This window comes from Chelonoidis abingdonii, chromosome 1 (assembly GCF_003597395.2).
Source record: "Chelonoidis abingdonii isolate Lonesome George chromosome 1, CheloAbing_2.0, whole genome shotgun sequence".
In the NCBI taxonomy this organism is placed as follows: Eukaryota; Metazoa; Chordata; order Testudines; family Testudinidae; genus Chelonoidis; species Chelonoidis abingdonii.
This window is the reverse complement of record NC_133769.1, coordinates 92,192,094-92,263,730: the sequence shown is the minus strand read 5'-3', so window position 1 is coordinate 92,263,730 and position 71,637 is coordinate 92,192,094. Positions and strand designations below refer to the sequence as shown.

The 71,637-nt window shown below is 44.2% G+C and overlaps 3 protein-coding genes across 5 annotated transcripts in view; 1 reads left to right on the top strand and 2 right to left on the bottom strand.

Annotated features, from left to right (window-relative positions):
- Positions 1-9,844, bottom strand: part of UTP20 (UTP20 small subunit processome component) — an 86,297-nt gene extending 76,453 nt beyond the window's left edge. Inside the window, exons 1-9 of one of the 2 annotated variants that reach the window (XM_032788589.2) lie at positions 9,676-9,844; positions 5,557-5,637; positions 4,801-4,867; positions 4,390-4,522; positions 3,321-3,509; positions 3,084-3,165; positions 1,660-1,797; positions 1,000-1,155; positions 1-126 (exon numbers count right to left, since the gene is read on the bottom strand). The exon at positions 1-126 is cut by the window's left edge and continues 21 nt beyond it. In XM_032788589.2, the coding sequence (XP_032644480.1) occupies positions 1-126; positions 1,000-1,155; positions 1,660-1,797; positions 3,084-3,165; positions 3,321-3,509; positions 4,390-4,522; positions 4,801-4,867; positions 5,557-5,637; positions 9,676-9,720 (1,017 nt within the window). In that variant the 5' untranslated portion in view covers positions 9,721-9,844. The remainder of the gene's footprint in view (positions 127-999; positions 1,156-1,659; positions 1,798-3,083; positions 3,166-3,320; positions 3,510-4,389; positions 4,523-4,800; positions 4,868-5,556; positions 5,638-9,675) is intronic. The other variant, XM_032788591.2, reaches the window with a different exon arrangement.
- Positions 9,845-29,354: 19,510 nt separating this feature from the next.
- On the top strand, positions 29,355-60,108 carry SLC5A8 (solute carrier family 5 member 8). The gene is made up of 15 exons (XM_032788588.2): positions 29,355-29,809; positions 33,329-33,394; positions 36,592-36,643; positions 37,495-37,562; positions 38,000-38,154; positions 38,320-38,460; positions 42,408-42,537; positions 44,895-44,983; positions 46,906-47,018; positions 48,476-48,543; positions 48,842-48,928; positions 50,578-50,789; positions 52,694-52,797; positions 54,629-54,714; positions 58,789-60,108. The coding sequence occupies exons 1-15, from the start codon at positions 29,471-29,473 to the stop codon at positions 58,918-58,920; spliced, it is 1,842 nt and encodes a 613-aa protein (XP_032644479.1). The 5' UTR covers positions 29,355-29,470; the 3' UTR covers positions 58,921-60,108.
- Positions 60,109-69,500: 9,392 nt separating this feature from the next.
- Positions 69,501-71,637, bottom strand: part of ANO4 (anoctamin 4) — a 322,747-nt gene continuing 320,610 nt past the window's right edge. For both annotated transcript variants that reach the window (XM_075067279.1, XM_032788584.2), the window contains one exon: positions 69,501-70,085. The gene's annotated coding sequence lies outside the window, so the exon portion shown is untranslated. The remainder of the gene's footprint in view (positions 70,086-71,637) is intronic.

Below are 71,637 nucleotides of genomic sequence, written 5' to 3'. Positions count from 1 at the left end.
AGGGATTTTGGACCCATTTGCATGTTCTGCCAGGATCAAATACACTTGCAATAACCTTTCAATCTGTTCTGAGCTTTCGCAACTGTTGGCCTTCGTTATTTTCTCCTGCAATTCTAATACTGATTCCTGCAAGAGACAGTTTCACATGAATGATCAGATCCTGTCATGGATAACGCTAAGCTGAAGCAATTCTGGTAACTGCATGTTCCACTGGCCTGATAAGCTATTGCCAGCTTTCTTATTCTGATCCAACAAATTAACCTTTCTGGGAAAGGAAAAATGTAGCTAAATGGTTCCAATAATGAACATCTCACATCTCTTGGATGGAAAAACAAATGTCTAGCAAGGTGAAGTGCTCCTTCAAAGAAGGCTTACAGATTGCATAGAAAAAAAACAGAAGAGACAAATACCTTGTGCTTAGCTTTACGTGAACGCTTGGAGCCAGATTCTGACCACAACTGATCTCAGTAACTCCACTGACGCCTGTGGTGAAATCACGGTCCTATTGAAGTCAGTGGGAGTTTCGCAGTTGATTTCAGTGGGACCATGACTTCAACCTTGTTGTGAAGGGTGAAGATCAGAATCTTCACACTATACTAGTGTGAGATCAGAATCTAGTCCAGGGAATGCAATAGAACTAATTACATAAAATAACTCTTAATAGCGGAAGGCGAAGAATTGCTATTATACTGGCCTGAGTGGGAAGAGAGGATGAGATGGATTTTCACTGGCAGACAAAATCATGGCAGGAAAGCAGTGGTTACCTTCCCCAAATCCCACCCCAAACTGCACAACATAACTAAATCAGTTCAACAACAGGCCCTCTGTCCCCACAGATGAAAGGCCAGGCTTTCCTCCTTAGTGCAACATTTATTTTAATGTTCCCACTGCAGAAAACACACACTACATACCTTTCCTTTAGCACACACAAAATGCTATTCGGGGGGGAGGGGAAGGGGCTGTTATCTTTTTTTCAGCTTCCTGGCAACGAAAACTTACTTCCAAACATTTGAAAAGAACCTCGAAATGCTCCTTGTAGATATGCACTGCAGCCGATTTTACCATATGTTTGACAGCTTCTCCAACAATAATCCACGGGAGTTTAGCTTCAATCTCGGTAATGGGCCCCAGCTTTAGCAGAATGAACTTTATAGCCTGTGGAAGGAAAAGGCAAGTTGTGTCTTCATGCTTAGAAAAGAGACCAAAAAAATTCGAAAACCCTTTAGCTTTAGAATTTTTTTAAACAAATGACAATGTAATGGCTTTTTAAAAATATTATAGGGATTTCAATCACCTATAAAATTATCTTTTTTTGCCCAATACTGAAGTTAATATTTAAATCCAAAATTGTTTTATAGCCTCTAAATAAATCCACAGAAATACACATGATCACCCAATGCAACCATTTCAAAACACACAAATACAGCTCAGGAATTACAAAAAGCAAAAACTTGAAAAGCCACCTTTAAAGAGATATCATTACATGTATTATCTTACAATAAACAGCACAATTTACATCCAAAATCCACTGAAGCAAACAGAAAGACACCTGTTGGCTTCAAGGAGTGAGATATCAGGCTCTATTATAGCGATGTCCTGTATTAGGTACTTTAAAACTTTGTCATTTTCCACTTAGTTTATATGCTCAGGCTAATTTACCTTCTCTGCACAGGAGTGAAACATGTTTCTAACTCCCTTGACCATCTCAAAGAGTAGTTGTCCCACGCCTTCTGCTTTTTCTGGGTGCTCTCCCAGGTCAAGAAACATCAAATTGAAGAGTTCATTTTTATCAGAAACCTACAAAACAAAATCCACAAAGAAAAAGTTATCTTCAGTTCAAACCTATCAAATGGAAAGAAATCATTAAATGACCTCAGACAGTGCCATCTTACTCTTCTACTCCACCCTCCAACAATTCAGACTTGTTCTCTCTACAATAATGTATGCAATAGAATGGAGAGGAAGAGTCAGATCCTCAGCTGATGTCACTCAGTGTGGTTTCACTAACAATGCCCATTCAAATCAATGGGACTTCAGCACACGCTGAAGAATAAGGATGGGATTACTCACATGCTTAATGTTAAATACATGCTAAGTGCTTTGCTGAACTGGGACCATAATGAGATGTCACACTGAATAAGGGGCAGTAAACTAGTCACTGGAACAGTAAGGACTGTACTAGGGTCTAAGAAAAGGACTGGACCATTCTAAGTCAGAATTCAGTAATTAAGTACTGTGATGCAGCAAACAGATGGGAGAACGCTGCTTGAATTTCTGCCCAAGATTTTCAAAATCCTCAGTTTTTGGGTGCCCAACATGTGGCTCCTTAAAGGGGTCTGAATTGTAGGGATTAGGGATCAGCACTTTCTGAAAATCAGACTCCATTAAGGTATCTCAGGTTGGATGTCCAAAATTCAAGGAAGCCAAATCCACTAGTCACTTCAGAGAACCTGGCTTCTGGATTTATTGGCTTAATCAACACCAAATGGCTATACATTCCATTTCCCACTTCACCAAAATGACTGCAGTTTAGCATTGATTAATTTGGCTAGAAAAATTATGTACTCAAATTTTCTGTGCTAAAATGAAGATGAACAAGAAATTGCAAACAATGCAACAAAAAGTCTCAAACCATTATTTCAAAAATGCATTGACCCAACGTGAAGTATAAAAACTAATGGCCCAATCCAGCCAAGTCCAACATAGCTCCTTTCTCCTTATCGGGGATTCTACAGAAATGTTGGAAAGGTGACCAGGAGCACTTCAGTTTCACTGCTCTTACAAAAAAAAAAAAAAAGAAATCCATATTACGTATATAGTCAAGGTCTGATCCTGTGAGGTGATGAACACATTCTGTTTCAGCTGTGCTACATATAAAGTCTCCTACAAAACCTTTGTCACTGCATAAACCAAACCAAACCCCTCAGAATGGATAGAATGCTAGTTTGTGTATTGTTAGCCCCTTTATTCTCTAGAGGGCACCCACCATCGTTAAACATTACAGCTTTGTTCAGTATTGGTTAGCTTGATGCCAGGGGCCCCATGGAATGCTGTTAAAGTCATGGCAGTAACACTTCACCTACCTTCCTCATTAGAAAGGTGAAGCTTTCTGCGGCAAACTTTCTGATGTGTGGTTTGATGTGTGCCAACAGGGTACTGTATAAACTACAAATACAACAAGCAATTAAAACCATTCAACTCACACTCAGCCAGAAAGAATTCATCAATAATTACTTTGTAAAAAGACAGTTAATTCTGAAGAGTAAGAGAAGCATTTATATTAAAATATAATCTAGTGACTGCAGACCAATAAAGCTTACCTATATATATTACCCATATCCTTCACCATCAGTCTCCACAGATATTTGTAAAGGTAGGAAAGAGAGGTAAAAGCCCATTCTAGCAGCTCTGTGTCTTGGGTATCCAATAACATGGTAATAGTCAGGAAAAAGTCTTGAAAGTGCGGGTAGAAGTCTGTCTGGAGATCTCGAGCTAGCTGTACCACTAGGCTAGATTTCAGAAAACAAATGTTAATGTTCGTATGTTTAAAATGCCAAAACACCTAAATAAACTATAGCTCACTGCCTGATCGTGCAACTACACTGCAAATTAAAATGGCTCTAGTGGGTGTACAGCATGCAGATTCATTGGATGTAAAGCTGTCACTGTCCCTTATGTGAACACCATACATGATGTTACCTTGAATGAAAGGGGTTTTTGAACTGAAAACAAACCAACCAAACAACCTCAAATAATTTTACATTTAGGTTACATTAAGAGTGAGACTTAAAACCAAGAGCAGCCATGAAGACATCAGTGACACAATGAGCTCACACCAACACGCTTCTTGGGTTGTTGTAGAGATTTGTTTGGTTATATTCTAGGAGTATTTTTGAAACTAAACCTTAGAATTAGAATGCTACTATAAAAGACCCAGAAATATCACTGGTATGGCTCTGTCTCAGGGCATGTCTGCACTTATCCCCAGAGTGATCGATCCAGCAGGGGTCAATTTATCGTGTCTAGTGAAGACACGATAAATCGACCGCTGAGCACTCTCCCGTCAACTCCGGTACTCCATCAGAGTGAGAAGTGTAGGCGGAGTCAACGGGGGAGCGTCAGCAGTCTCCTACCACAGTGAAGACACTGCGGTAAGTAGCTCTAAGTATGTCGACTTCAGCTACACTGTTTTCATAGCTGAAGTTGCGTAACTTAGACGGACATAGCTCGCCTCCTTCTCAGTGTACCCCAGGCCTCAGTAACGTGTCCAGTGCAATTCTTTCTTCCATGACAACAAGGACACATACACGATGTTTTTGACGTGATTTACACACTTTTCACCCTACATTGACACAACGGCACTGAGTTTATTTTACAGTGTGTACTTACTCCAAAAGGGGCTGATATGCAAGACTGTTTTTGACTTGCAGATGAGTCTTCAAGCTCTGCACTATGGCATCCTGATAATACACCAGCTGGTTGAATGACTGGCATTTGCCAGCCACTTCTCTGTAGAATTTCACTGTGCAAAAAACAAAGGAACACTTAAGAACTGTGTCCTATTTATTGGTAAACATAAAGGACTTTCAAGAGAATAACAGCTCCTCTACAGCCCAATTCAAACCCCACTGAAGTTGATGGAAAGACTCCCAGTGATTTCAATGAGCTTTGAATCAGGATCCTAATCCCTCTGCATCAGGATGGTAATCTAGGTAAACAAATTCCACCTTGTAAAGCATGATCTCATTATGCAAGCAAAGAATGCAAATGAATTATAAACTATTTACTATAAACAGATACCAAAGTGCTGTGTGAGGTTCAGTTCTCTCCATTTCTGCAGTCCTTCATAAAAGTAGGTTTCAACCTCCTGTCAGAAATAAAGATCATGCATTAGCCAAACAGCCCTAAATAAAACATATTCTTTCAAAGTAAAGATTAGATAGAAGGCTCAATAGATGAAGCACGATCCAATGCCTCATGCCATGTCTCAATTTAAAGGAATGCTGATGACTTACTGAAACACATTTAATGCTTATAATACATGGCCAGATAATGCAAAGTGCAAAGCCATATAAGCTCCAGAATGTTTTGTTATCAGACAGTATCTTTAAAAAGTAACACTACTGATAGGTGCAAAACATACTTCGAGATTTTACTGCAATTTCACAATGTATTAACTAATTACATTCATGATCCCGCACAGACTTACATAAGTGCTTACATGTAAACACTGGGAGTTAGTCCCATTAAAATCAATGGGGCTATTCACTGTGCATAAAGTTAAGCATGTGTGTATGGCTTTGCAGGATTGGGACCTCACTTGATCCATTGTTCTTCTTCTCTTACAAACAAATCTGAACACAGACTTTCGATGATACTTAGGGTCCTACATGCTTAAGTCGCTTTTGAAAATGGGACTTGGCTGTCTAAATGGAGCAATGCCTAAATACCTTTAGAAAAATCTGAACCTTGGTGAATATACATTTCTAAAGTGCTCTGAGATTCTTGGTCAAAAGATGTTATAGAATTGCCATAGAATTATTATATTCTTCTCACCTCAGCGTAGCTCCCAGTCCTGTCAATCCGATGAATAATATCGATATTAACATTGCCTAAGCGTTCAGAGAAGGTGAGAAACTGTAAAAACAAAAACTCAAGTCAAATGTTTCCTTTGCTGTTTATTTCAGAATTATCTCTTTTAAATGAGTCTCTGACATGCACTATAGAACTGCAGACATTGAGGAAACACTGTCAAATAGCGCAGATTGTGTAAATAAAGCTGTTGATATATACACATACATACAGAGAGAGATTCTGCTTTTATGTCAATGAAATCAGTCTTTTTCTTTGTTTGTTAATTGGGGGAGTGGATAGAAATATCTGCCTGAAGTGTTTACAGCCAAACACTGCAGCACCTGTTAATGCAGGAGAACAAAAACAAAGATCTAAGGCTGTGGCTACACTACAAGGCTTTTAGCCACAGGCTTTGCCGCTACAGCCGTGCCACTAAAAAGAAGGTAGTACAGCTGCTGTTTGTCTACAGGAGAGAGCTCTCCTGCCGACAAAACACTTCGGCAGCTGTTTTGTCGGCAGGAGCTCTCCGACAAAGCACTGGTCTCACCGGCACTTTTCATCAGTAAAACTTTTGTCATTCGGGTGTGCATTTTTTTTAATGCCCGAACGACAAAAGTTTTGCCGACGACGTGCCAGCGTAGACAAAGCCTAAGTGGGGCGAAGCACACTTAAGTAAGCTAAGAGCATAAATGGAGGGTGGGAAGGAAGGTAAATATTACATTTTTAAAATGATTAGTTTTCAGTGCATAGCTGTTCTAACGTATACCACAGAGCGAGGTGGCCAAACTGTGGCTTACAAGCCACATGCAGCTCTTTTACAATTAAAGTGTGGCTCATGAAACCCCCATGCGCCCCCATTCTCCACCTACCAGACCGAGAGGTAGGGGGGAGAGGGAGAGAGAGCGAGCTTGGGCCTTCTCCCTTGTGGTGGGGGGCGCTAGGGGTTTCTACCCAGTGGGGAGGGGAGAGTCTAGGGGCATCAGCCCCACAAGAGGCACCTGCAGGGGCTTGAGCCCTGCTCTTGTTGAAGCCCCGAACGCTGACTCCTGTGGTGCTGAAGCCCCTAGCTCCACCATTCTGGCAGGTGCGCCCAACTCTTGAACTTCTGAAGTTTATCGTATGCAGCTCAAAGGGTCAGTACGTTTGCACACCCCTGTCATAGAGCTTGATCCTGGCTTCAAGTAATACCCATGAAGCGCCCCATTGTCTTCAATGGATGGATAGAGATAGGGTAGGTAAGGGATAGGTGGGGAAGAAAGGGGGTATGCACGCAAGTGCCAGTTAGCTTGCATAATTACAATGGAAGATTGATTATTAACACTGTCTGAAGTTTTATAAGTAACTCAAGAACTTATAAAAAAGATACATTATTTTCATGTTCCTAATTGTCTTCAATTATCAGGGCATTGTTCATCTACAGGAGTCTATAAAAATATTAATGACTGACGGAACACTAGTTATATTTCAGTACAAGGAGTCTTTCCAAAACAAAGAATTACAGCAAATATTTTGCATCATTCAACTAAACACTGTTTTAAGCAGATACTATTTGGATTTATTTTAGAACACAATTTCTGACTGAGCAGTCTTTAAATAACATGCCCTCGATTCATTTTTTATAAATGCCTTTCTAAAATATTTTATTGGGGGTTTTCTCGTCCTACCCTGTCAGTGGATTTCTTGACTCTTTTCAGCAAGGGAGGCACATTGACTGACTTGGGAAACAGTGAAAATGACTACACGTGAAATGTCGTCAAATACACAAAGTAAACAAACCAGAAAATTAGAATTTTTTTTTTTGCTATCTCCTTTCAGTTATACCAGTGTTGAATATTACTTGTAACTATAGCAAATACAAAGTCCTCAGACAGAAATATAATAATTGAGTTAATGCTGTCTCTTTAAACATCAGCTACATCACTTAGAACAGTGTCTCTGAAACTTGGGATGCCACTTGTGTAGGGAAAGCCCCTGGTGGGCCAGGCCAGTTTGTTCACCTGCCACATCTGCAGGTCCGGCCAATCATGGCTCCCATTGGCCGTGGTTCACTGCTCCAGGCCAATGGGAGCTGCGGGAAGCGGCATGGGCCTAGGGGCGTACTGGCCGCCGCTTCCCGCAGCCCCCAATGGCCTGGAGCAGCGAACCACGGCCAGTGGGAGCTAGATCAGCTGGACCTGCGGACAGGACAGGTAAACAAACCAGCCCGGCCCGCAGCCCCCATTGGCCTGGAGCAGCGAACCACAGCCAATGGGAGCCGCGATCGGCCAGACCTGCGGATGGTGCAGGTAAACAAACCGGCCCGGCCCGCCAAGGGCTTTCCCTACATATGCGGCGTCCCAAGTTTTGGAAACACTGACTTAGATACCCTTTTTTGGGATAGTCACGTTAAAGAGATCATAGGGGCTATTAGATATTCCAGCAAAAAACCTCAGCAAAATACAAGGTTTTCTATACCAGTGCAGAAAGATGCATCTGAAAGGTTTCCTAGGGCCAAATCATGCCCTACAGCAGAAAAACATACAGGAGAAAAAAAAGTTATTGGCACATGTAGAGTGTTCTAAATGTTATCTAGGCAGGATGCTCTAATCATGCAAATATCCCAGAACCCTGAAGGAAATCATTGACTCAAAACATCAAATCAGACAGACAGGGAATCCCTCCAGCCATACCCAGGCAGCGTGATTCCTTCTAGAGCAGTGGTTCTCAAACTTTTGTACTGGTGACCCCTTTCACATAGCAAACCTGAGTGTGACCCCCTCCTCTTATGAATGAAAAACACTTTTTTTATATATTTAACACTATTATAAATGGCAAAGTGGGGGTGGGGTTGGGGTGGAGGTTGAGAGCTCACGACCCCTCATGTAATAACTTTGCGACCCTCTGAGGGGTCCTGACTCCCAGTTTGAGAATCCCTGCAAACTTTTTGGCCTGAAGGCCACATCGAGGTTCCAAAATCGTATGGAGGGCAAGTGTAGTGTATTAAACTGCTCCCTGAAGGAATGTGCTACTTACCATGTACTAAGTATGTCTGTCAGTCCTGGTGCTCTGAGTGGCATAGTAAGGGAGCAAGGCGGTTGGATAAGCTGCAGGGGATCCGAGGGCAGTCAGGGGACAAGGAGGCCTGTCAGTGGGTGGGGGTGTGGATAAGGATCAGGGCAATCAGTGGACAGGGAACAGGGGCAGTTGGACAGGCGTGGGAGTCCCTGGGGGCCTGTCAGTGGGTGGGGGCGTGGATAGTGGTCGGAGCAGTTAGGGGATGAGGGGGTTGGATGGGTTGGGGATTCTGAGAAGGGCAATCAGGGGGCGGGAACTGGGAGAGGGCAGATAGGGGGTAGGGGCCAGGCTGTTTGGGGAGGCACAGCCTTCCCTACCCGGGTGTAGTGTATTAAATTGCTCCCCGTAAGTGCACAGCAGCCATCTGCACTATCCAACGTTGCTAGCACTGGTGGAGTCAGTCGATGGATATTGGCAATGGTAAGACTATACGAATTTCCCTAGCATAGGTGAATCTGCAGATTCCCAATAACACGTGGTGCATTTATGCTCAGAAAAGTGGTACTTGCTCTTCCCTAGTGTAGGCAAAACTCCTCATATGGAGAAGTTTCCATGAACTCAGAGACAGGGAGGAAGCTACTACTTTTGCTCTTCTGTCCTCTAACAGTGTGAGGACCCCAAAGCAGGATTTTTGCTTTTGGTCTCCTCTACTCCACACAGTGAGGGGAAAAGAGTAGAGGAGAAATTCTGATAAGGCCTGTTGTGAATAGCCCAGGGTCAAACGAACGGAAACTCATTCTAACAGGAAATGCAAAAAAGGAGCGGGGTAATAGCTGGACTCTGAACAGAAAAATCATTTCAACAGTGCGATTAGATTGCAACCTTATCTTCAGGGCCCAGCACAGCATGTGGGCCTTAAAACAATAACGAGGAAGCCCAAAACAGCGGGGGGGTGGGGGGAATGCCTGAGGAAGAGGAGGAGCCACCCCCGAGCCATGTGTTCCCAGCTCGGGGCCAGCTATGCTGCACCCCCCGGGCCAGGGCAGCGCCCCACTCGCCCGTGCTGTGTCCGATGTCCAGGCGCCTCCCCGTGGCTCTGGCACTCACCCTGTGCGTGTTCTCGGACTTGTGCAAGGAGGATTTGGACTTCATGGCCCCGAGCGGGCGGGCTCCGAGTCCGGGCGCAGCAGCTGGGGCCTCCTCCACGGGGCGCCGGGACCCAAACACACGTGCCGGCCTAGCTGCTGGGCGTCGCCATCTTGGCTGAGGGAGGCGGGGAGCTGCGGCTGCCAAGCCACGTGTGCCACGGGCGGGGGAGGTGCTGGGGGCGGGCCGGCCATAGCGGGCCCTGCAGCTCCGCCTCCAGCCTGCAAAGCTGCTGCACTGGCCCAAGGAGAGTGGAGGTTGGTGCGTTCTTTGCTCCAGGAGACCGGGCCGCCCCCGGGACCGAGGTGCTGGCGGCTGGTCTCGTGCCGGATTCACTGGCAGCGCCACGCACATTGGCAAGGCCAGAATCCGGCAGGACTTTGAACTGGTCATAGCCCCAGGTCAAAGCTAGCTTGAAAAATACCCATGCGGCCCTGTCGTGGGCCTGTCTCCCCCGTGCTGAGCTCCAGTGCCTGGGTGCTTGTGGCTTTCCCAGACATCTCCATGTTCCTCCAAGTTTCTTAAAAGCTGGAGTGCGAATTGACCATTTGTCCGAGAATCGAAGGGATTCTTCTGTCTACCTAGGGCTGGTCTACACTACGGGGGGAATCGATCTTAGATACGCAACGCTGAAGTCGAATATCTAAGATCGGATTACTCACCCGTCCTCACCGCGTGGGATCGATGTCCGTGGCTCCCCCTGTCAATTCCGGAACTCCGTTGGGGTTGGTGGAGTTCCGGAATCGATATAAGCGCGTTCAGGGATCAATATATCGCGTCTAGATGAGACGCGATATATCGATCCCCGAGCAATCGATTGTAACCCGCTGATATGCCGGGTAGTCTAGACGTAGCCCTAGTTGTATCGACATGGGTGGTTACGTTGACCTAACTACAGTAATCAGGGCACAGAAATTTTTCACAGCCCTGAGCAACGTAGATGGGTCAATTGAATTTTTAAATGTACACCAGGTCTTCAAAAGGCAAATACAATAGAACCTCAGAATTACAAACACCTGGGGAATGGGGGTTGTTTTTAGCTCTGAAATGTTCATCATCCTGAACAGAGCACTATGGGTTTTTTTTCCAAAAGTTTACAACTGCACAGTGACTTAATACAGCTTTGAAACTTTACTATGCAGAAGAAAAATGCTGCTTTCCCTTTATTTTCTTTTAGTAGTTTACATTTAGCTCAGTACTGTCCTATATTGATTTGTTTGTTTGGGGGTTTTTTTGCCTCTGGTGCTTCCTGATTGCATACTTCTAGTTCCAAATGAGGCATGTGGTTGACCGGTCAGTTCATAACTCTGGTGTTCATAATGCTGAGGTTTTACTGTATAGCACAGGATTACACTTGGTTATGGAAGGTCATCTTTTGTAATCCATAAGGGCTAGAAACTTGGGTTGTTTTTTGGTTTTGTTTTAAATAAAAAATTAAGTTCATGTACTCACTTGAGAGAGCTTCTTATTCATCCTGGGCAGGTGGATTCTTCAAACCCTCAATATATATACACCACTACTATATAATAAGTATTAGTGGGATAGTTAGTTGATAAGCATACCTACTATATTTACTTTGTACAGTTTTAGTGAAGATAAAGTTATGGTTATTTCTATCCATCTTAGGTTCTTATATGGCCCCCATAGTTCCGGAATTTGAGTACCTCACAATCTTTAACATACTGATCCTCACAGCACCCCTGTTAAGTAGGGAAGTGCTATTATCCTCATTTTACAGAGTGGAAACTGAGTTACAGATAGGCTAAGTGACTTACCCAAGGTTGCAGAGGAAGCCTGTGGTGGAACAGGGACTTAACCCAGGTCTCCCTAAGACTAGTGCACTAATCACTGGCCCTCTCTATATAAGTATCTTAGTGCTTGATCATCTGAAATAATATAATGGTGCTGCTAAAAGTAATTATCAAATAAAAGCCGGTGTTTCAATGTAAGACTCTTTTGTATGTGTATGTATCCCATGTTTGACACTGTTATCGTGCTATTTGTATAATAGTATTTACGTTGCATTTTTGCTTCCCACTACAGAGCAGAGAAGAAGAGTTATTGGTATCACTGAAAGAAAGGAAAGACACTGCTGAAACACGCATAGTATATGGCAGCCTGCCATAGAACCAGAAATGTACAGCAATGCAAGCCTGACACTGAATATTTAATCCCCCCCCCCCACCGCGCGCACACAACATACTCCAGTGTGAAACATTTCCTAGACCTAGGATACTATGGGATGTTAACTTGGGCTGCACTTTACCTGTGCCATTGCTAATAAACTTTTGGAATAGTCTGAGATAGATGTGCTAAAAACCCATACTCTCCCAAAACATGACAAAAAACCCCCACCACACATCATTTAGGAAGGCAATTGGTCAGTGGATAGCGCTATGGAACCTGTGTTTCTTAGTCCCAGCTTGGGGCATTGGCTTGCTGTGTAACTTCGTGCAAGTCGCTTCACTTCTCGTGTCCTCTGTTTCCTTATCTTCTTCGCCAGCTGCGGAAGTGGTTTCAGTGGTTAGATTGTAGCCTGGATTTGAGAGACAGGATTCCTTCACGACTCCTGTTGTGACTTACATCCCAGTATATAGGGGGTTATTATTGATCATATTTACTACGAGTATGACTAAGATTCATTTGCATTATGAGCTGGATGTGATTCCTCGCTGTCTATGCCTACTCACACAGTTTCATCCAGCTAGCATGAGTATAATAGAGTCGCCGAGTTGGCACACAGAAGCTGGCTTAGCCATGCTAGTACGTACCATCGGCTTCATGAAGCTTAGCCCATGTCTCGCTGCCATACCAGTGCTACTGCAGCTACACTGGTACCTCAGTGAGGCTAGATGAATATGTGCACATGCAGCAAGCGGGACTCCACCATCTTCCTAGTTCTCATATAGCTGTACCCTATACAAGACGCCTAGAGTTTTTCGCGCTACGCGTATGCACGGCCATTTCGCCGCCTGCGCGCCACCCATGCTCTGGTGGAGCTGCCGCAGCCATTTCTGCGGAGGGTCCGTTGGTCGCGGCTCCAGTGGAGCTGCCGCAGCCGTGCCTGCGGCAGCTCCACCAGAGCCACGACCAACGGACCTCCGCAGCACGACTGCGGAGGTCCACCGGAGTCGCCTGCTGCCCCCCCCCCCCCGGGCAATGCCGCCCCCCAAAAATCCTGGCACCCTAGGCAATTGCCTAGTTTGCCTCGATAGAAGCACCGGCCCTGATCCTATGGGCCAACCAAAAATGGGGCCCCAGTGTGCTAGGCACTGTACAGCGAATCCCTGCTTCAATGAACTTACAATCTAAATAATGCCCTGTTGTGAGGATAAAGACATAAAGGAGAGCTCAGATCATGTGTAATAGGGGCCATGTATGTAACTGAGAGAGAGATATGTAAAAAAAGGATGATTGTATTCACCTGTGAGATCACAAGAACTATTTTATTTCCAGCGTTTGGTCTTCCTCCTGTTGTGTAATTGGGACTTTTGCGATTTACATCCAGTGGGAGCAGACTGGTATAAGCTAGGTACCTAACTCTCATGAATTAGGCACCTACATACTTTTCAGGATCTGGGCCTAATTGGCTAGTTTTAGGCATCCAGGTTTGAAAGTGTTGGCATTAGTACTCTCATACCCAAATGCCTCCATGAGGAAGTACAGGCACGGCAGGTAAATTACGCCGAGACCCAATTAATGCTATGGAAAAATGTATCCCACCCAGTATTCCAAGCTTGTGAGCGACACGATTCAGGAGACCTGTGGTTTTGTTTCTTGTGGGAGACACACTATAGAGTTGTGGATTTCCTAGGATATGCAGGCTCCCAAATTCATAAAGGAGAGGCCATCATTTACACTAGTTTAAACCTGCAAGTGAGTTGTGCCCCATGCTGCAGAGAAAGGCAACAAAAACCAAAAACCTAGGGTCTCCGTCAATCTGACCCAGTGGAAAATTCCTTCCTGACCCCAGATATGGTGATCAGTTAGACCGTGAGCATGTGGGCAACAATGATGATTTTTCCTTTCACAGGAACCCTTGGCTACAGGTTGCAGGGCTAACTGCACTTTTGTCCCCTTTCAGAGTGACCATATTGGTCACTAGCACAGTACATGCTCAGGACAAGGTCCCTGCCACAAAGATCTTATAATCTAAAGGACAGGACAATCCAATACAAGCCAATATGTAATGAATGGCCTTATTTGAAGAAGAGACAATTTTTAAAATTAGTGGTTTGTAGATTGTACATAGATTTTAAGGCCAGGGAATTATCACCCAGTCTGACTTTCCTTTATTGATATGTGGCTGTGATGGGCTAATATTCCTAGGCAGAAGCTTATACAGTCTCATACATAGTTTCAGTGTAAGAAAATTCTTAGTTTTTCAAAAGTAAGTGTAATAGACAAACAGATACGTTGACAGGCCAAATGTATTTAGAAAACAGTTTTCAAACTCAGGTGCCCAAAATTATGTTCCTAAATCCACATTTAAGCACTTAAATAACTAGCCTGAGTTTTAAAAGTGCTGAACACCCAAAACGCAATGGTGTGTAAAGTTACTCTTGTAGGCCCCAATCCCTCAAAGACGTCCATGCAGGCTTACATTTGCACAGGCTGAAGTGTTCCATTGAAGTCAATGGGGCTACTCACAGTGTGTAAAGTTAAGTATGCACCAGGTATGTTCCTGGAGCTTTGGTACATCAAAGGAACGCTTGCTACTTCCCACCACAGGGGAAGACAGCAGTGAAGGGGTTAAACTATAGCACATCTAAGGTCAGGTTACCCAGCTTCCAAGATGTTCTATTGACAAGCTGTTGAAAACTTAAGCTAAAGGAAACTGATTTTTTTTCACTCAGCGATGGAGAGCCCTTTAGAGACAATAAAAAATATTTTCCTTGCCAGTTTCCTTCTGAGCTTTTAGCTGGCTCTTTGTCCTATCTCACAGGTAGAAACCCTGGAGGATTACATAGTCATAATGCTCCGTCAAAAAGTGTTGTGAAAAACAAAACAGCAAAAGTAGTGTAATGTTCTCCCTGAGATAGCTTTTCTGCTATGATGAGATTCACAAAGGCACTCAGCTCAGAGATGAATTGGTGATGGCAACAATCTTGGTTCCACTTGGTAGGTCTCTCTGTTGATGGTGTCTTTCTCAAGCTGGTGCCAAGGCTTTACATCTCATGGGTAATTTTTGAGCACAACCTGGAGTATAGAAGCTCAGGTTTCAGCAGCAATGAATGCTTTTTCATCTCTGAAATTTTCAGAAGATGGGGCTTTGTCACAGCAATCCATCTCTTCCTGATATCTGGGATGCACTCCTCTAATGCTCTTTATTTGGGGTAATCTTTGAGAACTCACTTTAGTAGCATGACTTCTCAGGGGCTTTTCTCCATAAGAGCTTGTGATGCTCATGTGCTGCCAGCTTCAGTAGATGCTCATATGTCAGCTCCAAGATTTTTGTGTGCTTTAAGCGTTTTCTATTAGTATATGTGGCAGAGTTCACTCACCCTTCGACGCCATCCCCTGTTTTGCTGGGGTGTTGCTGCTATCTTTAGTTCCAGCTCCTCTTGTAGGCCCCAGGTCCCAGGTCTTCTGTGGCTCCACTATCTGGCCAAGCCAGCTAAGTGTAGCATAAATGAGTCCCAGCGAACTAACTTTTCTGACTTCTTGGGCTACTGAAGTCTACTCTACATACAGCCCCTATCTCAGACTTCCCTCTCACAGGATCCTACCCTGTTCACGCTGAGTTTCGCTCCATAGGATGGTCCTGCCCTCCCTAGATCTTGCCCCTTTTTTCCCCAGAGCTCACACAATTTGGTCAGTCAATCAGTCGGTTAAGCATATAAAAGTCTCCATCTCCCTCAGCCTTCTATCCACTATTGATCTCCCTCAGTCTACTTAAATGGCCTAGCTCCACCTCTTCTGGCCAGGAGGCAATTAGTTAATCAGCTACCCACAAGGTGTAGAGGACAACTAACTGGAGTTTTATCCCTTACTTGTAGGTGATGGGGGTTAAGCCCCATTACAGTATATAAGATTTCAATAATTTAGGACAGAGGTCGGGAACCTTCAGCACGCAGCCCATCAGAGTATTCGGCTGATGGTCTGCGAGACATTTTGTTTACATTGACTGTCCGCAGGGATGGCCCACCACTGTGGTTTGCCATTTCAGCCCAATGGGAGCTGCAGGAAGCGGAGGCCAGCACATCCTTGCGGCCCACTGCTTCCCACAGCTCCCATTGGTCGGGAACAGTGAACCACAGCCACTGGAAGCTATAGGAGGCCATGTCTGCAGACGGTCAGCGTAAACAAAATGTCTTGTGGCCTGACAGCCGATTACCCTGATGAACCACGTGCCAAAGGTTGCCGACTCCTGATCTAGGACAATCTGCTTGAAAGGTTGCCTACTGCCCTAATCTCTGGTGGTACTTCTTACAGTTCAGAGCAATTTCATCTGTATTTCCCCTCAGTGGTCTAGTAAGTGCACCCACTCTCAGGCTCCTAGCTCACTAGCTGTGGCCTCTCTTGGGTGTAGACACACATCTCTGTTCCTTTTAACCAGGGTATCTCCAGGCCCACCAGTTCCCCGGCTTCACTGTGTTTCCTAGCAAAGGCAGTCTGCCTGAAAAGACCTGTTTGCTTTCTCTTCAGAAACTAGAGTAATTCTACAGCTGTAAGTTACCACACGGCATGCCCTGAGCAAGTTTACTTTATTCTTAAGGTACAAAGCATTAGAGAAAACACATTAAAATCATTAAAAGAACCTACATGCATGCTAATAAGCTTACCAGACACCATACCAACTCTAACAGGGGTTCTGGCAGGATTCTCCCCTCTTAGGGGAGTCCTGCACAGCTTCAGCTCAGAACAAGCACACCTATGACAAGTTTAGCCCACCCTTTAATACAGATCAGAAGGTCTTTGAACTGGAGATCCCAGAAGTAGGTAATTAGTACACAAAGGGTCTTTCTCCCCAAGGTGTACCTTCGAAAGGGTGGCTTCAGAGGGAGACAATTTGCATTCCCTCCCCTCCCGATATTTCTTAATGAAATCGACTTCAAGGGTATTTTTCAGAATAAACCTTTGAACTTCCTCATACTTTCCAGAGATTGCATTGACCCTGCCTGATAGAGAAGTTCTATTCAATGCCACAATAGTACATACACTACTTGTAATAAGATAAATTCCAAAGGTCTTAACCCTAATTCGATAATGTTTACCTTAATTCAGAAAAGTTTGTCCGGGATATTAAAAACTATTCTCAACCTATTACAGTATCCAGCTGCTGGAATGACCTTTGAGGCTACTCTATATTTCCCCCATCTAATGGGTTCCAAGGCAATGTGTGGGTGTAAAAGAGGCATAAACCCACCCTTTGCCCTACCAAACCCAGGGCTCCAGGTGCAAACTAGCATCACTGGAGATCTGAACCATCAGCTGAGGGATGGGCCCATGTACTCACTTCACTTCTATTTTTCCTCTTTATCTTTCTTTTCCTTAATTTGCATTTTTAATTCTCTTTATGTTTTACCTTATTTGTTACTCTCTATTTGACCCCTTTCATATTTTTCCTCTAGCTTGAACACCCCTCTTCTTGCTTTTTCCCCCTCTTATTTCCACTGTTTCTCTCTTCCTTTCTTGAACTGTTGATTCTTGCTTTTCTGTTTACTCTCTTCTCCCCATCCCATATTGTCCCTTCTTCTCTCTTCCATTTTCCCAGTTGTGGTTGACACTGTAAAATCCTTCCCATAACTGAATGTACTAGGAGAACATCTGGTGGAATTTTTACAGATGAACAGATCAGAACACTAAACAGAAGGTCTTGGGTCTGACCTCCTTTCTTTGGACTCCATTGTGTGTGTTGGAAGGAACAACTGATTTACTCAAGAACAGTGTTGATACATCTAAACATATAACAGATTTGAAAACACATGATCTCCTATTCACATATAGACCTCAAGCAATATGCATCTGTGTAGTCGCACTAGGAGTGCTCTTGGGAAGGAGGTGGGTTGACAGAGAGCAGCAGCCAGAGTGATGAGGATCAAGAAACGGGTTAGAGGAGAAGAATCATAGTCAGTGGGAGTAGACAGCTCACTCAAAGATTTTGGAAACAAAAGAGAGGAAGGCTGGTGGCAGAGAGGAAAGATATGTCTGAGAGAATGTTTTGCAAGATAGGTATTGGGGGGACGTTTATTTAGGCAGAAGGAAAGGAGCCAGAGGAGAGAGAGTAGTTAGAGCTAATGGAGAGGGAGAAAATGAAGGAAGGAGTGAAGGAGGACAAGAGGCTTGTGTAGTAGGAGTTAAAGGGACAGGTTGAAGGGTTAGAGTCAGACAGAAGGGAGACTACAAAGTTGGTGAAAGAGACATTTGAAAATATTAATAGGATAAATCACAAAAAGGTGAAGTGTTAGGTCACTGGGGACAGCACATGGGAGTACTTATTCCTGTCCCTTGACTGATCACAAAATTACCAATGGATAGAGACAGATTCAGCAGAGACTGTCTGGATAGCAAGGAAAAGAAGCGGAAAAAAATAGAAGAGGAAACAAAGGACAATGCCACATTGAGACTCACTTTTTCATTTATCTTTCTGGTGAACATTTGTCAGCTCTTTCTAGTTCATTAACCTCAAGTTAACGCACTGGTTGAATTGTAAATCTATCTCTATAAAATTAAAAACCTTAAATAAACAAGGAATCCTAAAGCCAAGAGGATAAAGTTCAAGCATGTAACTAATTCATCACTTTAGTGAAATATGAGAAAGGTACATGGGGTCTGCACAGTACAATGACCCACTTTTACTTATAGTGTGAGTACACAGTATAATTATGCATGCTGTATCTTTATCCATTTTTGAATTGTCCATGAACAAATTGTGAAATTCTCATATTTATTTGTTATTTTAAATTAATAGAAGAATAATTATTGGGTTGCAGATCTTTCATAAGAAGTTTATTGCAGATATTTAACATTCAAGCTGTGCATCATGTAGTACGATCTCTGTTCCCTGATTGATAATGTATTTAATTAATCAACAACAGTGCACATTTTGATTGTAAAATGTGCATTTTTGTTGGCTGGTTATGCAATTTGAAATATGCTTTCTGAGTCTATTTGAGCAATTGATCTTAAAATCAATTTGCTAGCAAAACTTATTTGACAGAATATCAGTGGAAAGCAAAACAGAAGAGCAGTCAAAGTTAATTAATTAAAAATGTCAATTTAATATTTGATTTCCCCTCCTGCCCCTGCAGTATTTCTCAGTTCTAGTGCTAATTCCCCCTCTGCGGTCTCACACTAGTCACTTTGGCCAAGATCCATAAAGGTATTTAAGCTTCTAGCATGCAATCCATGAAGGTACTTAGCTGCCTCAGTCCTGTATTTAGGCACCACTTCAATCCACAAAACTCCTGACTGGAAGATAGCTAATGTAACACCAATATTTAAAAAGGGCTTTAAAGGTGATCCCGGCAATTACAGATTGGTAAGTCTAACACCAGTACTGGGCAAATTTGTTGAAACAATAGTAAAGAATAAAATTGTTAGACACATAGAAGAACATAAATTGTTGGGCAAAAGTCAACATGGTTTCTGTAAAGGGAAATCATGTATTACTAATCTATTAGAGTTCTCTGAAGGAGTCAACAAACATATGGATAAGGGAGATCCAGTGGACATAGTGTACTTAGATTTTCAGAAAACCTTTGACAAGATCCCTCACCAAAGGCTCTTACATAAATTAAATTGTCATGGGATAAGAGGGAAGATCGTTTTGTGGATTGAGAACTGGTTAAAAGACAGGGAACAAAGGGTAGGAATAAATGGTAAATTTTCAGAATGGAGAGGGGTGACTAATGGTGTTACCCAAGGGTCAGTCCTAGGACCAATCCTATTCAACTTATTCATAAATGATCTGGAGAAAGGAGTAAACAGTGAGGTGGAAGAGTTTGCAGATGATACTAAACTGCTCAAGATAGTTAAGACCAAAGCAGATCTGGGTGACAAACTTCAAAAAGATCTCACAAAACTAAAATGATTGGGCAACAAAATGGCATGAAGTTTAATGTAGATAAATGAAAGTAATGCACATTGGAAAAAATAACCTCAACTATACATACAATCATGACAGGGGCTATTTAGCTACAACTAATCAGGAGAGAGATCTTGGAGCTCATCATGGATAGTTCTCTGAAGACGTCCATGGGCAGTGTCAGTGGCAGTCAAAAACCAAACAGGCAACAACAGTCAAAAAGCAAACAGGGATAGGAATAAGACGGAGAATTTTTATTGCACTGTATAAATCCATGCACACTCACATCTTGAATATTGCATCAGATGTGGTCTCCTCTCTCAAAAAATAATACTGCATTAGAAAAGGTTCAGAGAAGGCAACTAAAATTAGGAATTTAGAACAGTTCCCATGTAGGGAGATTAAAGAGGCTAGGACTTTTCAGCTTGGAAAAGAGGAGACTAAGGGGGATATGATAGAGGTTTAAATATTCCATGAGTGTGTGGAGAAAATGAATAGGAAAAGTTATTACTTGTTCCCATAACATAAGAACTAGGGCCACCAAATGAATTATGGCGCAGCAGGTTAAAACAAATAAAGGAAGTTCTCTTCACCCAATGCACAGTCAACCTCTGGAACCCTTGCCTGAAAGGTGTGAAGGTAGGCACAATAACAGGATTTAAAAGAGAACTAGATAAATTCATGAAGGTTAAGTCCATTAATGGCTTTACGCCCAGGATGGGTAAGGAATGGTGTCCCTAGCCTCTGTTTGTCAGAGGGTGGGAAGATGAGATGGCAGGAGAGAGAGATGACTTGATCATTACCTGTTAAGTTCACTCCCTCTGGGACACTTGGCATTGATCACTGTTGGTAGACAGGATACTGGACTGGATGGACCTTCGATCTGACCCAGTACGGCTGTGTTTATGTTCTTATGTTCCTGCTCTGCAGGTGCTTTAACTCTGTAGGTGCCTAAACTCACTCCACACCAAAGTTTTCTCCTCCATGCATAGGGAGGCCTCTGTCTCCCACCTAAGCCTCAGTGAGACACAAGCCTGGATAGATACATGTTTGGCCACCTAAATTGCATATGGAACCCTGATCTAGTAGGCAGCCTCTGAGCACTTATAACCTTTACCCTAGTGTATAGAGTACTCATCCAGGATGGGAGAGGCCTGGTTTAAATCCGCCGTCTGCCACCTCCTGAGGGGAGAAGGGATTGAACAGGGATCATTAGACCAGTAGTGGGCAGCCTGCAGCCCATCAGGGTAATCTGATTGCAAGCCGTGGGACATTTTGTTGACATTGACCGTCTGCAGGCATGGCCCCCTGCAGCTCCCAGTGGCCCCGGTTTGCCGTTCCCAGCCAATAGGAGCTGTGGGAAGCGGTGGCCAGCCTGTCCCTTTGGACCACCGCTTCCTGCAGCTCCCATTGGCCAGGAACGGCAAACCATGACCATTTGGAGCTGCAGGGGGCAGTGCCTGCAGATTGTCAAGGTCAGCAAAGCGTTTTGCAACTCGCAATCAGATTACCCGGATGGGCCGCAGGTTGCCCACCATTGCATTACACTATGAAGTATTCCTTCTCTCTGCCTCGCCCCACCCCATCCCAGCAGTTTTGTATGAACTCACCTGAGGAGACCAATCCAGCAGACATGCTCACGGCCATCTGCAGGATCGGGATCCTGCATACCACCTAGGCAGTTAAACACCCATCTTCTCCCAGTTCATAGATCACTAGCAGTGATAGCCGTTCGCTCCCTGCAAACCAGACTTAGGCGCTAGTCTCTGAGAGAGGAGTGGAGCTTAGCACTCACACATTGGCATCTTCCATTGGCTAGCTTAAGCAGCACCCTACCTAGCATGCTGCCTTTGTGGATTGCAGTCTAAGACACCTTCTTTCCCCATTCATTGTACAGGAAGTCTAGGCACCTAACTGAGGCTTTGCAGATCAAAGTGTTGGTCTTGTGATTCTAGGTCAGGGATTGGCAACCTTTGGCACGCGGCCCGCCAGGGAAAGCACCCTGGTGAGCCGGGCTAGTTTGTTTACCTGAGACATCCGCGGATTCGGCCGATCATGGCTCCCCCTCGCCGCGATTCACCACTCCAGGCCAATGGGGGCTGCAGGAAGTGGTGCGGGCCGAGGGATGTGCTGGCTGCCACTCCCTGCAGCCCCCATTGGCCTGGAGCGGTGAACTGCGGCCAGTGGGAGCCATGATCAGCAGAACCTATGGACGCGACAGGTAAACAAACCGGCCCAGCCCACCAAAGGTTGCCAATTCCTGCTCTAGGTGCATAAAAGTTTGGCACCATCATACTTCGCATTGCAAAGCCTAAATACCTTGTGGATCTGGGTCTTTGTCTCTCTTTCTTAGGCCTCAATCCAGGAAAGGACTCAAAAGGGCCTAATTTTAAGCATGTGAATAGTCCTATTGCAGTACTTGCTGGATTAGGGCCTGAGTTTCTCTATTCCTATAAACTGTTGTTCCTTAATTTAATCCACACAACATTCCCATTACATTTAGCAGGAGTATTGGAGGTGCAAAAAAATGCAAGGTCAGGTCCATACTTGTTGCAATGCTTAATTAGTTGTTGTGTATGACGGACTTCGAAGACTATTCCATATTATTACTGGACACAGATGGAATGTAGTCTGTGAGAAAGTGACTTTTAAATGTTCCAATATGCTTTTGTTGGAATTGCACATCCAATTACTTGGCAACAAGAAAGTGAAAAATACAAGAAGTCCCTGTAAAGGAAAGTCACAGTTCTAAAAATACAGCTGTCAAGTGGATACTGCTTTCTTAAGAGAGCTGATCCTAATTCCACAGTGAATAGTAATGATTATATATTTCCTTTTAGTACCCACTGCTGGGGCATTTTGAAATGTCCAAAGACCATTAATGGAAGAGCAGAAAAATTATATGCACAGTTATTTCAGCAATTTGCTAAAAATATTTTTCATTTTCTTTTTATTGCTGTTTTTTTAAAACATCCCGATAAAAAGGGTATAACAAGGTATCTACATGCAGCCTTTTCCATTCATTTAAATGGAATTAAGATAAACTCACTCAGTATCAGTTTGTGGGTAGATGGCTACTGTGTTAGTCATTCAAAACAACAATGTATGGTCAAATATAGCTAACAGGATAGATCAAAGCAGAACTGAATGGCAAATAACGTTCAGGGGCACAAAACATGATCATCATTGACCTCTGATCAGTGATCTTCAGCTGGACCGTAATTACATCAGAATCAGGGTTACTGATGATAATGTGCAAGTAAAGCAGTGCAGGAACCAGATTTTTTGTTTTTTGTTTTCATGATTTCAAAATTTCTTCCATTCCAGAATGGAATAAAAACAAAATATTTTGAAATCTCACATGAACCAAAATTCTGAAGAAAAAACAGGTGTCAGGTCCAAAGGTTGTGTTGCGACAAAAATCAAAATATTTGTTCTGATTGTAGCTATTTTACAAATATATTTTTCATTTTATGTTCTATACTATAAAATAAAAAAAAATTGAAGTGAAAAGTTGTTTCAAAATGAAAATTCAAAACATTTCAACCTTTTCAGGAACATTCTGACCTTATCAAATGCTCTTTTACAATTTTCATTTCAAAATGAATTTTCATCAAAGGTGACATTTCCACAAAATGTTTCACTTTAGATGAATTGGCATTTTCTGAAACAGAAAAGAACACAGCTTTACTTTCACATCCCAGTTCAGTGTTTATAGGACAGATAGTTAGAACAAACATTTCTTTATTTGTGAACTGATCTTCAATTTGACAGACACACATACATTTGAGTTATTTTTCAGAACAAAATTATAATTTAAACTTTGTTAGCTCCTGATCTGCCAGATCTAACCATGAATGCTGTTATATAGCTGGCAAGCTGTTCATCTGGTTTCCATTGCTCTCCTAGTCCATTTTAAGGATTTTAGGAGAACAGCCTTTGCCAATACCCAGCTTTCATCTACACCAGGGATCAGCAACCCGGTTTGTTTACCTACCACTTCTATAAGTTCAGGTGATCGCGGTTCCCACTGGCCGCGGTTTGCCACTCCAGGCCACTGGGAGCTGCAGGAAGCAGCGCGGGCCAAAGGATGTGGTTCCTGCACTGCTTTACTTGCACATCATCATCAGTAACCCTGATTCTGATCCTTATCCTGGTCTAGCCAATCAGTCTAGATACTTTTAGTGACCCCATCACCATAATGTCTGAAGATGGAAGAAAGCCCTGTGCTGAGGCAAAATCTGAGGCAGGCATGGAGCTGGTTTGTGACCCCAGGCCTGCCAAGGGCCAGTATGGGATCTGGCCCTGATTCGGGCTAACCAGAAGGTTGCCTTAACTTGGGCCCAGGGAAAGAGATGGGGCACAAGACTGCCTTGTCCAACACCCTCCCAATCTTGACCCAACCTGGAATGCCCCCTATCCCATGGGCTCTTGCAAGAGGAGAAGTCACAGAGCCAAGTCTCCTGCAGCAGGTGTGTTGTGGGGAGGGTGTGAAGGGATATATGGCTGCTTTGCACCCATGTAGGTGATGCAAAGTGGCCATGGGATAACTATGAAATGGGCTCTCTCTCTGCTTGACAACCAGTTATGTTTACACAGTACCAATGAGAAAGAGCAAATGGGCTTGAGCCTCCTCTTACACCAGTGTAACTCTATTGGCTCCCATGGAGTTACTCTTGGTTTGCATTAGTTTGGGTAAGAAGAATCAGTGCCACTGAATTCAATAGCGCTGCCCTGGTTGATTTAATCTGATTCAGGAGATTGGTCTGAGATCCATTTATTGCCAATATTTCAAAAAGGCTGAATTAGCCAAGAAAGAGGATTTACCATTGTCCTTCTGCACCTTTATGATATCTGAAAATCAGCTTCCTCAGAAAAATAAACCACACCTACAACAGTTGAATGCTGCAAGAGATTTCCTCATAGCTCAGCTTGAGTTTCACAACAGTGGTTTGATTTATAATATTTATGTTGATATGACACAGTGCAATAAAGCATAACTAAATTTACAGCCATCATAAAGATGGTACAGCTGATGCTTTGTTTATCTGGGCTATCATTCGTATGTCCTATAATATGTTAACAAGAACAAACGATCACTACGAACACAGAGGTATGACCACAGCACACAGAGATGTATTTGTGAGAGAGATGATTGTTTATACCCATCCTGAATAGAGCTGGGGGGAGGGGTTCACACAGACTGCTCTGAGACCTTCCCTTTTGTAGATTCCACTATGCAGTTTATTTACAGTGTTTCATTCCACTATCTTTTCAACACTAGTGCAGTTACAGTATTTACAATGTCATCCAACTTCACTGCCCCTTCTCCACAGGGCAGGTGGGATAGAAAGGTATCTCCTCCAGAAGAACTCCGTTTGGTCATGTGGGACTAGGCCAGCTACTGCTTCTCCCCCTGTTACTTCCTTCCTGCGCTCTTTTATCCACTCTCCTTGTTAATGGGCTAATTAGCTCATTAGCTTCCCAACCCCAAGCTGATCTGGAAATCAGGAATGCCTCTCCTTAACCAGGCCCTCCCCTGGGGCCTAATTGGTTAATCAGAGACCAGAGCATGGGATCAGTTGCTGATTTCCAGCTCTCTGTGTCACAAGGTGGTTGGGAAATTTCCAAGATAATGGGGTTTCTTTTTCCATCAGAAAATGCCGGTTCATTGAAATCAAAACTTTTAGCAGTAATGTAACAGTTTTGACAAAACTTTCATCAGGAAACTTTCCCAGGTCCAGGATTTCAGAGAGACAGAGAGAGAGAGAGAGACCCCAGCATAGTGTCTTGTCTGGAGGGCTAGGGGCTATAGATTCAGTCAGTTCTCTTGCTCACCCTCCCCACCCCCCACCCCACTTGGCGCTGTTCCCACTTTGTATAAATAATGAAATACTCATTGACTCCAGAGGGAGAGAGACTGACTCCTTACCCTGGTGTTTAGGACATCCAGCGGGGATGTAAGAGACCCAGATTCAAGTCCCTGCTTTAAATCAGGTAGAACAGGGACTTGTAAATGGGGCTCCCGCACCACAGTTAAGTGCCTTAATCCTCAGGCTATTGGCTATTTGGAGGTGGGGCTGCTCTCATGTGCTCTTGTGTTTTTTTCACCAAGAAAATTCAGAAGGTCTGTTTTTCTTCCAGTGCAAACAATTTTCAAAATCTCACGATGGTTTGCAAAGTGGAATTCTTGTCTTTCAGCCAGCCCTAATCCTGAGTTCAGCTGACAGAACTCCATGCACAGTAGAGCCTTGCAACCCAACCACAACTCCAACCCAACTGGACCTGACTACAAATGTTGGGTTCGGGTTGGGCCAGGTCTGAAAACAACCCAACCCCCTTGGTTTGGGTTGTCTCTGATCACCTCCTTCTGTCCGTGGGGTTGGTGTGGCGGTGACTGCATGCCCTACTTCTGCCAGCTGCTGCCACCTTGATGTACTCGGTGTGCTGAGGCCCAAGAATGCCAATGAGTTGCAGAGCCTCCCACTTCCCAGCATACATAGTGCAATCAGGCTGTGGTGGCTGGCAGGAGTGAGGTATGCTGCATGCAGCTACTGCTGCATTGACCACATGGGCAGGAGGCAGCTGGGGATAGCTGACAGACCCAAGGTGGAAGGAGTGGGAAGACCCCTTCAGGCTGAACCCCAAGAATGGGTCAGCAGCACTGACACAGTTTTGGGGGAAGTGTTGGGCTTGGGTCAGGTCAGTTCTGAAAACAGCTCAATATGCTTGGGCAGGGTTCAGGTCTGCTGTGCTCAGCTTGGGTTCAGGTCCAGATCATGCCTTAAAATTAGGCCCAAGCTGACCTCTAATGCGTGCTCTCTGATAGCACTTTGCATACTCTAATCCCATTTAAGAATAAATTTCTGTGAAAAAAGTATCAGAGGGGTAGCCCTGTTAGTCTGGATCTGTAAAAGCAGCAGAGAATCCTGTGGCACCTTATAGACTAACAGATGTTTTGGAGCACAAAAGCTCACGCTCCAAAACGTCTTGTTAGTCTATAAGGTGCCACAGGATTCTCTGCTGCTTTGTGAAAAAGTGTTTGTTTTGAAAGGTTTCATCATTAATTGAGTTTTAAAAAAATATAAATACTGTTTTTATGGATGGACAGTGATATCCTTACACACATGCTTTGCGAGCACTTTCAAAAAAATAACCAACACTCAGCAGCCACTGAAAGCTTGGTTGGATTAAAAAAATCTTGTAGAAATGCAGTATTATGGATTCAGAATTTTATTTTTTTAGTAAACAGAGAGCCGGTGAAGATTTTATAACATGATATTGTGCTAGATGTTTGAACAGAGTGATGCTCAGCTAGTTTAGATATAGGAAATAGTGTAGGTAGGAGTCGGCAACCTTCAGAAGTGCTGTGCCGAGTCTTCCGTTATTCACTCTAATTTAAGGTTTCGTGTGCCAGTAATACATTTTAACATTTTTAGAAGTCTCTCTCTCTAAGTCTATATATATAACTAAACTATTGTTGTATGTAAAGTAAATAAGGCTTTAAAAATGTTTTAGAAACTTCATTTAAATTAAATTAAAATGAAGAGCCCCCCGGATTGGTGGCCAGGACCTGGGCAGTGAGAGTGCCACTGAAAATCAGCTCGTGTGCTGCCTTCGGCACCCGTGCCATACGTTGCCTACCTCTGGTGTAGGGAATTGTAGTCAAACAGCCATTTCAGTGTCCTGCAAAAGACAATTGGGACCAGAGATGTCAGTTCAAGTTTTCAACAGTACCTAACTGACTAAGAGGCCTTGTGTAAGCTCGGAAGTTTGTCTCTCTCACCATCAGAAGTTGTTCCTGTAAAAGACATTACCTCATCCACCTTGTCTCTTTAGAATTCTACAGTCTAATAGAAAGTCAGCTCTAGGCTCTTAAGTCACATAGGTATCGTTGAAAATGTTACCTGTTGATAATATCTTTTAGGAGTGAAGTAGAAAGCTCCATCTATTACTAGTAAATCCTTTCCATGGTGAGATACTCATTATTTGAAGACTGCATGTTCAAACACTTCAAAGGAAAGTCTCACGGACTGACACAATTTTGAATAGTTCAAAGAGGCCCTAATGCGCCAAATCTAAGGAAATCCATTCTGGTGCCATGTAAACCATTAGAACACTCAATCAACCACTTTAGGGCTTCATACAGCTAGAAAGTAATGTCCTCATATAACCCAGTCATATTAAAGATTTAATTTTCAGGGTTGCAGTTATTAAAAATGTCTTATCTTTTCTTTTGGGAAACCGGATGCCAATATCTTTATCTGAATATGGAATGCTAGAAAACATCCTGGGAATGGAAAGGGCACTATTTATTTCTCCCGGGGACCAAATGCTGTTGATGAAGGTGCTTGTTGGTGAGCAGTCTCATTCTAAGGAGATATCTTGACTAGTGGTACTGTTGATCCTGAGGTTACCTGAGTATGGGGGAAAGAGAAGATGTATTGAATGGGTTTCTGACTATAAAGGGTTTGCTACTTGCCTTGCTGTAGGGAAACAACACTTGTGCAGTAGTATTGAAAAATACAGGATTGTAGATAATGGCTACATGTTAGAGCAGTGGTTTTCAACTTTGTTTTTCATTTTTGGACTCCTAAAAAAACTTGGAATGAAAGTGCAAACCCCTTTGGAAATCTTAAACATAGTTTGTGGACCTCCAGGGGTCCAGGGACCACAGGTTGAAAACCACTGATCTCTAGAACAGCCTACCATACAAGCAGCCATACAGAACTCCTCCAGGCCTTTTGGGGGCTGTGGGGCACACAATAGCAGGAACTCCTGGAAAGTGCTGGGAAGAAGCAGGTGAGTGTTTTGAAGGCGGGCTGATTTCCTCCAATCCGGAAACCTCTTAATCATAGGGATAAGAGGGACAAGTATGTTGAAATGAATGACGCTGTGCCGCCAGCGAGATAGGGTTGAGGTCATACTAGCACCTTTTAAAGCCCCCTCCCTCTTGATAAAAGCCAGATGCAATATTCTTCGCGCAAGAGCTGAGAGAGACATTTAACAGCTAATCATCCTCCGGGGTTACTCTCCCATAGTGTTGCCCACGCGATACTGCGCTGGGAGGAGGCAGAGGGTAGGTGGATCTTCGGCATGCACCTCCTGCTCCTCCGCTGAGCTGGTTTCTGTCAACCACTCACCTGGGACTTTTATTTGGTCACGGCTCTTGGTGTTCCCAGCTCTGCTGCCGCGCAGCTGAGCCCACGTGCGCCAAGGGACCAGCACCGGTAAGGGGAGCAGAGAACGGTCCCTTGAGCCCCCAGCGAGTCTGGGGCACTCAAAAGCGCACGGAAGCGCAGAGAACGGAGCTCGCAGTGCCGGGCACAGGGCGCGCTGAGAGCGGGGCGCGCAGCGCCGGGCACAGGGCGCGCTGAGAGCGGGGCGCGCAGCACCGGGCACAGGGCGCACGGAGAACGGGGCGGCCAGAGCCGGGCACAGGGCGCACTGAGAGCGGGGCGCGCAGAGCCGGGCACAGGGCGCACGGAGAACGGGGCGGCCAGAGCCGGGCACAGGGCGCACGGAGAACGGGGCGGCCAGAGCCGGGCACAGGGCGCACTGAGAGCGGGGCCCGCAGAGCCGGGGGCAGGGCGCACTGAGAGCGGGACGCGCAAATCGAGAATCGCTGGCTCCCGGCCATAGCCCAGAGTAGCGACCCCCGGAGCGGCCCTCGCCTCCAGAGTTAAACACACCCACTCCGCTGCGAGCGCCCGTGCGGCTCGGGCCATGAGCATCGGGCACTTCACCGTGTGGGACTATGTGGTGTTCGGGGCCATGCTGCTGGTCTCCGCGGTCATCGGCGTGTACTACGCCTTCGCTGGCGGCGGCCAGCAGACCTCCAAGGACTTCCTGATGGGTGGCCGCAGCATGAGCGCCCTGCCCGTGGCGCTGTCCCTCACCGCCAGCTTCATGTCGGCGGTTACCGTGCTGGGCACCCCGGCGGAGATCTACCGCTTCGGGTCCATATTCTGCATCTTCGCCATCACCTACTTCCTGGTGGTGCTCATCAGCGCCGAGGTCTTCCTGCCCGTCTTCTACAGGCTGGGGATCACCAGCACCTACGAGGTAAGCGGTGCTGCCGCCTTCTCCCGCTTAGGGAGCACTAGCCCATTCGACATCCTCTCTGTGTCCTCCATATCGATCTCCTGTGTCGCTGTGTCTCTGAGCAGTGTCCCCTACGTAGCCTTGCCTCTCTACTAGCCTCCTCTTCCAATTGATATTTCCCCCTTGCAGAGGCCATGGCAGGGTCTCTTCCCCATCCGCAAGAACTCCTCTCTCAGTAGACTCATTCCATATGGGTTTGCTCCTGGAGATTGTTAGCCCACCAGATTTTCAATCCAAACTGGGGATTTATTTTTGCACAGATTGGTTGATTTGGAATAAATAATAAAACACAAAGAAAAGCCCTCTAAAATAGAAGCCAAAACTCCCAATCCTGGGTGCCTGCTTCAACTTAAGTTCCTAAATCCATGTTGAGGCACAAAGGCCCAATCCATTTAGACACCCATATGAACAGTCAAGCATATGAACAGTCTTACTGATTTCACTGGGACTTCCTCTTGCAAATAGATCTCGGGATCATGGCCCTAAATAGCAGCGACTGGATTTTCCATAGTACTTATACAATGAGATCTGCAGGTGCTCAGCATATGTGAAAGTCAGGCCACTTCTGTACCTAGGTGCCAAAATATGGCTTTAGAAAATTAGGGCTTGATTTTCCACTGCACCCCAGCCCAGTGAGGTAAAACTGTACAGAGGCAATTTTAATTTAGACCTGTGGCATAAAGTCCCTGAGGGATCTAGCATCCATGGGGAACTGGGAGTCTTGTTGACATCACCCCTTCACTTTTCCTGCGTCTTGCCTATTCTTCCACCAAGCCATGAAGTTTCTGCACAGGAGGCGGAAGAACATCCTCCATTAGATTCTCCTCAACATAGGGGGAGTTCTCCTGTACAAATCTCTAGCTGCTTCAAGTTGACTTTTCACCACATACGTTGTGGGCCCTTACTGCTGACTAGACACTAACTCCTGAAAAGGACCAGTAAAAAATGCAATATTATTATAGTGCAGCTATTAAGGTCTTTCCCCGCACTGATAGTACGAGCAGACTGCCATAGTGCAAACACTTCTTTTTGTTCACCGAAGAGTGAAACCCTGCCTCTGTATGCATCCATTCAAAATTCAAGTGATGTTTAAACAATTGCAAAGACTCAAAGATGAATGCCAGCACTTTGAAATAATGAGATATGTGTATCTGCCTTGATTGATCAGATTGGTGGGTAAAGGAGATCTCCTTTTCCCAACTGTACATGGATGTTTCTGTTAAGACAAGGGAATGAAATTTCAAGGTAAAAAGTCAAATGAAGCCAAGATTGACAGTTAGTTGAGGTTCTTGAGTCTTAGCCGACACTGTAGGCAGAAGGTTGTGGTTCAAGCTTAGGGCCCTACTGTTGTCAGATGTCACCGGTGTGGTGCTCTGCTGTGCAAAATGTTGATAACAATTGGCTGTGTGTGTGGGTTCCCTCTGTGTGTGCTGCCCTGGCTCTGCAGATAGCTGACACAGCAGACCCTGACAGAACCCCCAATGATCACAGACTTCAATAAGGTATGAAGGCACCCGGCCAGGTTTATTGCCAATGAAACACAATAATAGTTTCCCGCAGACTCTACAGGACATACTATGAATATGTGCCACCTGACAATGGACCGGCTCAGTCAGTGGCGGGACTCTCCACTGCCCCTTAGGCTGGACCAAGACAAGTCCTCGGGGGTGAATTCTTATACACAAGTTGAGGCAAGTTACACATCACTCCTGATGTGTTGAGGTGCAATCCCTCCATATAGTAAGGTGCCACCTATCACCTTGTACATGTTGGTTCAAACAAAACAACTCTATCAGTCATGTTATCCTTTAGGACCATGTCTTCCTTGTTATCTGTGTGGAATGTGCTAGTCCTGGACTGTTCTGGTACCATCCTGGCACATATTTATATTACTAGTGCTTAGTGCTCAGGTATGTGTATAATTGCAGCATCAGCCTTCTTCTTGCCAGCTTCTGTGAGCAGGACCTGCCTCTGGCTCACAGCTTAACTTTGCTTTATGTTGGCAAAGTCTTGACCATTACTTTAGTCCAGGCCTTAGGTCTCATCGTATGCTGGGCCTCTGATACAAGGGTTTATGTTTCCGGGCCTTATCTTACCACACCTACCAAATGCATGGCCATGAAAAACACATCATCGAACATGCAATCTGGTCTCCCCCTGAGAAATCTGGTCTTTTGTGTGCTTTTATCCTATACTATACCAATTTCATGGAGGAGACCAGAATTTCTCAGACTGGGGGGTCCTGACCCAAAGGGGAGTCTCAGAGGGGTCACAAGGTTATTTTAGGGGGGGATCGTGGTATTGCCACCCTTACTTCTGTGCTGCCTTCAGACTGGGTGGCCGGAAATCGGCGGCTGTTGGCCGAGCATCCAGCTCTGAAGGCAGCACCCCACCAGCATCTGGCAAAAGTAAAAGTGGCAATGCCATAGCATGCCACCTTACTTCTGCACTGCTGCCTTCAGAGCTGGGTGGCCTGAGAATGGCAGCTGCTGACTGAAGGCCCAGCTCTTCAGGCAGCAGCGCTGAAGTAAGGGTGGCAATACCATACTATGCTCCTGGCCAAGAGCCACTGCTCTCTGGCCACTCCGTTCTGAAGGCAGCACCACTTCCAGCAGCAGCACAGAAGTAAGGGTAGCAGTACCATAACGCCCCCTACAATAACCTTGCGACCCCACCACCACTCCTTTTTGGGGTAGGACCCCCTACAACTACATCACCATGAAATTTCAGATTTAAATAACTGAAATCATGAAATTTACTATTTTTAAAAGCCTATGACCTTGAAATGGACCAAAATGGACCATGAATGTGGTAGGGCCCTATTCATGCTGTATAAGATCTGGGTATTATTATTATTAATTTATTATTATATACCATCCCAGATTGGGTTTATGTATAATGCTAACAGAAAGAGAATGCCTCGGGCAAGTGCTGCTGATGGTGTTACAGTAGCAAGTGATCCAGATTTAGATGACCCAGTTAAACTGAAAGCCTTCTGCCCATCTCAGGCAACTGTTCCGGTGCAAATGAAAATCTCAGCAGTTTTCAAAGAGGGTAGAGATAACTCTTTCTTCCTCCTCACAATAAAAAAAGTTATATTCACTCAAAACTAGTTAGGATTGTAGCTAAAGGCATAACAACTGCTGGATTTTGTCCAGTCACAATGTACAACTATTATCTGTAAAGTGCTTTAAGACACCTGTGCTAGAAAGCGCTACATATGTATGTATATATGACCAAACTCTCTTCTATGTACTTCATCTTGTACTGACTACGTAAATATTTAGCTTCTCTCAGGTTTAGCTAAATGACAGTGATGTCTGCAGAAAACAAGATCAAGTAGACCATGACCATCCATGTGAATATAAAAACTGTTACTTCTGCTGAACAGTAGTATCTTTTCTTACAGGAGATTTCTTAATACCATTTCTATAAATGTAAATTTTTGACATTAAAGTTGTTTATTCACCTCTTTTGCAGTATTTGGAGCTTCGATTTAATAAATATCTGCGTCTTTGTGGGACAATTCTCTTCATTATACAAACGGCAAGTAAACCTCAAACAGGTTCTTTGATCTTTAATAGCCTTTATCATTACTTTAGTGTGGTGTAACTGGTAGTCATGTGTAAGCGGTTGCTAAGTTTATTGCGAAATATCAGAAATGGACATGAAAGAAGAGACAAGGAAGTTCTTCATACTACTATACACTGTTCAGTACTGCTCTTTGTTCCCTACCCAGAGGATCCTTGAGTAATCTGATTATCTAGGGAACCTTGCACTAAACACACATTGCAATGCTAGCTGGCTGCTTGCTACTTGGCACTGGTACTTGTCCCTCCCTGTAAAGCAATACAACCCCCTCAGAAATATAGAAAGCACTAGGAGAATGGTGGAACACCAATATATTTGAATACTGATGTCATCTCACCCTAAAATAATATTCACTAAGAAATTGAAGGCTAAAAGTAGGACAAGCTACTCATAAACCACAGAGAAAAATAATTCAATACATATTAGAAACATGTCCAAGAAAATATGTATTTCTCTGTGCTAAAGCTTATACTTATATCTGAAACTGTCTGGATCATTAGAAGGAAGATTTTTTAAAAATAGTATTTTACCATTTTGCTGGTATAATTTTTATTGGTCCTATAACCATCAGTGTGTCATTTTTTCTTAATATAGGAACACAACCTAAATAAAAATAAGTTGAAAGATTAGATCTTGATCCTTCTTTTAAGTTAAACAATATCTGATAATGATTGTGGCAAGAACACATTTTGTCTGGGATGCCAGAAAGCAGATGGGAAAACGTTCACTGCACGTTAGAAAGCTATTTTTCTATGCTGATTCACTCAAAAAGTTTGCTGTACCATGCCAAGCTGACAGTCGGCCAGGTACTCTATAGTTTGTGAAGGCCACAAGTTAGGTGTAGCTTGGTTAGAAAACAGGTGTAAGTGACAAAACAGTGTAGCTTGCACTGATAGAGCATTCACTGTGGAGCTAGATCCTGAGCTGTTAGGGGGGATATACTCAGCACACCTCAGGAAAAGCGTGGAGGGGAAGGGTGGCTTTAAGTCACCTTTGCATTTCCCCAATCTTGGAGTGAATCTGGCCCTTAACATAATTTAGAGCAGCCTATATGTTAAACCTGGATGCCCACAGTTTCAAGGAGCCATTCTGGTACCTAAAGATTGCTGGAGTGTAGGGATACCCTGACCGGGCCCCCTTTCACCAGGGGAGGGAGGCGTTGGTGGAGGTGACAGTGGAAAGGGGATGGCATAGGAGTTGCTATGGCAGCCCTATGGTCACCAGAGGATTCCCTAACATCAGGGGAATCCTCTGCAGCCCTGTCTTAGCTGAGTTTATGACCTCTTTGTGCTACAGGAACAGTGTGAAGCAGCCATATCTGGGCCAAAAATCTGGCCCAAAATACACAAAACGGTTGTAAATGGCACCAGTTTGGAATTCTGTGGGGAAAGAGAAAATTCAGTGGATGGTTTAACAAGGTGCTGTTCCCACCAAAGTCAATAGGAATATTATCGGTGTAAACCATTGGAGGCTGGATATACGATGGTACAAGTTAAAGGAGCCGGGGAGTGGCTTTATTTTCCTCTTTTGTTAGTTGCTTGTTGTGTTACAGGCCAAGAGGACAGTAGGAGGGAGTGTATGTTATACATGTAAGTTTGTACACTTGCTGAATTCCAAGTAACTGCAGGTTGTGATACTTTCCCACTTACACATGAGCCAGAGTCTGACGTCATACCAGTGTAAATAGGAGGAACTCAGCTGAAGTCAGTAGCATTAAATCCCATAAAACAGGTGTAAGTGAATGCAGAATCAACTCCTCAATGTGTAACTTACCCCACTGCTGGTGTTGTTGTTGAATTTGGTTCAGAGACTTCCATAGAAGTTGCACCTGTTTACTCCAAGCTACATCTCTGTGTTTGGCCTTGTGGAGTTACACCAAGCTGACAGCTGGAGGGTTGTTGTTTTTTTTAAATCTCCTTCCTCTGAAGCAGCAGGGGTGACTATGGCTGCAGATGAGACATTGGATGGGGATGGCTAGGGCTCTGAGGTGGCACCAAGTGTTTTCCCTCTCAGGTGACTGGCTGGCTGATTTCTTGCTCACATGCTAAGAGTATAATTGATTGCCATATGTGGCGGTGAGAAGGGATTTTTCCCCAGGTCAGATGGGCAGTGACCTTTTGTTTTTTGCCTTCCTCTGCAGCATATGGGTACAGGTCACCTGCCTGGATTATCTGGGTAGATCTCACTTACTTAATCATTTCTCTGCCATTATGAGAGAGACCCACTGGTGCACCTGGGTCCCTCCTATTCTCTGCTTGTGGCACATCACAATTTAGTCTCTTGTGGGCTGTAATACCTTGGTCTAATCTCAGTGGTTGGGTTTAGTGTGCAGGTTCTGAGTGGTGTTGGTGGCCTGTGATATACAGGAGGTCAGACTAGTTGATCTAGTGGTCCTTGTGGTCTTAAACTCCATGACTCTAAGTCCAAGGCTGAATTTGACCCAACAGTTAAAAGGCAAACAGGATTTTAAAATAAATAAATCAAACTACTATAAGTGTATCAATACTGGGTGTCCCATGATGATAATACTCATAAGGGAAAAGATTTGTTTGTCTATATCTCTTTCCAGTGAGGGATGGAAAATCAGACCCACTCACAACCCTATATGTGCATGTCACCCTCCAATGTCGGCAGCCTACAGTGGCTATAAACCCTAATTACTACACCAGAATGACTATTTAATGGCATAGCTCTAGTCCCGGTTAATCTGAGTTATGTTTGCATATTGAGTGCCATTAACATTGCAAGAGATTTCTTGGCAAAGTATTTGCCAGCCTCAGCATTTTTTCCTCTTTCCACGGATTTCTGCAGTATGGTATTTGTATGTGATTACTGCATTTTTTTAAACAATATGATACTTTGTAGAAAAGCCAGGAAAAGTTGAAGGGAGCCTGGGCATTTAAGAGCCATTGTACAGTAGTGTTCATTTTAGGTACAGTGTACCGTGAAGAATGCGATACTAGGTAGCCTCTGACTTTTTCCTTTTAAATGATAGGAATTATTACTTAATACTGCACAGTACTGGTGATATAGACTCTATGTATACCTATAGCTACATTTCCCTGTGTGTACTGTAAGTGAATTACGGTAGTTTAAGTAAGATAAAACAAGTTACTTTTCATTTGATTTAGTATTTCTTTTACCCTCCTTAGATTTTATACACTGGAATTGTTATTTATGCTCCAGCTCTGGCACTGAACCAAGGTAAAAGGAAAAATTTACATTTTACAAGGTAGTTTGTTTTATTTTGTTATTATTTTTTTCAATACATAAAACGATTAGGTTTTTATGACAGACATCAGCATAACTAAATATGGGCCCAATTAAGAAGAAGAGAAGAATAATGGAGATATACACATCTCCTAAAACTGGAAAGGACCTTGGAAAGCCATTGAATCCAGCCCCCTGCCTTCCTAGCACAACTAAGTACTGATTTTTGCTTAAGATCCCTACATGGCCCCTTCAAGAGTTGAACTCACAACCTTGGGTTTAGCAGGCTAATGCGCAAACCACTGATCTATCCCTCACATCAAGCACCTTGTGACTATTTGCTTAAATGAAGACTTCAATATTGGTCCAGTAGTTGTGACAGATTTTATAAGAGATTGAAGACTTATGGACAAATTCAACCCTCAGTTACTCTGACTTGAATGGGACTCCCTTATTGTCTACCTGCACAAATCCCATTGTGTTGAAGTCAATGAGATAACTCATGGGCTTGAAACGTTGGGATATAGTCTTAGTTGTTAAAATTTTAATTAAAGGGAAATTAGTCCTTAAATACAAAAATATTTCTAATTGCTCAGCAGTTTGTAAAGTCTATCACAACTGTTGCTATGAGTTGGTTATATTCTTAGTCTGTCGAAGTCACCTGGTTTTTGTGCACAAATCATTTCAGCGCTATTGTTATTATTTTCTACTTTTCTGTTTAAAATGGTTCTAATCTTTTTTTTTTTTCAGGCAATCAGACCAACCTATAAATCTGTTGGAAGGTTAAGGGATTTACTTTTTTTCAAAAACAGTCTTTGCAGTTATACATTTTCCCTCTTTTTCAGTCACAGGATTTGACTTGTGGGGTGCAGTGATCGCAACTGGAATAGTCTGTACATTCTATTGCACACTGGTATGTTGGCCGTTAATTTTAAAGAACCTCCCTTCTTATAACTGCTTAGTTAAAATACAGAACAACCTTCCACTGTAATGTAGCCTACAAATATTGAGTTCAAACTTGAACGAATATAGAGGGCCAGGTCATCCTCTCCCCTGCTCCAAATTGCATATGGAAAACACTCTCTGCCTGTGGATCTGCCCACTCCCACGTGGAAAGGGCTGTGGTCATCTCTGTAGCACTGTTTTCTACTCTCCCAGGTAGAGACTGGCCAAGCTGGGGCCAGGAGTGGTTGGGGCTCAAAGAAACAGATCACCTCATCCTGCCCTTTCCAGGGGATTTTCCACAGGTGGGGATGAGCTAGCCCATAAATTTGAATTTGCTAAATTTATAATTGCATCTTAATAACTGCATTTCAATTTCATACATTGAATCTGCTATTCCTCACACAGGGTGGTCTAAAGGCAGTAGTCTGGACAGATGTTTTCCAGGTTGGAATCATGATAGCTGGATTTTCGTCTGTAATTATACGTGCTGTGGTGGTTCAAGAGGGAATCGGCCGCATTTTAAATGATTCCTACCATGGAGGAAGATTAAACTTCTGGGAGTAAGTTTGTAAATACTTAGGCTAAAACATGACCAGCTTAAACAATCTTAAAGGTGTTAAACTGCATCCACACGGGTTTACAATTGAATTAATTCAACTGGGGCAGAGAGAGAAGCACCATTTTTGTCCATATTCTGAGTCTGTTATTTTTTTTCTCCCATTCAGCTTTAATCCCAACCCGTTGCAAAGACATACCTTCTGGACAATTCTCATAGGTGGGACCTTCACCTGGACTGGCATATACGGGGTCAACCAATCTCAAGTTCAGAGATACATTGCCTGCAAAACCAGGTTCCAAGCAAAATTGTAAGCCTGCGTGTGGTCATTGCAATTCTTCAGTGTCTGCCTTTAGTTACTATCTGTTCTTCATAAAGGGAGATTTTTAAATTAATGCTTTAAATTTATATAAAACCTGTTCATGAAAGGTAGTAACAACCTGTACTTTCTGCTTCGTGAACAAGGACAAAAGCAAATTGGAAGAATAAATGCTAGGATTTATAAGTTTTATGACGCTGGTATTTGTGTACACAAATAGTTGTATTAAGTTCATTTGCAACCTAGAGACCAAATTGTATAGTTGTTATTTGTGCAAAGCATCTAATAACACCAGATCCTGGCTTGGTACTCTATTAAACTTAACTCAGTGAATGGGAGTTTTACCAGAACAATATTAAAGGATTCAGTCATAAAGCTACTGAAACTGATTGCCCCATGATAAAATTGCTGAAGAATCATGTACTTTGTTTTCAGAATAGTTAGTGACCTTCTCTTGAAGCTGTAAGCAGCTGGATACTGGCGATCAGTAAGCTTTCTCTATAGATTTACTTATGTGAGAAATGTATGAAAAATAAAAATGCATTCCCCATAATACAATGCCATGAGGTATAGGAAGGGACAGTATTTTGGAGGTTTAATATTTAAAAAATGTGGGCAAAATATTTGAAATAATTCCCCCCCCCCCCTCCTGGTGAAAGCCATATTTTTAGAATTAAAATGTTTAAGGCTAAAGCAGGGAGAAAAACTAGTTTTGCAGTCAATCATATTTATGACAGGAATGAGTTGATATGCATCATCATGATATCTCCAGTGCCTCTTCCTTGGTTATGCTGCTTTGTTCAGAAGGTCAGCCCTTACACAGACAGAAGGCACATCGCACTTCTATAATGGATTGCTCATGTATGGGAAAGACCTTCATGCATCATGCCCGTATTTCTTGTCATTGATGTTGACTCTTCCAAGCATTCCTAGCTGAAGCTATGTTATGTGTTTGCATGCCCCCTACCCCCTGTGCAATGGGATCCTTTAAAGGAATCCTGGAAGCAGTTCAGTTGTGACCAAAGGAGTCTAGGAGTGTGGCACCATTGGAGTCACATGGCCAGAGCTGCTGTGAAGATACAGCAGTTCCATGTGGAAGGCCCTAGCCTCCCAGGAATCTCTGCATGAGCCCTGAAGCCTTTCCATATTAATGGGAGACCCCTGCCCTTATTGGGGAGCACTTCTGGAAATCTCTGCAAGGAAAACCTCATGGAGATCTCTTTATTTAGCTCCCTTCTGCCAGCTTTCCTACAGGCAAGGGAAATTGAGTTTCCAGGCATATAAGCTGCTAGCCACCCTATCTGTGCCTAAGGATAATTTTCAGCATAAAAACTGCATCTCCACACAGGTGTAAACACTGGCAATACAACAGCTGCCTAGTTTCTTTTGCAAGAACCTTAAAACACCCACAACAAGATTCACTAATGCCCTGCTCCTTGTATAGTCATTTACACCAGTGCACAGTAGATGTAAAATGCTACCACATCAGAATGGCAGCAATTTACACTCACGTTACACTGGTGTAAAAGATTTACAAGATGCAATACAATGATGAACTGGGCTCACAGAGTGAATGATTTCACAGGTCCTAATCCATGCCTTCTGGTAATGCATGAAACTATGGGTTGAGAAAAGTATCTCAGGATTCTTGACTGTCTCAGAAAGGATCTCACCCCACCCAAGATATACACCTGTAGTTTTGTGACTAGAAAGCACAAACAAGCGACCTAGATTCTTGTATTTGAACAACAACATATTCACTTACAAGAAGTACAGGTGTTTAAAGTGGAAGAATCACACATTTCAGATAAATGCAGGTGTGATATTGACTCATCAGCCTACTAGTTAATTACCTCTTATTTTCCCCTTACCAATCCTTGGCTTCAAAGAACTCTTCAAAGGCAGCACACAATGGTTTGAATGTTGAAATCTTAAATACTTATTAAAAAGAAAGACTTGCATAATCTTCCCAGACACAATGGCAGCTTTGCGGAAGAGTATTCCATCCAGCATTGCTGATTGTCATTTGACACCCGGCCACCAACATGGTTTAAAAAGAAGATTTGAAAATGCTCTGGGTAATCGGGGAATGGTCATACTTTTCTGCCTTTAATCACTCAATTGATAGCAATTTTGTTTAATTTTTAACTATAGTGGCCTAGGCTAAAACATGCTACTTAGAGCCTTGTCTACCCATGAGCCTTGTACTAATTTAACAAAATTCTTCTGCATGTCCATCTTCAATCAGTCTAAGAGTGCCTTATCTCAGCTTAGTTTATAGTGATAAGGAATCAGGTTATGGTAAACTGATATAAAACAGACTCAACCCTATATGAGAGAGTCCATAACACAGGGGTGGATCATTTTAACTAAATTAGTCTAGAAACAGATTTAGCTAAAGCTTTGCAATTTACATGTTTAGACAAGGCTCAAATCTGACCACTGGCAGTGGGGGTCACCCAATCAGCTTTAACATGCCCAGGTTTTGTTATCAGATACTTGATTTAAGTCAGGTTGTCTCTTGTGCTGATGAGATTCATGAAGTACACCAGGTTGCAGGCTCAATTATATTACACCAGTGCACCCAATAACATACATTTCCATCCCCATTAAGATCTTCAAGAGCAGAGCTACTTTTCTGCACATATCCTGATGAAACTTCTAAAGTAACCCAGGGGTTGGCGCACTTTTGCAGGCACTGGAAACACTGAACAGCCTCCTAAGCATCCTAAATGCTGACACACTTGCTTAGATATTGGAGGTACCAATGCAGCTCTGATTGCTTGGCACAGTGGCAGGGCCTCAATGGCAATCAGTGAGCACCAGGCAGCAAAATGGCTGCTGGTTGGAATACAATTAATCTTATGGAAGTACAGGGGAAGAACCATGTTCTTGAAGAACATACCACCTGTGGGCATTGTGGGTTGCAGTAGCGCACCGAAGATGAACCAGAGGGTAGAGCTAGAAGTCCCTAGACACCTCCAGTAATCTGCAGGAGCTCCACCTCTGTAGAGAGGGAAGCCAAAGTGGACAAGAAGACTGGAGCATTTTGAATAGCCAACAGTGAATGAAGACCTAGGGTAGCAGACTTTGCATTCATGCTTGAAGCTGGAACCTTTTGGGGCTAGAGCTGTCAGGAGATAGAGTCAGTTTACTATATCAGTCTCCAAGATTACCTAGGCACTAAGGCCTGGTCTGCACTTGGAGGGTGGTGATTAATCTAAGATATGCAACTTCAGCTAAGAGAATAGTGTAGCTGAAGTCCACGTATCTTAGATTGACTTAGAATCACTTACTTAGCATCCTTGCGGCGCGGGATTGATTGCCGCCACTCCCCCGTTGACTTTGCTTCCGCCTCTCGCTGAGCTGGAGTTCAGCAGTTGATGGGAGAGCAATTGGGGATTGATTTATCGTGTCTACACTAGATGCAATAAATCGATCCCCGATAGACTGATTGCTACCCGCCGATGCGGCAGGCTCCGTAGACGTGCCCTAAGACAGGAAGCTCACAGTCTGTGTTCAGTCCATTTCCTCCTAGAAGCTACAGCTCTGAGGGACTCCATGCCAAGTCAGCAGGAGAAGGACATGCACTATGGCAGCCTTCCAAGGTGTACTGGCTTTGTTAGGTCAGGAAGGGGCTCATTGTGTGGCTCCTAGTCTATGAGTTACTCTGTGGCTTGTCATGTTTTTCAACAGTTCCTTGTGTTTCTGAGAGTTAGTGGCTTTGCACTGCTTTAAAGGGTATCCAGCCAGACCACCGTCTGTAACTAGACTAAGAAGTGTTCAGTTAAGAAGGTTTCTCTTTTTTTTTTGGCTGCCAATGAGGAAGTGAATACAGGTACAGTAGGACATGTTCATCTTTAGCAACATTACAATACAGTGCTGTACAGTGCTATGGCTAGCTCTTAACATTGTTGTTTCCTTTCATGTTTGTGCAGATCTCTCTATATCAACCTCTTGGGACTCTGGGCGATTCTTGTCTGTGCAATGTTTTGTGGACTAGCAATGTACTCCATATACCAAGATTGCGATCCATGGACAGCAAAGCGCGTGTCAGCACCAGACCAGGTTTAACACTAAACATCTCAATGGTTTAATAGTTGGGAATGAATTAGGATTGCTGCCTTTAGGGGCTGTTCCCAAGATATGAGGCTGAACACACACATCTCCAGTGTCATGGGTGCTCTCAGGATCTGTCTCTTTGGAAAGATACATTAAGGAACAGTTTGGGACACTTGAAACCCAGGAGTGTATTTTATTTGCAGTAAGGGAGGACAGGTTTAATAAAATAAGAAACCAGAAATTCTCTTATTCCCTAGTGATACATAGGACAAGGAAGACCAAGTATGACAACCCTATATAGGAAACTAGATCATTTTCTTTTTTGGGGGAGGGTGGAGGTTGCTTCCCTGTGCTACAACCAAGGGACCCAAAACCAATGGCTCTCTCTTCCCCCTGACATCCACATGGCTTAAGGGAGATTCAGAGAGACAAGGGTGGTCTGCATGGAGGCTCCATGCCTCTGCCTTCTCTGCCCCCATCAATCACTAAGTCTGAACCCCCATTCAGAGGATGTGCCCCAGTCTGGCGGGGTCGGGGTGAAGCACCTCAGTTAGCATTCAATGAATCAGCATGACTGAGGCAAGGAATCACTACAAAGAGGTGGGGAGGGAAGATTTTAAACGAAGTGGCAGATCCTTCAGTCCCACCACTTCCAGGTTATGGCCCATCATAGCAGGTCTCTTGGGGCTAGATCAGGGGTCGGCAACCTTTCAGAAGTGCTGTGCTGAGTCTTTATTTATTCACTCTAATTTAAAGTTTTGTGTACCAGTAATACATTTAAATATTTTTAGACGGTCTCTTTCTATAAGTCCATAATATATAACTAAACTATTGTTGTATGTAAAGTAAATAAGGTTTTTAAAATGTTTAAGAAGCTTCATTTAAAATTAAATTAAAATGCAGAGTCCCCTGGACCAGTGGCCAGGACCTGGGCAGTGTGAGTGCCACTGAAAATCAGCTCCTGTGCCGCCTGTGGCACATGTGCCATAGGTTGCCTACCCCTGGGCTAGATGAAGGGAACAGTGAAGAGAATAGTGCTATGAAGGCAGCTTTATCCTCTTGGCTTTGTCAAGTATTCGTCCCTTCCAGCTGAATAAAGTATGAAACAGAAGACATTTAAAATTAGAATAACTGAGCAGCATGAAGTTTGGAAACATTATAAAAGCAATACCTTAGAAGCAAGAACGCAGATTAGGTAAAATTATAATATTTCTCAATCTATGTATGATGGGTTGGATCACAGACATCCCTTTGGGGGCTGCCAGCCAATGTGCCAAGACTACTTCTGCCCCTGCTTTCCCTGCCAGCCTGGGACGCCAGCACCCTGTCTTGTTGAGCCAGACATGCCAGTCTGAACCACGTGCCCCAAAGCTGCAGACTTAACTGAAAGCAATTTACAGAAGTTTTCCTGTCTTTACCACTCAGCTGCCCAACTCCCAATGGGGTCTAAACCCGAAATAAATCCATTTTATCCTGTATAAAGCTTATACAGGGTAAACTCATAAATTGTTCGCCTTCTACAAGATTGATAGAGAGATATACACTGCTGTTTGCATACTCTGGGTTAATTAATAAGTAAAACGTGTTTTTATTAAATACAGAAAGTAGGATTTAAGTGGTTCCAAGTAGTAACAGATAGAACAAAGTGAATTACCAAGTAAAATATAATAAAATATGCAAATCTAAGTAATAAAACTGAATACAGATAAAATCTCACCCTCGAGATGTTTCAATAAGTTTCTTTCACAGATTGATGTCTTCCTAGTCTGGACACAATTCTTTCCCCTGGTAGAGCCCTTGTTCCAGCCCAGGTGGTAGCTAGGTGATTTCTCATGATGGCTGCCCTTTTCCTCTGTTCCACCCACTTATATATCTTTTGCATAAGGAGGGAGTTCTTTGTCCCTCTGGGTTCCCCCTTCCCCTCCCTCCCCCGTCTCAATGGAAAAGCACCAGGTTAAAGATGGATTCCAGTTCAGGTGACATGATCACATGTTACTGTAAGACTTCATTACCCACTTGCCAGTACACACGTATACAGGAAGACTCACATGCAAAACAGAGCCATCCATAGACATTATCCCGGTTAATGGGAGCCATCAAGATTCCAAACCACCATTCATGGCCCACATTTAGCATAATTACAATAGGTCCTCAGAGTTATATTTCATATTTCTAGTTTCAGATACAAGAGTGATACAATTATACAAATTGGATGACCACATTCAGTAGATTATAAGCTTTGTAACTATATCTTACAAGAGACCTTTTGCATGAAACATATTTCAGTTACATTATATTCAAACTCATTAGCAAATTTTCATATAACCATATAGAGTGCAACATCACACTATGATTTTTTTCAGCTCATGCCATATCTGGTATTGGATATTCTACAAGATTTTCCAGGGGTACCAGGGCTTTTCGTGGCTAGCGCCTACAGTGGGACATTAAGGTAATATAATCATTCTGAACTCAGTGACATACATTGGCCATTTTTATGCATGCATTTACACAAGATTCTTTGCATTCAATTTCCCTCCATGCATATGTTGTTGTTCTTTAAACAGGGAAAAATTAGAAGCTGTTTAATGGGTGCAGCTTAAAAGCTTTTCAGTCTTCACAAGTGGAGCTTCAAATTTCCTAGCATTAAAGCAATTTAGTCTCCACTGTTAACAAACTTCACCAACAGGGCTAGTCTGAGCCTTGGCACTATAAACTCCATTGTCATGAGCAACGTATGGCACTTACAAGCTCCACCTCACCTTGCGTTAAAGCTATTACTTCACTAGCGGCACTTGTAAATTCCTGAAATCCTGTACGGAAACAGGGCAGCTGCAGTTTAAGGGAATTTTCTGCTGCTCATCCTTGCTTTTCCAAACCTTCAGAACTGTATTTTAAGGCCATCTCCCTTCTTCCTATGACTTAAGAAGCACATTCTGCTCATTAAGGGCTATTTACAAACTAGTGTTTGGAATTAAGAAATACAGCTATTTTGCATCAATCCTGTGAAAATGGTCAGAATGTTTTGTTTCAAATGGTGGTGGTAAAAAAAAATGCATTTCCCACATTCTGATAATTGAAAAACAACTGAAAAGATTTTTGCTTCAGCTTTCCAAAGTTGTATACTTTCTGGCAGCGACCAAGTACGGAAAAGTTCAGCCCTTAATGTGAACGTTTTGGATAATTTTGAGGGTTCAAAAATCAGGGGTTAGAACGGAAACTGTTAACAACCTTATCTATAGCAATCACACCCAGAGCAACTGGTATAATGCTGTGGTTGAATAATTTTTTGACTCTTAATATTTGTACATATGTAAGTAAATACGATGATCAGGGCAATGCATTTTCACACTTTGAGGTGCAAGCTGATTGCTTGCGAGAGTAATGTATAAAAATGTTCGATACTGCACAATCTGTGGATTGTAGGTGATTGGCACTACAAGAGGTCAGATACTGGACTAGATAGGGAAGAACAAAATATTACTTTCTCACCTTAATAAATTCATGTTTGTAAAGTGCTTTAAAATCCTTAAATGGAAGAGGTTGCAGAAGTGCAAATTATTATTGTAACTCGGGTGTTCTACTTGAATTCTGTTAATTAGTTAATCTTGTCTGACATTGGCCACTGGTGACATTGGACACAGGAATATTAAACAGAAGGGAAATAGTAGGCATTGTGGCATGTTTCTCTGTAAGGAAAATGTGTCCTATACTATTCTGTATGATCCAGAAGGTTCAGAGTTATTCCATAGTAGCTGGATCTGCTGTCAGGAGAGAGGGGCTGATGTTTCAAGTATTTGGGACAAGTGGTTCCCTTGGAGTCTATTGAATGCTCACTGGAGCTCATAATTAACCATTGTATGTGCAGAGATGCGTATTTTGTGTGCGCCATGGCAGCCCACTTATTTAAATATGGATTTAGGATCCTAGCTTTAGGCTTCAATTTTTGGCCTGAGCCTGTAGAGGGCATCCAAAATAGTCAATGAAATGCCATGCAATGTACATGCCACCTAGCCCAAAGGATGCGATACATATTAATGAATTCAAAAACGGGTTTAAAATACCAGTCATCCTTTGATCTATAGCAATATATGTTAACTTTCCTTCCACTGATTTATCTCATTGCTTCTTTTTCTTAAAACATGCATTATCTTCTCTGAGAACAAATATTCTAAGCAATTGCAAAATGTAACAGATAGTGCTGTCAAGTTTATTTCCGTTAGTAATAATAATTTCAACATGTATTGTAGTAACAGCTACATAAGGTCTCTGATATTGTTGCAGACAGAATCTCTCTGCCGTTATCTCAATTATTAAGTGTTTGTAATCTCAGTTCCTAACACACAAAAATGTTTCAAATTTTGTCATCTGCAGCACAGTGTCCTCCAGCATCAATGCTTTAGCGGCTGTAACTGTTGAGGATCTCATTAAACCTTACTTCCGTTCCCTCTCTGAAAAGAAACTATCCTGGATTTCCAAGGGGATGAGTAAGTTTGGGAGGGATGTTTTCCACTTCACCATAAAGAAAGAGGGCTTGGTTCAGATCTCACTTATAAGGATGTAAATCAGGAGTAACTTCATTAAAGTCAATGGAATTACACCCGTATAAAACCTGTGTGAGATCAGAATCAGGCCAAGAGTTTTCAGATATGGGGGAAAAGGGGAGCAGCTATTTAAAGTGAGCTTGGAAAAGGGCATCTTGTTTGATCTTTAAGCAGTAAAGTTATATTGTAGCCTTGTTCAGTCTAGATTCCTAATACAAAAGACCCAAAGGACTTGGGTTGAAATAGGTGTTATGTTTCATTCGGTAAGTCAGAAGGCAGGTGCATGGGATGGAATTTTGTAACAAGTCACTTGAACATGGAATTATTTGGCAGGGTACATGAGTGGGGAAATGTACTGCATCGCACTCTTCTTCTAGAAAATGTGAGGCTTCATGACCCCTACAATATACTCTGAAGCCCTCAATCTGTTTAATGCCCCAAAGCGGCTAGTCTCAGCATTTTGAGTTGAACATACAGGACCAGATCCTCAGCTGTTTTAAATCTGTGACGCTCCATTGATTTTTTTGCTAGCTACCTCAGTTGGCATCAGCGGAAGATATGGCCCACAGTGCCCCAGGTAGTTTGCTGGGAAAAATTAACGTGTCTTTTTTTACTGTAATAAGCTTAGTAAGGGATAGAAGAGTACAGCCCAGTACTTCACTGTATTCCCAAGCAAGAGAACACGCCCTGCCAGTGAGCACACCAGAGCCGTGAAGGGTGTTACAACAGCATTGTCACCTGAGACTGTGGTTTCTTAAGCATTATTAACTACTTTTGATGCCAGCTTTTGTTTGCTATGGGAATGGAGGCTCACAGGTCTGAACTCTGATAATTGCCTGACTTCTCATATTAAGCACTGGGATTAATGTGTCCCCATGTCGCTGTAAATTAGAACTTTGTGAGTGGTGGATGTAACTAAAGTGCTCATCAAGCATTAGGGACCCTGGGAAAAAGAGACTTCATTTGCTTAGGCTGTCTATATCCTGGCTGTGTGGGAAATTCTTAGCCATGGAACTCCAATAATCTAAAAGTATTTTCACTGGAACAAAACTCGAGTGAGAAGGAAGATCTGTTCATCAAATAAGAAGTGTTGGCACAGAGGATTAGAGGAGGAATGTACGTGATTCTTGCCGTGCTTGTTATCCCCACTACTCATCCCAACTTCTTTTAAAGATTTAATCTGTCAACTAATCCTCAGTGACCACATGTAAAAGGATTTGTCATGTTTGCATGATCCCCTCCTGAGGTAATAGAGCACCTGACCTTTTGTTGGTTTGGCTATTCTCAAAGACGATCCTAACGACCATGTATTTTTGGCTTTATTAGTAGTCGTATTAGACTAGAAGGAAACTTCACTGTAGTGATTTAAAATGATACATTTGTCTTTCTCACCTATTCAGGTCTTTTTTATGGAGGAGTCTGTATTGCCATGGCTGCTGTGGCGTCCCTTCTGGGCGGTTTGTTACAGGTGCATGTTTAACTACTTTTCACCTCTGTTTCATTAACTAGAAGAAATTTTTGAAAAGAACAATCACTGGCTACTGCAAAGTGATTAATTTTCATCCCTTAATGAGTATTTACCTTGGAAATTCTAGGACTGAATGCTCAGCTGGTGTTACTTGAGGTAATTCAACAATGGAGCTACACCAATTTACACCAGCTGAGGATCTGGCCCAGATCCAACTTGAAATCCTGATTGCAGATATTTCATTTCCTTCCCCACCCTCATGGTGATATTTGATATAAGACTTTGTTTTCTTCCTCAGGCAGCTCTCAGTATTTTTGGCATAGTTGGTGGCCCTCTTCTAGGACTTTTTTCTTTGGGAATCCTCTCCTCCTTCGCAAACCCCATCGTAAGTATAAGTTGTTGCAAAATACAATAGTCATGTGGGGGATCATTCCCCTCCTCCCCCCAATAATTTGTTTTAGGCATCATGGGAGATATTTTAGATTGGCATTTTTCATACATACCCCCTCATCCCTCCCCATCCCCATACCCCGATAGTTAGGCAATAAGGTCAGTAGTTAGTCTGAAAAAATATTGTTAAAAATGGCTAGATTCACTAATCACTTATTTTCTCCTTGTTCCCTGTGGCTAAAGCAGTGCTTGGTCTTTGCACAATGCTGCGGAATCAGTACTGCTGTGCTGTAAACAGCCTAAATAGGGCAGTATATTGTTACTTTGTGGTGTGACAACATTCACTCCATAATTATGGTCGCAAATTGAATTTCCATTATAAGCCTGATTTTGGCCACCCTCATCTAAAACACACACACACACTCCTTAGATATGAGTTCAAGGTAAATATTATCCGTGAATCAAACTGAATTGCACAAGGCATTCCTAAATTACGACACCCTAACAATGGAGGTGTTCTCCAGAGTTCATAAGGTATAATATTTTGGTCTCTGTAGCAAGAAGCCTTGAGAGCAGGAGAGAAGTGAAACTTAGTCCCCTGGATACTTGGGAGCTGAGAGATACTGCACAGCACCATAGTTGATAAGAATCTAAATCAAACATTGTTAACTTTTGTATTTGGAGTATCTCTATGGCGTGCAATGAATTATGAGTGAGATTCATCCTTGTTCAGAGAACCAGGGCAAGGTCTACACAGTACTTAATTCCCAATAAAATTCTCAGTTAGGGCTGGTCTACACTACGGGGGAAAATCAATCTTAGATACGCAACTTCAGCTACGTGAATAATGTAGCTGAAGTCGAAGTATCTAAGATCGAATTACTCACCGTCCTCACAGCACGGGATTGATGTCCGCGGCTCCCCCTGTCGATTCCACAACTCCATTCGGGTTGGTGGAGTTCCGGAATCGATATAAGCCTGTTTGGGGATCGATATATCGCGTCTAGATGAGACGAGTAGTGAAGACGTAGCCTTAGTCTTTGTCTATGCTGGGGACATTTTTTTAAAAAAATTGAAACTGGTTTTAAAAGAAGTAGGAGTGGTAGTGTACAGGCTTCAGCCAGGATTTCTATTATAACTGGCTGCAGCTATAGCGGAGTTTACCTCATTGTTCAGAACTTGACGAGAGTTCCTAGCTTTAGAAAAGGTAAAAGTGTTTGAACTAAAGAAATTCCTCCCATTGCAGATAGAATGCTGGAGGGAAAACACATACATTGTGAATTTTGTGTACCTGCTCCAAGGAGTTTGGACAGCTTATTCAAATAAAATAGCAAAATAAAATAAAATAAAATCTAAAAAAAAAAGACTTCTGCCTTCATAGTTTCTACCTGATATAAGTTGTTAAAAAAATTACAGGCCAAGAATTTCAGACCTTCGTGCCTACAGTTAGACTCAAGCCCATAATTAGTCATCTAATAAAGTGGCTTGGTTTTCAAGTGTTGAGAACCCTCCAACAGCTCCCATTTAAGTCATTTTTGAAAGGTGGGCCACCCAGTTCTGAAAAATCTTGACAATAATTTTTCTTTGTCAACCCTCTTGGGTTTTTTGCTTTACATTTCAATTCAATTTTACTTTGTTTTACAGGGTGCATTTGTAGGGCTTATGGGGGGCTTTACTGTTTCACTCTGGGTTGGCATTGGGGCTCAGATTTACCCTCCGCTCCCTGAGAGAACTATGTCATTAAATCTCACAACTATCGGCTGTGACATAGGCAGCCCAGGAACAGGAGGCAACTGGACTGCAACAACCGAAATGCCAACTTTAACAACCCTTGTACACCTGCAAGGCACTGAAAGGTATATAATAAATCGGCCATGTGTTGCACCGGCGCTTGATTTAAAGTGATGTGACCATCTGTGTAATAGTTGGATTGTTATAAAGATCTCCACTCTTTTGGTTACCTGATTAATTAAAAGGGAGCAGCATTTTGTGTTTTCTCTTCCTGGGGGGTGCTTATCAAACCCCCTAGAAGTCAGCGGGTGTTGGATCAGTACTATAGAATTGTACAGTCACATGTGCCTTACTGGGAAGTAGTTTTGTTTCTGCAGTGTGGATAGGCAAAGGGAACTTGTGTTTATTTCATACAGTTTTACTATCTAAGCAGGTTAAACCTTGAGGATGTTTAAGAGTTTTCAGTGAATCTTCCACCAACAGTTTATCCAACAGCATCATATCTATGCGGAAGTAACTAGCCACATTCTGCAAAACCATAAGAGTCAAGTGCAACTGGGTGAAATACTGGGGTCTTTTTCCTCTGCAATTGTCATATTGTCTTACATTGTATTGTGTCGTACAGTCAAAACAAAACAACTCCCCTCCCCCAAAGAACAAAACAATGATATAAATATCAGAACAAGGATTAATGGCTAGATTAAAAATTCTAAGGGCAGTCAATTCTTGTGTCTCAGGACATAACTGGGTCAGCAGCTGGGTATCCTTAGGAAGAAGTTCCCCTTAGCTGGTGTAGTATTGCTTGGTTAGGTGAATTGTGAGATTCCTAGGCCTTCCCCTGAAGCAGCTGGATACCTGATCAGATGGATCACTGTGCCCGTGTGCCTGTGTCTATGTACTGATTCACCAGCATGGCAAGTGGGATGTTACATATAAAGTCAAACAAATTTTAGACACCAAAGCACTTGCCTTTAGTAGGTTCTGCAGTATATCTGTTCTGCTTCAAGCAACCTCTTAGAGTTAACAGTGGATAATTTGTTACCATTTCTAAAATGAAAAACAAAGTTTCAATTTCAGCAAATTTAAATTGTCATCAGTATAAATTTAAGTGCCAAGTAGGCACTAGGCAGTCATGTTTCTACGGCCATCAGAAATACATACATGCTTAAAGACATTGGTCCACGTGTTTCTCTCAGTGGCATGTTGCAAAGGGGATCATAATGGTGGTTTGTTGCTGCTGCTTTGTAGGACAAAACCCCGTAGGCAGAGAGGGCCAATACCTAGTTGACTGGACTCAGGTTAACTGAGATTTAGTACACAGCACCATCATTAATAAGAGATCTGCAGAAGTGATGGCACAAGTCCATGCCTAAGACACAAAGGACACCCTTTCTCCCACCCCACCCCCCACAAGAAAGCCATAGGGCTGGCACTTCATTAGTGTAGCGTGGAGAAAACTAGGCGGCACTTCCCTGTCTTGTTTGGAGCCCGGTGCCCCTCTGCGGTGGAAGCCGAATGAGCCATGCCACCATCCATGCTGCAAGGGGAAGCAGCAGTGGCCCTGGAGCTCCTGCCTCCTGAGGGGAAGCTTCGGCTTCACCCTGGGCAGCCATACCCCTGAGCCGCCCTGCCTCCCTCAGCTACAGCATAGGCCTCTCCCCTTCTCCTCCTAGGGCCTCACGGAGTGTGAGTGGGGGGAATGGAGGGGACTGAGCCCTGAGGGGCGTGGTGGGACAAAGACTCACGGCCAGACTCTTCAGGTCTGGCCAGAATTCCTAGCGGAGACACGGGCTCATGTGATTTTACTGGCCATGGCCCATATACCCACCATACTGGCCTGATGCTGGCAGTTTTATCTCAGCATTTGAGTGCCAGGTGGATTTCTCTGCAGGAGAGTAGCATGTGACTCATCATATTTTTAGTACAGAACGTTTCTTATATTTACTCTCTTAGTTCCTAGTTTTACGCATTTTCAGGTTGTCTGAATTTGAAGAAGACTCTAACAAAATGTTTCCCCCACTTTTCCTAGACCTGTCCTGGCTGATTATTGGTATTCCTTGTCATATCTGTACTTCAGCACACTTGGGACCCTGGTCACAATAGCTTTGGGAATGATTGTAAGCCTCTTAACAGGTACCTTTTCCAGAGTTTTTGTTTAACACAAGTATACACTGTTTTCCACATTAACATGCACACACAGGAACTGTCCCTATCATGAGACGTTTCAGTGACCGCTCTGGTTGAGCTTGTACTTTCTGGTTTCATTCATTCATAGCTTTCTAGAACCTTTGTCTTTTGGCCTGAAATTTTTCAGATATGTTCTCTGTTCAAAGGGGGCATTGCTTTCTCCTTTGAATTGTGAGGTAGTAACGTCAGCAGTTTTTGAACCTGAGGAGATGGGGGGGTGGGAGGAAATCCATTTAGCCAGTGCTTTAACCTGAGTAGGGGCTGAGGTTTAAGCACTGCCATCCAGTGCCGTAACAAGGGTGAGGCGAATGAGACACTTGCCTTGGACGCGCAAAGCGGAAGGGCGCAGCTGTGCCATGGTTGGCAGCACTTCGGCAGCAGCTCTACCACTGCCACTTCTTCTGCGGCAATTCGGTGGGTCCTTCTCTCTGAGAGGTACTCAGGGACCTGCCGTCGAATTGCTGCCGAAAAGCCTGGAGCTGGCCCTTGCCTCAAGCGCAAAAATTCCTTGTTATGGCTCTGCTGCCATCCATCCAGCATGGAGACGACTCTGTCTGAGGAGAAGCATCTTTCCTTCTCCCAGAGGTTAATAGTGGTTTTGTGCTGAGTGAGTTCAAAACATTTGAAATGTGCTTACTGAGCATGCCCAGTGGCCATTTTCACTATGCTTGCCAAGCCATGCACCCAAGGAAGGATTCGTGGTGTAAAGCCATGTCAGCTGCCCAAGGAAAAGTCTAGTGAAATAGATTGCTGCAAATTACTAAGACCCTAAGAATAGGCATGACAGCTGGGATCTGAACCCCAAGATCCTGACCCAATCCTCTGGTTTTGGTTCCAGGCAAAATCTAAAATGAGGGAAAAAAACCCCAAAGTGTAGCTGATCTCTCAACATTTCCACCATTTTAGGCCAGCGAGAGCAGTTGGATCCTAGACCTGATTCAGTCTAACTCCTAACCTAAAACTATTCTAGACCTGAACCCTGCATCCTCAGCTCAGAGCTAAGGCCACACATACTAGAACACAGTGAACAGGATGGTTTCCATGAGACTTACTGCACATAGAACCAGAGGAGAGTAAGGCACATGGTCATTGGTTTCTTTACTCTAGAATTCCTCAAACTCTTTCTGGAGCAACCACGAGCTCTCTCATTTTCCTTCTCCCACTTCCTCCTCAATGATTCACATCCAGGGCTGGATTTAGGGGCAGGTGACTCAGGCGACTGCCTGGGGTACTGGGCTTGGGTAGTGCCGAGCTCAGAGTGCTGTTTGTATTGTTAGTAACCAAAAAGGAAAATAGAATGTTTGAAGTAAAATGTTTCAGGTGTTCCATACGTGGATTCATTTTTCACTAACTTTCTAAAATGTTCTGGACCTTTGTAAAATCTTGTGGAGCCTTCTAGACTTGCTTATATACGGCATGAATAAATACAGATTTACAGATCCTGGAGTGCAAATGTATCATCTTCTGTGACAGGGATAAATCACACATGCAAATTGTGCATCAACGTCCTGAAATGGGCTATAAATTCAATAAAAAATAAGGTATTAAAAAGTTTAACAAATGGAGGGGGAGAGGGCGCCGAAGATGCTCTTTGCCTAGGGTGCCATTTGGTCTAGGACTGGCCCTGTTCACATCATAACAACAGTCCTTTAAGATAAAGTGTGTGGGAAGGCTGGACACAACAGGTAGCTGGAGTCTGATGTACCCTTATCAGTTGACTAGGCTTACCTTGTTAAAAACTATTGATAAAGAATTTAACACTGTGGGTATTTTGCAGGAGGAATAAAGCAGAACATAGATCATAAATTCTTGCTGACCAAGGAGGATTTACTGTCCAACTTCTCATTTTCTAAACCCAAGACAGTAAGTAAAGCTATGTGCATGATTCTAATTTGCCTCCTTCAGGCAATCTGTCCTCCTGGGTAACAGATACAAATACACCAGATTGGGGGGGTTACATTTTCTAAAGAAAAAGTTTCAGTGTTCTTCCATTCTTTGATCCAGATCGTGTCCTTTCAGTTTCTTCCTCTGTACAATTCAGTATTGGTCACTCCAAACATATAAGATGTGACGAGAGTCCTAGGAGGGCCACACTGACATTGCTCAGTTAGGACGAACTGCAAAAAATGGGGCACACAATCCCCAAAAGCACCAGGTTATTCTAATATTTAGATTCACTAAGCCAGCAACAAAACAGCTTCTACAATACCTTACTGGTTACCCAGAAGCCAACAACACAGTTCCCTTAAAGCAATCCAATCTTGGGCTTCCACCCACACTTGTTCATCGTATAAAAAAGTTTTACAATCGCAAAGGATCAGACACGTTACTCACCACGTAAGCATAAGCAGATTTGAGATGAAAGGATCAGGTCCCAAGAGACCTTTATAATGTTCCTGCGGAAGCCTCTTGTCAGCATAGTCCTTGGGTGAACCATAGTGTCTTTGAAGAAACCTCCTATTTCCTAAACATCACTGGTAATTAGCTACATAAGGCAATTGCCTATCTCCAGCCATTACATGTGATTTATCACAAACTTCAAAGAGAAATTCAGACAGTGATATTACTACATATACAATTCACTGAAATGTTAACATCTTCTTTTGATCTCTCTAACAGAATACACGATAAACAGGAACTGTTTGGCTACGTTGTTAGAGCTTAAGAATATATATGTAAATACACAAAAACCACAACCATCATCTATCTATATCTCGCTAAAGATTGAATCTGGGTCAGTTAGCCTGCTAGCTGTGTAATCCTTTCTGGCTCTGTGTCAAACAAGGGCAGACAATAGAATAAACACACCTTAAGAGACAATGCAGACTCTAATAATGTGACAGAGTAGGACTCAGAAGCAAGAGCTTCCCCCAGGGGACTACATCTTTTTTCTTCTCTCCCCCTCACCCCATATGAATGGCTTATCCTGCTGCTTTCTGACGTAACTACTTCATTTAAAGCAGCAGCTGTGCACACGGTGTATCAGGATTAGGCAACTGGAATAGACAAAGCAGCTATTTATGGCTACAGTAGCAGGTAGATTTAGCTTCAGGTCAGCAGATTAGAGAGAATACCATAGCACTATCTAGTGCTCTCGTAAAATAGGGCCAGCGGTGCCTTTACATTTCAGCAAAGCTTTCTTGTTTTGTAAATCTGTTTTCTAGCTTGTTTCTGATATTGCTCATTAGACCAGCTACAGTTTGAGGGGGAAAATTTCCCAGCCTGTGGATCCACATTACACATACCTCCCAGGGGCAGCTCCGATGGAACTCCCACAGGCGTGCCTGTGGATGCTCCACCAGACCTCCTGCAGACGTGCCTGCAGAGGGTCTGCTGGTCCCGCGGGCTTCGTTGGAGCCATCCACAGGCATGCCTGTGAGGAAGGTCCAGCCAGACCACGGGGGACCAGCGGCCTCTGCAGGCACGTCTGCGGGAGGTCCCGTGGCAGCATCCATAGGCACGCCTGTGGGTCCACCGGAGCGCAGGACAGCGGACCCTCCATACCGTTGCGGGAGGTCACCAGAAGCCGTGGGACTGGCTACCGGCAGAGCGCCCCCCGCGGCATGCCGCCGTGCTTGGGGCGGCAAAATGGCTAGAGCCGCCCCTGACACCTCCTCTCAAAAAAGAAAAGGAAAAAAATGGAAGAAAAAAGTATTAAGTAGATTGGAGATCAACCTTTCAAACATATCGTTAGATTATTAAAGAGCCAACAGGTTTTAAAGGAACAATATAGTTTGTTAGCTGCTGCCTTTGGCAAGGCTGTAGTGGTCCATCCCCTTGTGTTAAAATAAACCAGGAAAAGTTTCAGCAGCCAGGGAGCAGCATTCTAAAATACATGGAAGGCCAGATCCTCAGTGGCATTAAATTGTCATAACTCCATTGACTTGAGTGCAACTACAACAATTGCCACAAGCTGAGGCATTGGCCTGGAGCCTTTATCCAGTCTGAGGCTCACTCACTCCCATAAGGCATCTCACTGAGAGTAGCTGTTCACCTGTGGGAGAAGCAGGCTCACAATATGGCTTTTAGTATTTAGATTTAAAAAAAAAATTAACTGCAGGTCACTTGTAAGTTCTGTGTTTTCAGTGCACTCAGTTAGAAAGAATGGCTAAGGCAGCCATTGGATAGTGTGGTGTGCCACGTAGAGAACATCTGTCTTAGATGATCCAATTTGCAGCCTCTTCCCCTTACGAAAACTTCTTGTGTTAATAATGATATACAGTAGAGATAGGTTTTTTTAATACACTACATGTTATTTGTCCACATAGAAACTGAACCAGACCCTCAGCTGGTGTAAATCAGCATTGCCCCCCTGACTGCAATGGAGCTCCACTGCTTTACAGCAGATGAGGCCATAACGCCATGAACCAAATGTGGAAGTGCATGTGAACACTGATGCTCACAGATTATATGGCCATCGTACGTGGATCAGATACAACTGGCTTATTACATAGCGCAAAAGCTGGGTGGAGCATAGGTGAAATAATTACTATTAATGAATGTCTAATTATTGAGGCAAAATATGTGGGTGCCTTCCATTTTGGCTGAGCCAGTCTAGGCAAACGGAGATTTCTGTTTAGGTGTAGTTAAATGTAAGGAAGATGCAGTCTCTGAAGCAGGGATGCCAGTAAATACTGATTTTTCACTGATGAAATGCAGGTAGGCACCGGGATTAGGAGAACAATAGCTCATGGTGGGGATGACATGTTGGTACACAAGAATACAGGAGCTATTCTTCTGAGGCCAGGAACAAGAGTTAGATACATTTTGAATGACAATAGCAAAGTATGTGATTAAACCCACACATCCTCCTCATATATCTAGAGAAATTCCAGCTGTTACAGTGTATATCAGTTTATGCTTTCTCTCCTGTCTACATGTATCAGCCTGCTCTGTCCTACTAGTTAAAATCCTCAACTAACAGGCTTGAGTCTTCCCCCCATTCCCACCAGTAAAACTCTCTTGACTGCAGTGATGTTACACCTGATTCACTATAGGCTTAGTCCAGAGCATCATAAAGTCAACGGAAAGACTCCCATTGACTACAAGGAGCATTTGGATGGATTGGGCCCTCAGAGGAGAATCGGGCTCTCCTTTTTCACCATCACATCCCAGAAACAAACCCATCCCAGTATTGCGCTGTCCAAGCATAGCTGGTTAGTGTATTTTCTCCATGCTAAAGGCTAACTGACCATGCCCACAACTTTTAAATCAATATTGAAAAAAGTGGTGCCGGCCCTGTGTTCGAACAGCGACTCTGGTTGCTTTTTAACTTTTACTTCTTATTTGTAAATCTTGATAGGAAACTCTTCTTGTTCAGAATTAAGGATTTGTTTGGTTTTTTTTAAAAATGAATTGAAAATGAGGAAACTGTAGTTTTTTTAAAAATGTAGTGACTCTTGATCTCCTGTACATTTAAATGAGAAATTTACATCTGCTGTAAGGCCCCTTCGTGCTGTCAGTATGATGTAACGGGGCCATATTGTAAATGGGCAGTATCTTCAAACCCACCTAAGTCCCATTCAAAGCCAATGGGACTTAGGTGTCTAACTGGCCAGGTTTGAAAACCTCACCAACTCAGAATTAGGCCCTACCTATTAAAACAAATCTATTTATTTAATCTTGTTCTCCCTTGGAATAAGTCAGAAATATGATATGTTTCCATTCCCCTTCTTGCTCCTTTTGTGCCTTCCCTGGGCCTCGCTCTTCCCCACTTCCTTTGAAAATATTTAGTGTTCATTGTGTGAGCTATGTTTTGATGCCTCACTGTAATGCGCCCTGTGTATATGTCACCTGTGCAGCCAGGACATCAGGAAGTGAAAGTTAGTATAGAGGACGGATCCAGCAGTAGACAACAGCAACAGTGCATGTGTATATATATGGGCGTGAGCACACATGCGTGTGATTCCATGCCTCACAATGTGAACTTTTTTTCAGAATGAAAAAGTGGAAGTTTTGAACTGGAAACCTTTCACCATGGCAGATGAAGGAACCGATAATCCTGTTTTCAACCACATTGAAATGAACATCACAGAAAATAAAGAAAAAGTCAATGGTGCCCATGTATGACTTAAGAGGACAATGTAGATGTTGTGTTAAAGACATTGCCAGCACTCCTGTGAAGAGTTAGTTACCCACCGTACCTGGGGTTACGTGCAGTAATCCCTACTAAAATCCATCACCACATTGGAATGACCTTGCCATTAAGACTGATTCCAAGAAAGGAATCAGAGCATATTGGCCCAAAGAAAAGGTGGGTAGTGGGTACTTCATAACATACAACTCTGCTTATTTTGGGAGACCTTCCAAAAGGCATGCATCTGTGCCTGTGACAGAAGTGGACGTGAACTAAGAGCAAGCGAACTTTAAGCATCCTCAAATGTGGAGAATGTTTTGTGTTACCTCCAATGATTATACCCATTGAGCACAGCAAGAAACAAACGATATTGGCTTGATATTTATTCATCATGTGCATAGTTGTCTAGCCAAGCGCTGGCTTGGTAAACAACTGCTTTTCTCAATCCACTGAGTGACACATTCAGTTCTAAGATATCAAGATGGATCCTTCTTTCCCCAGAATAATTCCAATGACTGCTGTGGAGCTGCTCCTAATTTACACTGCTGAAAGTGAAAACAGAATCAGGCCTCTGCCTCTTATAGGGGACCTTTATAGGGTGGACTAAAGCCGATGTTTCTATGTGAAATTGTCATTCAGTATTGGTTTGGACTCCTATAAAAAATATTTACATTCAACCTCAGTTAATTTTCAGCATTATTTATTTTATTTTATTTTATTTTTAAAAAGAGCGTCTAGTTTGAACAGACATAGCTATTTTTCTTTCCTGGTCAATTCCATGCTATTTCTGTGGCAAGGTCAATATTTTACACTCTTGCAGTGTGACAAGGAGGTTGTGTTTTTATAATGAAGACGGGATTATCTAGTATAATGTTTCTTTACAGAAGTGCTGACTCTGGGCTCCTTCTATTTAAGTTTTTATAAAGTCATCCCTCATGGTGGTATCTGACTACGTTCTGAGCAAGGAATTCAACAGTGAATTGGTTGGTAACATGCTTACCCTCCCTTTCCTTCTCAGTGCATAGTCTGACCAGCTAGGCCAGGGGTCGGCAACCTTTCAGAAGTGCTGTGCCCAGTCTTCATTTATTCACTCTAATTTAAGGTTTCACGTGCCGGTAATACATTTTAATGTTTTTTAGAAGGTCTCTCTCTTTAAGTCTATATATTATATAAATAAACCAGTGTTTTATTATAAAATAAACAAGGTTTTCAAAATGTTTAAGAAGCTTCATTTAAAATTAAATTAAAATGGTGATCTTACGCCACTGGCCCGCTCAGCCCGCTGCTGGTCTGGGGTTCTGTTCACCTAGGTCGGCTGCGGGCTGAGCAGGGCCTGTGGCTGGGACCCTGGCTGGCAAGGGTCCGGCAGCCAGAACCCCAGACCAGCAGCAGGCTGTGCGGGGCCGGCGGCAGGCACCCCAGACCAGTAGTGGGCTGAGTGGCTCAGCCCACTGCTGCTCAGGGGTTCCATCTGCTGGCTCCTGCCAGCCGGGACCCCAGCTGCCAGATCTGCTCAGCCCGCTGCTGGTCTTGGGTCCCCGGCCCTGCCCACATACAGTGGGTACCTACCTTCTCTCTGGTTCTGCTCCATTCTTTTCCTCTCTCTGCACTGAGCTGAGGGTGGGAGTGCACTGAGCACAAGGCTGGGGATGAAGGGTCTGGCCAGGAGCTAGAATGAGGGAGGGGGCTCAGGGTTGGGGGCAGGAGGTTTGGGTGTGGGGCACTTACCTTGGCAGCTCTCATTTGATGGTGAGATTGCAGGGTGGACTGTTGTCGGGGGCAGGGGCTCCCGTTTGGTGCTAGGGTGGGGATGGGGAGTGTGGGGGTGCATGGGGTGTCGGCCAGGGCCTGGGATGTAGTGTGGGGTGAGAGAGTCGGGCAGAGTGCTGGGCATTTTGAGAGGCGGTGCACCGGTGTCTAGAGCAGGCGGGGCTGGTTGTTGTGGGGCGGCTGCCAGAGTCAGGGTGCGCATGGGAGTTGTGCCAGGGGAGTGGAAGGAGTCAACCAGGGAGTGCGGTGTTTTATGAGGGAACGGTACAGGGACTCTGGGCAGAGGCCTGGGCGGTGCCTCTGGGGGCTCGGGCGGGGCTGTGTGCTGGGTGGGGTAGGGCTCATGGCTTGGGTGACTGCCCCCTCAGAACTCCAACCCCGTTCCTTGCCCCTGACAACCCTCTCTCGGACCATGCTCCTAAACTGCCCTACCCAGAACCTACCCCCATCTAAGCCTCCCCTGCTTCTTGTCCATCCACTGACACCGCCTAGGACCTCCCCCCTACCTGTCCCTGATGCCCGGACCCTTAATCCACCACCCCTGCCCTCAGCCAGACCCTGGGACTTCCCATTCCTATCAACCACCCCCGCACCCTGAAGGTCCCAGGAACTCCGACCCATAAACCCTCCCCACTCCCTGTCTGCCCCACCCCTTGCCACACCCCTGCTCACTGACAGGACCCCCAGAACTCCCGACTCATCAACCTTGTCCAGCTCTTGTCCGCCTGACCCCCCCCTCCGAGGACCCCCACCCTAACTGCCACCCCAGGGCCCTCCTCGCTCCCTTCCCTGACTGTCCTGCGATGGGACCCTATTTCACTTCCCATGCCCTCCCTGACAGCCCCTGGGACCTCCCAGCCCCATGCAACCCCCCCCTGGCTCCCTGACTGCCCTCAGAGACCCCCCGCCCCTACCCCCCCCACCTGGCGATCCTCAGCCCATCAACCACCCTTGCCTTTCTGTCGCCCTGACTGCCCCCCCCCTTATCCAACCTCCCCCCAGCCCGGACCCCTTACCATGAGGCTCCACACAGAGCCAGATACGCTGCCCGTCGGGAGTGCACAGCCCCAACCCCCAGAGCGCTGCGCATGCGGCAGCAGGCTCCAGGAGAGGGGGAAAGGTATGGGAGGGGCCAGCACCTTGCTGCGCTTGGCTGGGCGCTCCGGCCCAGGAGAGCAGGGCCATTGGCCCAGCCCGTGTGCACACCTATGCTTCTACTCCCTGCCCCCATGGGGGGAGTGGAGGGCAGAGGAGAGTGGGCCTGGCTGGGCAGGATTTTTAATGGCACACTGGAGTCCCGGCAGGCAGCAACATGCCATTAAAAATCGGCTTGCGTGCCGTGGTTGGCAGACGTGCCATAGGTTGCCGACCCCTGAGCTAGGCTATGCACTAGTTGAGTTCCTTTGCGAGCTGAGAGGGAGGAAGGGTTCTCCTCACCAGGCTGTGAAGCAGCACCAGAGCTGCTCTGCAGCCACTACTGCAGCCTCCACATTCCTCATCCAACCTCTTCTGGTAGGAACAATGGGCCATGGCTGATCGGTTGCGCTAAGTGCCATTTTTTTCATTAACTTCTATTTTCAATGGAAATGCAACCAAACTGAAAGTTTTGTGGATAAAATCATTTTTGGCTCGGTGTTCATGGAACAAGCAAATTCTGTACTAGAGCTGGACAATATTTTCTGACCAAAATTTTCTGGTGAAAAAACATAAATTTGGTGACATGGGAATGTTTTGCGAATTCATGTTAATTTTTTTGCAGTACTCTTTTGGTTGAAAAAAAAATCCAAAAAACCAGCATGGTTTGTTTCAACATTTTGAAATGAAGTGTTTTGATTTTTCAGTTTCAATGACTTTTAGCTTCAAAGTTTCCTTTAAATGTATTGAAAAATCTGGTCAAAAATGAAATGTAGATTTTGTTGAAACCAAATTTTTTGTTTGCCCAAAACCAAAAATTTTGTGACTTTTCAATTGGGCAAAAATTTCAGTTGTAATTTGTCCCTTAACTAATTTTTCAGAATTTCCAATAAACACCCATTTATTCTTTGCCCAGCTCTACTTTCTACCTCTTTATCCTCAGAAGGGGTTAGCTGATATCAGAGGTGGGCAAACCATGGCCCGCAGGACACTTCCAGCCCCCGGGACCCTCCTGCCTGGCAGGGCCGGCTTTAAGCCAATTCCCCCAGTTCCCAGAATTGGGCCCCACACCTTAGGCATCTTTTTAATTTTTTTTTTAAACTCACCCAGTGGCAGGAGGGGAGGTCCTCTCCTGGTCTTTGGCGGCATTTCAGTGGTGGGCAGTGGGGAAGGGTGTCTGCTCCGGGTCTTCAGCGGCATTTCAGTGGTGGGTCTGCTCTGGGGCTTCAGCAGCATTTCGGTGGCTGGGGGTCCTTTGGTGCCACCCAAGTGCTGCCGAAGCCCTGGATTGCCGGCGGGTGTTCGAATTGGGCCCCGCCATTCATAAAGCCGGCCCTACTGCCTGGCCCAAGAGCTCCTGGCCCGGGAGGCTAGCCCCTGGCCCCTCCCTCACTGTTCCTCCTCCTGCATACTCAGCTCACAGTGCTCTGGGTGGTGGGGCTGCGAGGTCCTGGGGCAGCACAGCTGTAGAGCCCGGCCTAACCCAGTGCTCTGTGCTGCGCGGTGGTGACAGCATGGCTGGCTCCAGCCGGGCAGCACGGCTGTAGCGCTGCCAGCCACTGGTCGCTCCCGCAGCACAGTTAGAGGGGGCGTAGGCGCACCCCGTGGGCGGTGTCGGATGGGCTTGTAGCTCAAGAGGCGCCAGGTGAGAGAGATCTTCTTTGGTCGGGGGGCAGGGGCATGATGGATTTCTGGGAGTCATTCGGCGAGCTATCTGAGGGGCAAGGGAACAGGAGGTCTGACCTGGGGGCAGGGGTCCCAGGAGGGGCGCAGTCCAACAGGCCAGGGAGCGAGGGCTTGGAATGGGCGATGGCCTCGTCTTCCGGGGGGCCGCTGGCCAGCGTGCACGAGTGGATCTCGGTATTCCATGAGTCTCAAGTCAATTATGGAGGAGACAGGCAGTGTGGTTGGGGGGGGGATGTGGGAGTCATGCGAGTGTGCCTGGGTGGTCCGTCGGATTTAGGGTAGGGATTGTCAGGTCGCCACGTCGAACTCCTTCTCCTAATTTTTCGGAAAACCCTATCCGGCCCTTCGCATCTCTCGTCGCTCTGCTCTTGCCATCAGCTAAAGGGAGCTTGTGTCTATCCTGTGTGAATACCCAGGTAAGTATAGTGACTGGTGCGCTGTTTAGAAAGATAGCTGATAATTGCTGTATAAGCTGCCAACCACTGGGGGCGTAAATGAGTTGGTCTGATATCTGTCTCCCAGTATTTAGCTGGCCCAGGTTCAGCTGTTACACTAAAGCATTGTGGTATTGGGATAGGGATGCGAGATACATCTTTTAGGATTTAAACTAAGCTCATCTCCAAGGTGTGGACATGTTAATGGTGGCACTTTTTCTAATGTTTTTTTGGGGAAATAAGTTGATTGCTGGCAAGTCCTCTCGGATGTAGCCTACACAACCTGTCTGTGGATAAAACTGAAGGAAATCATTTATGGCAGGCTTATCTGACAAATAAGTTAATTTCAGTGAAAGTTGAAATACTTTAATCGTTGGCGTGAGGAAATCGCCCAGCTCGGTCTGGTATGACGAGTTTTACTGGGCCGGTGAGCCTGGCTCTGGCGGGTGGATATTAGTTCCGGACGTGCAAGGCACACCATCACCGGCCTCTACGAGTTTTCCCTTCCCAGCCGGACGCTTACTTAGCCACACATGAACACATCCCTTATGCAACCTCTGCCTCCTTCTCGTCCGGTTGCCCATTTCACCCTTCCGCTCCAGTGTCCTGCAAGACTCTTCTATACCACCCACCTCCTACCTCCCCACCTACCTACACACGTTCCTTCATCTCACGGCCTTCCTGGGAAGGGGTCAGTTTTTACGCCCAATCACTCCGGGTGGCTCTCGCGGCGGCCAGGATCCGGTGACCGGACGGCTCTCGGGTGGTCTCCTATCGGTTTCGCAGGCCGAGAGATGAATTCTGCCTGACTATTAGACCAGCTGTAGGCGGGCACTGGGTACCGATTTATCTTCACCATTTTGTGTCTTCGCCATGTTACATGGACTTATGACCCTATGCACCAGGTCTCCCAAGCCTGCCACCGGCCTAATCTCATTGATTCAGATAAGTCCAATGAAATATTGTCCAGTCTGCAGCGTTGGGACACTCGCACAGACGATAGTTTCCTGCTGGGCTTAGTAAGTTTTATGTGACAGATGGAGAGCTGTGTGCTGCATTTCCATTATTTCCCAGCACTTGTATTCTGAGCTTTAGGGAAGTCAGTATCAAATGGTTCCTTATTAACGTACATAGCTCTGGCTAGCACATGTGGATAGTTCTGCCCGCTGGCTCAACGTGAGTAATCCAGACGAGGGTAGGCCTAACCTGAGATTCCACCTAGCGCCATCTGCCAAGTCTCTCAGGATCCCCTTTACGTTGCTCCCTCTCAACATAAAATTGAATCCGCCCTGCAACCCATTGTGGCAAGCCCTGGCTACGAAGGACGCAGAGAATCTCACGGCAGATGAGCCTCACATCACCGAGGCTCTCAACGAGCCGAGAAGAGGCGCAAAGCGGCAAACCTCTCATCGCTGCCTGAGAAGACGGTTCTTGGAAGCCTATTTTGCCATCCAGCCCGTCCTTCGTCGGAACAAATAGCGGCCATTCGCAAGAAAACTGGACCTCAGGAAGACGTGGTCCGCGGTTCTGGTTCTGTTATCCGGACAGAAACAGAAACGAATGAAATATTCCTGCTGGATTAAAGTCTGGGGAGCTTTTTTTAAAAAAAAAATCGGCAACCGACCACTTTGATATTTCTCTATAGTCGATGATCAGGACAACCAGGAGACAAGACAGAAGTCCGACAGAGACAGAGACACACACAGAGACTGTCAAACAGACGTAAATTGTCCATTTTAGGATAGTTCCCCTTGGAGAGAACACCAATGCTATGTTCAGAATAGTAGTATAAAACATTAGACTAATTCTTTTTTGAAGGCAGATAAAGAAAATTCTCTCTTTCAAGGACCGAAGACTATCAGGTAAGATTTGTTTTATTATATAGAGATCACCCGTGTTTTCAGATTTAAAAGTCCACTTTGCAACTATTTTTTTCCGAAATAAATTGACTCCGAAACCTGAACTTTATCTGTGCGGCTTATACGCGAGGAAAGAATCTCAAAGTATTTTGATTTAAAAAAAGATCGCAGGTTTTTCCTGCAATTTCCCCTGCGTATTAATAAATATATTATATATATTTTTACTGTGGTTATTTCCTTTCCTTTCGCTGAGTTTATTCTGCTTAGAAAAGAATTGATCCTGCTGTGTTCACTAGATTCTTTAAAAAGCTACTTATTAGCATTCTGCCAAACAACCCCTTGCTAAATTATTTTTTCTCTCCAGCAACTTCATTTTGTGCTCTTCTAACTACTCACCTCTTAAACTCGTCTTATATAAAAGTAAAAACAAAGGTTGATAGTGCAAATTCAAATACGTTTGTGTTGATGAATTTCCATTATCTTAAGCTTTTTCTTCTTAATAAACATATCCTTTTGGCAATCTGTAAATTGTCGCTGAACTAAATATTTCTCTGGCCAGTATTACTTATTTTGTAAGGCGTTGGCACTCTACTATAGATGTCCTACATTATCTGTGCTAGATTGATTCACAAATGTCGGGGTATTTGTTTACTGCAATTACATATTCTAATGGGCGTTCCCCGTATTGCCCCACACACACTCTTAAAGCGAGAAAAGAGTGGCTGGAAGGTGACAGTGATGCTGGCGTTTTTGTTGTTAGGGTTTGTTTTCATCACAGTATTGTGTCCTTCACTAGATTGGGCGGTCAGAGGGCAGGGAACAGGGAGGTTGAATGGGGGCAGGGGTCCCAGGGGGGCAGTCAGGAAGGAGGAGGGATTGGATGGGTGGGCGGGGGGCAGTCAGGGCCAGGGATTCCGGGGGCAGTCAGGGGACAGGGAGTGTGGGGGGGTGGATGGGGGCAGAGGTCCTGGGGGTGTGGATAGGGGGTAGGGGTCAGGCCACAACCTCCTCTCCTAATTTTCAAAACCCAATCCGCCCCTCAGGCCACAAAGTTTGCCTATCCCTGGATTATATAGTAGGAGATTTAAAAGATAGCTGATAATTGCTGTAAGCTGCCAAACCACTGGGTAAAATGATTGGTCTGAATCTGTCTCCCAGTATTTTTAGCCATTCAGCTGTTTACACCTAAAGCATTTGTATTATAGATTAATTTTAAAAATACTCTTCAGTGTCTAGAATAATTTTGGGAAATAAGTGATTGCAGCAAGTCCTCTCGGTATAGCCTACAAACATGTCTGTGGAGTAAACTGAAGGAAAATATTTACTGGAACTTATCTAAAATAGTCCAGTGAAGGCTGAAACAAAATTGGTGAGAAATCGGCCCAGCTCCTCAGCTGGTCTAAGTCAGCAGAATTCTGGTGAAGCTATGCTGATTTACATCAGATGAACCTGGCCTTTTGTCATTACTATTTGCCATCAATGTATTCTACACATGTACATCAGAAAAGGCTTGAGAAGCTGATGATGCAAGAAGGTAGCTCTTCTGCTTCTGATGTGTCCAAAAAAACCCCACCGCATCTCAATTTAAAAGCAGTGCCGAGGTAATAAATCACAACAATTAGAACTTCAATGGTACTTCTGACTCACAGAGATCAAGGAGGGTAAGTAGCAGGATTCCCATTTTAATGAGAGACCCGACGCATGCTGAAGTTAAGTGATTTGTCCAAAGTCATGTAACAAATCAGTGGTAGGGCTGGGAACAGAAACAAAGTCTCTTGTACTCTATCCACTGACCGTATTGCCGCACGGTACTGTGGCTACTGTATAGAAAGTCTGCTAGTCTGCTATAATGATAAGCTCATATTTGAATGTGTTTTTCAGGTGAGCAGTTGATTATTATGAAATAGTGTCTGTTTGTATTTCATTGTATTTTGCTCTTATTTTGAGTACTATGTGCATTTTATCAGATACGTGATCAAACTGGCTAGGATCGCCTTTGACTGGATCCTTTTTTCATCAAGCCATATTTAATCAAACCAAATAAAAATGTTTTCCATAATACTGTATGTAAAAAAAATGCCATGTCACATATTTTCCCTTAAATATTGTGACAAAGTAATTTATTAAAACAGCCTAAGGTACTAAACCTGTGGCCTGAAACATTATCTGAAGTCATTTATTGAGCTTTAACTCTGCCTAGGCCATGAAGTAAGACATCTGACTGACATGAAGGGCGACATGAACCTCCTCCTACCCAACTTTTGGGCCACTGAATCAGGAGGAGATGATGTGAAAATCAATAAGACAAACGCTATATTTGAACACTTCATACATGAAGGGAAACAGTGGGCATCTGTTTGGGAAGGCCGCAAAACTAAGCCACTTCTTGCTCTGCTGCGGTTTCACTGTGAGAACTTATCAGTTGTGGAGCGAGAGATAAAGTAGGGTGAGCAGATACCTGGAGCCAAAGTGCAAAATATCTTTTCACCTGGAGGTCAGGGGGCTCCTTTCAGTGTGCAGCAGAGGATTTGGGAGCCCAGTTCTGGCTATTCAGACAAAAAGGGTAATTTTCAGAGTGGAATGTTGCTTGCTCTTTGAAAACTTACTCTCAGTGCTGGTGGGATGCTCAAGTTCAACTGGGTGCCCGCCAACCCGCTGTCCCAGTACTGCTGGTCTCCCATTTCTTTTTCATTTGTTTGGTAAAGTGTGCACTAAACACGCTATGGAATAATAATTCCCCTGCATTAACCCCGATGAACATTGCTGGGCAATGTACACAAGAGCCTGCCTTCATCTGCCCTTGTCAATGAAATGCTGTCCTTGTATCTATTAACACATATATATAATATATTACACTAACCTGCTATTTTCTGTAGAAGGATGGCTAATTTATATGAGCAGGGGACACTTGTTCATTTCACTTCTCATGTAACTAGTTTGGGAGAATCTTTATAGGATGGGTTGGCTGATAGAGAGTCTAACCGTGTCTTTGAGGTGATTTTCAGTCTCCTAGTCTGGGACAGAGGCCTTGGCATTAGATGCTCATGGACAAAACACTCTTGGGACTCTGCAGAGGATGGGACTATGGGGTCACCTGGCTCCTTATGAGTTAGGTTCAAGGATTTGCTCCTGGCCAATGGAGTGACTGCGGTTCCCCTTGTTTTTTTTATCCTTGTTTTAACTGACTGGTCCATTAAATAAAGTTGTGACTTCTCCAGAATCTTGTCTTGCTCTTTGCTAGGGGTACTCATAGCCATGGAATTTTGTCTTAGTAACAACTCATCCACTCCTTCATCTGGGCTGGTTTGGTAACAAGGTGCTGAACGCCCTCAACTTCTATGAAATCCTAGGGACTTGAGAGTGCTCAATGCTTTCCAGATGACACTCAGCACTTCATGAGATGGAGCCCTTCTATATGAAGCATAAGAGGAAACTTAATTCATCAGAGTAAACAAATACACAATGGATTTAGAGAGAAAGTGTTAAGATAGGTCCTTGGTCATTTTGGACTTTCATTTGTATTTCTCCTCAGCTTTGTCCCCCTGCTCAAAATCAGATAAACATAAAATGACTTACAAAAGCTCAACAACAAAGATTTCATATACATAATTTATTTTAAAGTTATTGCATCACATTATACAAGCGTTAAACATGGCTTTATGTTGATGATGTTTTTATAGATGTGAAAATTTGACATTCTTCTCCATAGGGTTAGTTGGTTTTGTTTTTGCTATTTACAGATAAACAATCTATATACTTTATATATATATATATATATTATATATATGGTATATAACATATGTTCCCTCACAAAGATCTGAAATAAAAAAAGAACTCATTTGTAAACAGGGTTTCATTTGTCTTATCTGGTGGCTTGAAAATAGATGGTATTGTAATATGGGGCATTTTTTTGTCAGAGTATCCTGGTTTTTAATTTACATTTATTATTCTAAGTTCTGTAAAACACGCAGGGGACAGAATGCAAAAAACGTACCAAACAGGCTGAAAAAACAGTCCCAGTATACAATTTTTCCTTGGTTTTAAAAACTTGAGTGTATTTCCCCATAAAATACATGCTAGCTCTGTTGAGAGTGGTCTATGGATATCAATCATATGCTGAATTGCAAAATGATTTCACGGTAAATCCTCTGAAATGTGCTGTCTTGCTTGCTATGTAAAATGTCTGTGGCATGCATTGAGGTTGCATTTTTTCATTCTTTTCAAGGTAGTGTTCTTGCAGAGCTGGGATAAGTCAACAGAGCACAAGTCCATCATCTGGATCCATAAACAAAAACAATACCAGATCAGAAACACAGTACAGGTCTGCATTTGCTACCTAGAAAATTGGACAATTCAAGTTGTCATTAGAAAGCTACAGTTTTTGTTATACATTTGTCTTTTTTATTAACCTCCCTCCACCCACCCACAGATACTGTTTTCTGTTTGAACGGCTGTATAACAGTGAAAGACAAAGGTTGAACTCTGTTGTGCAGAATGGCAGGGCTCAATCTTGTGAGGTGCTGAGTGGAAATCAATGGAATTAGAGGGTGTTCAGCACCTTTCTGGAGGTCCTCAGGCTCTTGCAAGATAAGGCTCAAGCTGAGCCAATTTTGGCAGCTTCCAGTGCTAGCTTATGTTCTCTTTTTAGCAATACCCATGACAACTTCTAACATTTTAGAGTAATGAAATATCAACAAAACATAGCTGTGTTGAAAACTGGTCTCAAAAGCAATCAGCAGCTGATTGTGTCTTTGCTTCACTTTATTTGTTTTGTCATGTTAAACTGCTGACTTTCCTCAAGAGTGAAAATCAGATTGTTATAATATGGCTCAATTCAAAGTTAGGAATGTCTCCAGTGGTGCAAGTAGAATTAACTTCTTACCAGTACACTGCACTCATGGGAGGGACACAAAGCGGGGGCACCAGATAAACGGGAGGCACGTGACCTCCCATGTGACTCCTCCCCCCAGGGCTGGCTTTAGGCCGATTCAGCCGATTCCCTGGAATCGGGCCCCGCGCCTTAGGCCTCTCAAATTTTTTTTTTTTTTTTTACTTACTGCGGCTGGCTGAGGTCTGCTCCAGGGTCTTCCATGGCCTGCTCCCCTGACCAAAGCGCGGCTGGGAGCGTGGCTGCCTCACAGCCCTGCTCTCCCCACTGGAGCTCTGGCCGGAGCGCGGCAAGCCCCGCAGCTCCGCTCTCCCGGCTGGAGCCCTGCACCGGAGAGTGACATGCTGCCCCACAGCCCTGGCCGGAGCATGGCAAAGCTGCCCCGCAGCCCTGGCCGGAGCGCGGCAAAGCTGCCCCGCAGCCCTGGCTAGAGCCCTGGCCGGAGCGCGGCAAAGCTGCCCCGCAGCCCCGGCTGAGCCCTGCGGAGCGTGGCAAAGCTGCCCGCAGCCCGGCTGGAGCCCGGCCGAAGCGTGCAAAGCTGCCCCGCAGCCCACTCTCCCGGCTGGATGCGGCAAGCTGCCTGCGGCCCGGGCTGGAGCATGGCAAGCTGCCCGCGTCCCGGCTGGAGCCCCGGCTGAGCACGGCAAGCCCCGCAGCATCGCTCTCACCGGCCCTGCGCGGCTGGAGGCTCTGGCCCTTTAAATAGCCCCCAAAGCCTGAGATAGCGGTAGGGGGCTCCAGGGGCTATTTAAAGGCCAGGGCTCCAACTGTCCTGCTCCCTGTCTTAAATGAGCTGCCGGAGCCTCCGCACCCCATGTATTCCCCAGGGCTCCGCGGCTATTTAAAAGGTTCAGGGCGGGGTAAAGCAGGGGAGCTCCGGGCCCTTTAAATAACCCCCAAGCCCTGGGATAATGGGGGCTTGGGGCTATAAAGGGCGGG

Excerpts from the sequence above, each read along its gene's own strand:
- SLC5A8 (XM_032788588.2), top strand. The coding sequence starts at position 29,471 with ATGAGCATCGGGCACTTCACCGTGTGGGACTATGTGGTGTTCGGGGCC. Across the intron at positions 29,810-33,328 it reads GGATCACCAGCACCTACGAG|TATTTGGAGCTTCGATTTAA; the intron begins GTAAGCGGTGCT and ends CCTCTTTTGCAG. Across the intron at positions 48,929-50,577 it reads CCTCCTTCGCAAACCCCATC|GGTGCATTTGTAGGGCTTAT; the intron begins GTAAGTATAAGT and ends TTTGTTTTACAG.